Genomic DNA, 66,445 nt, shown 5'->3' on the forward strand with positions numbered 1-66,445 from the left:
CCAAAAGGAAATATAAAGGGACTTCCCTGGCAGTCCAGTGGTTAAGACTCTGAGTTTTCAATGCAGGGGGTGAGGGTTTGATCCCTGGTTGGCAAACTAAGATCCTGCATACCTCATGGCCAAAAAAAAAAAGGAAACAGAAAAACCAGACCAAAAAGCATAAATGAACTGTAAGAGAATCTTAAATGGCCTAACTGAAGTTCATAAAGGAGGGAGAGCAGAGAAAATGTCTGAAAAAAAGGCAAAAGAGTTTCCAAACTTTATGACTACTATAAACCCACAGATCCAAAAAGCTCAGTGAACCCCAAATTACAAGAAACAGGAAGAAACACCACCATAAAGAACATCATAATGAAATATTTCAAAACATGTGGCAAACAGAAAAACTTAAAAGCAACCAGAGAAAAAAAGAAGTTTTGTACACAAAGAATGACATCAGATTTCTCACTGGAAACCATGCAAACAAGAAGGCAGTGGAATAAAATATTTAAAGTACTAAAAGAAAAAACTGTAAACCTAGAATTATATATCTAATATCTTCCAAAAATGAAGGTGGAACATGTTCAGACATAAAAAAAATACAGAAAGAACTCATTACCAACAGATCCCCCACTAAAAGAAATGTTAAATGACGTCCTTCAGACTGAAGAAAAATTATGCTAGGTGGAAATCTGGATCTACACAGGGAATGAACAGCTTTGCAAATGATAACTTCATGGGTAAATATGTAAAATTAGAATAAAAATTTTTATTTACTTATTTGGCTGTCATGGTTCCTCAATCTTTGTTGTGGCTTGCAGGATCTTTCAGTTGCGGCATGCAAACTCTTAGTTGTGGCATGTGGGATCTAGTTTCCTGACCAGGGATTGAACTCAGGCCCCTTGCATTGGGAGGGCAGAGTCTTAGCCACTGGATCACCAGGGAAGTCCCAATATCTAAGAGTTTAAAAAATCATTTAAATCTCTTTATTAAAACAAAAACAGTAACAGCATTTCATGTAGTTTATAAAATATGTAAATAGAAGGGAAGAATACTATTGTGTGATTCTTGTAGTATAAATGAAGTGGTACAGTATCGCCCAAAAGTAGAATATGACAGGTTAAAAATGTATGACTATAAAATCTAAAGTAACCACTAAAAAAAAAAAAAATATAAAGTAACCACTAAAATACCTTCAGAAGTTATAGTTAATAAACCAGTAAAAGTGATAAAAATAATGTTTAATTAAGTCAAATTTATCACTTTTTCCATTTATGAATCAAATCATATTTTGATTTGATCTGAGAACATTTTAGCATAAGTCCCCATAGATTTTTCCCTGTTTTTTTTCCCCAAAAGTTTTATAGTTTTACATATTTCATTTAGGTTCACAATAAAATGTTTTTTTTTTTCATTTATTTTTATTAGTTGGAGGCTAACTACTTTACAACATTGTAGTGGGTCTCGTCATACATTGACATGAATCAGCCATGGATTTACATGTATTCCCCATCCCGATCCCCCCTCCCACCTCCCTCACTACCCGATCCCTCTGGGTCTTCCCAGTGCACCAGGCCCGAGCACTTGTCTCATGCATCCAACCTGGGCTGGTGATAAGATCACGATAAAATTTTAAAATTGAAACCAATTTAAGACATCTCTGGGATAACATTAAGTTTACCAACATTTGCATCATATGGGTCTCAGGAGGAGAGAGAAGATTGAAAATGTATTAATGAAATTATGACTGAAAATTTCCCAAACCTGAAGAAGGAAACATCTGTACAGGAAGCACAGACATTCCCAAACAAGACATATCATCATTCCCACACCAGGACATATCATAATTAAAATGGTAAAAGTTAAAAATAAAAGAGTTCTTGGGACTTCCCTGGCAGTCCAGTGGTTAAGACTCTGCTTCCACTGCAAGGAGCATGGGTTCAATCCCTGTTTGGGGAAAATTCTGCATGTTACATGGAATGAGTTTTAAAGGCAGCAAGAGAAAAACGAAGAGTCATGTACAAGGGAATCCCCATAAGGCCATCAATGGATTTCTCTGCAGACACTTTGCAGGCCAGTAAGGAATGACATGATATATTTTAAGTGCTGAAAGGGAAAAACCTACAATCTAGGATACTCTACCCAATAAGATTATCATTTATATGGATAACCAACAAGGTCCTACTGTATAGCACAGGGAACCCTGCTCAATGTTACATGGCAGTCTGGATAGGAGGGGAGTTTGGAGGAGAATGGATACATGTATACGTATGGCTGAGTCCCTTCACTGTCCACCTGGAATTATCACAACATTGTTAATCAGCTATACTCTGATATAAAATAATAAGTTGAAAAAGATTACAATTTAGAAAAGAAAATGAGATAAGGAACCTTCTAAGACAAGCAAAACCTAAAAGATTTATCAATACTAAACCTATCCTGAAAAAATTCTCTAAGTGGATAAGAAGAATCTACAGGAAAGGGAAAATCCCACTCAGAAAGGCAATTATACAGTAGGACTGAAAATCAACCACTTAAATAGGCCAGTGTGAAGATAAAAAGACAAAAATTCTAAAAACTAACTATAACAAACAATTAAGGGATAAGCATGAAGATATAAAATAGGACATCAAAAATACAAAATGGGGCGGGGATATAGAAACATGTTATCTTTTAGAATGTGTTTGAATTTAAATGACTATCAGTTTAAACCAAGTAGATATAATTGTAGGTAAACATGCATGAACCCTATGGTAACTACAAATTAAAAACAATAGATACACAAAAACTAAAAAGATAGGTACTTAGTTCAGTTCAGTCGCTCAGTCGTGTCCGACTCTTTGTGACCCCATGAATCGCAGCACACCAGGCCTCCCTGTCCATCGCAAACTCCCAGAGTTTACTCAAACTCATACCCATCGAGTTGGTGATGCCATCCAGCCATCTCATCCTCTGTCGTCCTCTTCTCCTCCTGCCCCCAATCCCTCCCAGCATCAGAGTCTTTTCCAATGAGTCAACTCTTCGTGTGAGGTGGCCAAAGTACTGGAGTTTCAGCTTCAGCATCAGTCCTTCCAATGAACACCCAGGACTGATTTCCTTTAGGATGGACTGGTTGGATCTCCTTGCAGTTCAAGGGACTCTCAAGAGTCTTCTCCAACACCACAGTTCAAAAGCATCAATTTTTTGGCGCTCAGCTTTCTTCACAGTCCAACTCTCACATCCTACATGACCACTGGAAAAACGATAGCCTTGACTAGGCGGACCTTTGTTGGCAAAGTAATGTCTCTGCTTTTTAATATGCTGTCTAGGTTGGTCATGACTTTCCTTCCAAGGAGTAAGCGTCTTTTAATTTTCATGGCTGCAGTCACCATCTGCAGTGATTTTGGAGCCCCCCAAAATAAAGTCTGACACTGTTTCCACTGTCTCCCCATCTATTTCCCATGAGGTGATGGGACCAGATGCCATGATCTTAGAGTATACTACTAAAGAAAATCATCAAACTACACGGGATGAAACAGAAGAAATAAACAGAGAGCTACAAAAACAACTGGAAAACAAGTGATAAACTGGCAATAAGTACATTGTTGTTGTTTTAGTTGCTAAGTCGTGTCCAACTTTTTTGCAACTCCCTGGATCAATAATTACTTTAAGTGATAATAAAGAGTTCTTAACCACATCGAGTTCTTGCCAATCAAGACATAGGGTGATACGATTTAAAAAAAAAACATATATTTCAATATTCTGCCTACAAGAGATTCACTTCAGGACTAAGGGCTTCCCCAGTGGCTCAGATGGTAAAGAATCTGCCTGCTAATGCAGGAGACCTGGGTTGGGAAGATACCCTGGAGAAAGGCATGGCAACCCACTCCAGTATTCTTGCCTGGAGAAATCCACGGACAGAGGAGCCTAGTGGGCTATACAGTCCATGGGATCGCAGAGAGTCAGACATGACTATAAGGACACACAAAGACTGAAAGCTAATATTCCTAACCATTAGGCCACCAGGGAACTCCCTGTATCAAGCATTTTTTCCCCAATCATAATGGCATGAAACTAGAAACCAATACAGGAAGAAAATGGAAAAGTACAAACAAGTGAATACCAAATATGTTATTCAAAGAGGAAATCAGAAGGAATTCCCTGACAGTCCAGTGGTTAGGACTTAGCACTTTTAGTGCCATGGCCTGGGTTCAATCCCAGCTTGGGGAACTAAGATCTCACAAGTTAAGTGAAGTGGCAAAAAAAAAAACCAAACCCCAAACAAAGATTAAAAAAAAAGGCTAAGACAGACTATCCATAAGAAAAATGGCAAAGTATTTGAACAGAACACTACAAAAGAGGAAATCCATATGGTTAAATTAATATATGAAAAACATGCTTAACCTTAACCTTATTAGTAATCAAGAAAATGTAAATTAAAATCACAATGCAGATGATAACAAATATGCAAGGAAACAAACCACCCTCAATGAATCAGCAGAAATAATAAACAACAAATACATATCCCTCAAGTGCTTTAGATATTGGAATTACCCAATACAGAAAACAAAGTTGCTAGTGTAAAAAAATATTAAAAGAACCACAAAAATGAGCCATCAACAGCAGACTATAGAAATGATCAGGTAGATTTATAAAAGAAGCAAACAGGATTTTTAGAAATAAAAAAATGTAAACTGTTTAAAAGTTCAGCAGATGAATTAAACAGAAGATTGGGCAGTGAAGACAGAATTAGTTTATTGGAAAACAGTTCTGAAGAAATTACCAAGAATGCAGCCTTACAGGTGGAAAATGTGAGAGAGACATGGTAAATAAAATAAGAAGCTTTGTATGTCTGACTTAGTTCCAGGGGGAGAAAGGAGAAAGAATGGAGGAGGCAATAGTTGAAAAACAAAATAATGGTTGAGAATTTTTCAGAACTAATTTAAGACATGAATTCACATGCAAATGAAGCACAATTATATGCCAAGGATAAATAAAAGCAAATCCACAGTTCTCCATATTGAAACTGCAGAACATCTGCTGCAAAGAGGCAATCTAAACTGTAATCAAGACTGATAAGTCATGATCATCTGTAAAGGAAAAAAAATGAGGCTAACAGGTAGATTCTTTATCACAATAATGGAACCTGGAAGGCAGTATGATGGTATCTTCCAAGTGCTGAGAAAAAGTAACAGGCAACCAACAATTGTGTGGCTTGAAAAGTAACATTTCAAAACACAGACTTGAAACAAAAATGTTCTTGGTCAAGAAGAAACAAATTTACACAATGTACCTACACCCAATACACTTCTAAAAGATGTACTTCAAGAAGGAAAGAAAATTAACTGAGAAAGAAGATCTGAGATGCCAGGAGGTATGGTGAAGGAAAAATCTGACAAGTATATAATCTATATTTGGTATAAAATAAATCATTCATTTACTTAGCATGTATTATTTATCACCTACTATAGTAAGCTGAATAATGTTCACCTAAAGATATTAGGTCTTAATCCCTGGAACATGTAAAATGTCACACCTTATTTGGAAAAGGGGCTTTTACAGATGTGATTTAAGGATTTTGAGATGAGATTATTTTGGGATTATCTGGTAGGTCCAGAATGCCATCACACCTGTCCTTTAAGGAGAGGTAAAGAGAAATTAACCTTCCCTGGTGGCTCAGACAGTAAAGCATCTGTCTACAATGCAGGAGACCTGGTTGGATCCCTGGGTGGGGAAGATCCTCTGGAGAAGGATGCCAACCCACTCCAGTACGCTTGCCTGGAAAATCCCATGGGAGGAGCCTGGTAAGCTACAGTCCACGGGGTCGCAAAGAATTGGACACGACTGAGCGAATTTACCTACTTCAAAGAGAAATTACACACAGAAGTCAGTCATGTGATAGAAGCAGAGTCAAAGAAAAGATGCTATAGAACCAGCTTTTAAAGTGGAGGAAAGGGACATGAGTCAGGGAATGTAGCTACAGAGGGAGTGTGGCCCTGCCAACACCTTGATTTCAGCCCAGTAAAGCTGCTTTCCAACTTTTGGCCTCGAGAACTGTGAGAGAATTTTCTGTTGTTTTAAGCCATGACATCTGTGGTAATTTGTTACAGCAGCCACAGAAACCTACCATGGCTAGAAACTTCCCTACGTGTTTGAACAAAACAAAGGTCTTTACCCTAACAGAACTTAAACTCTATTCTCAACAGACAATATGCCATGAGTATCATTAACAAGTAAACTGCATAGCATGTAAAAGGTGACAAATGATATGTGAGAAAGGCAAAAAAGTAAGGTGAGTGTGGAATTGGTAGTGTGTGGTCGGGCTGGTGGGCAAGTTGAAATTTTAAATATAATGGCTATGGTAAGCTTCCCTGAGAAGGTGGTATATGAGCAGACTAATGTTTTAATTTGTGGTATTCATTTTTTAAAAAGAGGACAAAACTAAAGCACTGGACAATAATACTGTGTAAGTTGGGGAAGAGGTGATCAGTATTAAAGTTTTCTAACATCTTTGTATTAATTGGGAGGAAAATTTAGACATTCATTTTAGATTTTAAGCATACATACTAAGATATCAAAGGTAATCAGTAAAAGAAAAGAAATAGAATATATACTTTCCAAATAAATAGTGGGGAAAATGGAATAAGAAAGTAAACAAACAGAACTCAATATATGTATTTTTTAAGGCTGAGAAAGGAGAAAAAGCAAAGAAAATTAGGATAGAGAGCAACCAGTAAGACGTTAGAAACAAATGCAAATAGATATAATTTTCCAGTTAAATGACAGAAGTTGTCAACTATACTCCAGTAAAAAAAAATTTAATGTGTATTATGCAAAAAAGACAAAAATTGTCAGATTAAGGGAAAAAATGGGAAAACCCATCTAACATGAAGAGAATATGAGAATATAAGCAAAGGCTGTTAAGCAATAAGCAAATACTAGACAAAAGTCATAGTAGTTATTTTAAAATACTAAAACCAACTCAAGAATAGAAAATCCGAAAAAAAAAAAAAAACTGTTAAGTGGAGACATTGAATCAATAATCAAAAAATTCCCCATAAAAGCAAGCCCAGGACCAGATAGCTCCATTGGTGATTTCTAGTAAATATTTAAAAACACCAATCCTCAACTTTGAGGACTTCCCTGGTGGCTCAGATGGTAAAGTGTCTGCCTACAATGTGGGAGGCCTGGGTTCAATCCCTGGGTTGGGAAGACCTCCTGGAGAAGGAAATGGCAACCCACTCCAGTATTCTTGCCTGGAGGGCTACAGTCCATGGGGTCACCAAGAGTCGGACATGACTGAGCAACTTCACTTTCTTTCTTTCTCAACTTTGGGGCTTCCTCAGTGGCTGAATGGTAAAGAACCTGCCTAACAATGCAGGAGATGTGGTCGGGTTCAATCCCTGGGTCAGGAAGATCCCTGGAGAAGGAAGTGGCAACTCATTCCAATATTCCTGCCTGGAAAATCCCATGGACAGAGAAGCATGGTAGGCTACAGTCACTCCATGGGGTTGTAAGAGAGTCAAACACGACTTAGGGACAAAAACAACAAGTAACTTCTCAACTTTAATCTAGACTAGTTTCATACTGACTTTATAAACTATTTGACTTTAAAGATTTGGATGAAATGATGTTTATACTTGTGCTTGATTTTTCTAAAATAGGACAGTTAAGAATAAATACTCACCTTGAGGATTCCTGGAAATCACCCGTTACCATCCCTTCCCCTCTACACTCCTATAGCATTATCATCAAACCACCACAAAAATAAAGAGAAATTTTAAAAATAAAATTGACAACTATGAATTCATTAATCATTAGGAAGAAGATTTTAAGTTCTGTGGTTTTATAACATTCTTAGAATATCTGAATTTTAAAGATCTTCTCCACAAATTTTTTTTAAATAAAAAGTTTTATTGGAGAAAAATAGAACCACCACGTACACAGGGAAAAGAGCACAAAAATTCAACTGATACAGAACTGAAAGTCACAACTACCCAATGTTGTTTGCGATTACTTTTCAATTTCTTAAATGGCTTCCACCAATTTTTTAAATAGCCTTGCCAATTTTCAGCTGAAACAGAATCAAGTTTTCAAAAAATTAAGAGCCTCAGCGAAGGGACCAGCTTTTAAGATAACAAAGGTGACACCAAGAGTCTCCTAATAGGACCAATTCTACCGAAAAATTCCTGAAGCACATAACTACTGAGTCTGGTAGAACAGTAGCTCAGAGACCATCAGGGATTAGTTAGAACACTGACTCAGACGGTCCAGTATGCAGAGAGGGCAAACAAAAAAGCTGCATTTCCCTGTCAGATGAGTTCACATAAGACAACCAAGGCGGTGCTAAGAAAATACAGGCAATGGCTGCTCAAAGTAATTAAGAAGGCATTCTAAATACCACATATTATTAGACAACAGTGTGTAAAGTGATGCAATTAGAAAACAGGCAACTTAAAAAAATATGGTCACAGGTCTTTGAGAACTCAAGAAAACAATCAATAGCAAACACTAGAGCTGAAGGTCTTCTCAGCTGAGGGTTGAAAGTGAAAGTGAGAGTGAAGTCGCTCAGTCACATCCAACTCTTTGCAACCCCGTGGACTGTAGCCCACCAGGCTCCTCCGTCCATGGGATTCTCCAGGCAAGAATACTGGAGTGGGTTGCCATTTTCTTCTCCAGGGGATCTTCCCGACCCAGGGTTAGGACGTAGCTATTCTTCCTAATAGTTTCAAATAGTCAAGGAAATAAACTACTGCAAAAAGCATTATAGCAGTTCTGATTTTTTTAAACCAAAACAAAATTTCTGCTTCTCTTCCAAGATTAATTCCCTTCAAAGCTTCAAGGAAAAACAAACAAGGAAGCAAAACAAAACCCCAAATACAAAAACAAAAAACCACTGATGGTAAAGAGAAGCTTTTTACTCACATTATCAATTTGAAAAAGACAATACTTTTGCTGTTTTCTATGTATGAACAATCCTAGGACGTTCCTCTGAAAAGCAGGTGTCCAGTGGCTATGAGAACTCTTTATCTTTAAGCAACTTTGAGAAGAAGATCAGCACAATACAGAATTTGAAATCCCAACTAGGGGGTATGTGGGGGAAAGGAGGAAGGATCTAGTTCTATCTAGGGCTTTAAGGAAGTTAAAATAAGGATGACAGGAAAAGACTAATATGCCAACGAAAAGAAGTTGAGGTGCTTCCAAAAAAAACTTTGGTAGAGAAAATAGGAATGCTAAATCCCAGGAAGCCTGGAACAATCTACAATTGGTCCAAGTTAAAGATAAAACTGTCCAAACAATGTTGAAGTCTAAAGGAAGTTGAAAACTAGTTTGTGAATTTTTGCTTTTGTAAAGTTACAAATGTGGGTTTGGTCTCTTTTGCAATGCTCATATTATATTCATTTTTAATATGAAGAAATCATTGGGTTTTTCTCTCCAACCATGTTCTTCTAGCACAACTGATCAGCAATTTTCTATTTCAGCTATTTTTATAAGTACCTGTTAATCAGCACAGTAAACTGAGGGTTGAACCATACACACACATCTCATAAATGGAACATTTTAGGATGTGTGTATATAAGACAATATGTAAGCAACTGTCCCTCTACTTGAAAACTTGTTTCCAAATAAAAATTTTAAAAACATCCCTTTCAGTGTAACAGAACATTACTTAGTAAAATATCAAGAGCTATGACAACGTATTTTTCTCTTCAAGGGCAATCACAAAACAGGTGAACAATCAAGTCCAGGGTGGTTTTTCTATTTGATAAATACATCCAGAACTCTGTACAGTAAATAAAGTTTGCATGCAGTTTAAGTATCTTTAAATGACATTTTAAGCAAATAAACCTTTTGCTTCATAATTAAATGGTGTATAAGAACCCCTTCCTCCTTCTTTAATAGCCATAAGGACCTCTTCCCCAGTTCCAAATAGGAATCATGAAAACCGGGTACTTTCTTAAAAGAGTTTTCTGCACATCATACTAAATAACATGCAAAGAGTTCGACAACATTCTTCTTAAAGGTAAGTATTACTCTTTAAATGGGCATGTTAACCACTGAAAAGTCACTCAACTATTCCCATTACACTGCTTCATTTGGTCATTGGTAGTATAAAAGAATTCAAACAACAACAGGTTAGTTTATCCACTGGCTATTGTATATGACAGCAAATGCTTCAAGGCCAACAACATTTTATGCAATGTAATTGTACTGGTTTGGATTTTCTTTGTCTCTCTCCATGTAGTCCCGGTCAATTAAGGATTCTATTCTCTTCTTAAGATCAGCAGGCTGTAAGAGAAGGCAAATTTTCAGTGCATAGTTCATAACCCACTGGCTCAAACCCCTTTATCAATATTCAATTTAAAAAAAACAGCTTAGGCTCACTGAATGTATTTAATTTCCTTATTTTTTTTTCTTTTTCAAATCTCCTTAAAGAGGAAAGCATGTTGAAAATAAATCAGGTTAAAAATGTTTTTCTGCTATACACATACTGTCATATCTTGTCCTATTGTTATATAGTACATTCTCTATTTTAAAGAGGTCTGCTAAGAACCAGCTATTCTCTGCACAAATACAAAAGACCATCATAACTTCACACGAAGAACATGTTATAGTTTAAGGAAACAGAATACTATTTAGTTTTGCCAAGGTAGTTTGAGAAGATAACTAGATCCTAAATTTGGAAAAAAGCTGGTTCTCAAAGTCAGGTTTTGTTGCTGTTGTTGTTGTTGAGTAGCCAAGTTGTGTTCAATTCTTTGAGGCCCCATGGACTGTAGCACACCAGGCTCCTCTGTCCTCCACTATCTCCCAGAGTTTACTCAAATTCAAAGTCAGGTTGCATTTTTATAAATTACAGATATACTATGGAAATCACTATTTACACGACTACTACAACAACTGGCTTGGTAAGTGAAGTATCATCTCATAATTCAAATCTCTGTATTCCAGGTTTAATGTGAGATTTAACTGTTACTTGCCCAAAATGATTTGAATTTTTAAATTCTACTTGTTGAAAAATCATTAAGAAAGCTTATAGCTTGTTCTCAATTGCATTCTTAGCTGTTGGGCAACAAAAGTCCACTGTCTTTTGTATCTAGCCTTAAAGAGAATATAATCTTGCTTGCTAATAGCTTTTCAGGTTGTGTAAAATGCGTACTTGATCAAGAAAGTTAAAGAGCGAAAGTAGTTTGATCGGGCAGTCAAAATTTCAGTGAAGTTTGAATTCCAAGGTTTGAAAATCAAAATGACTTGCTCTTAATTATGGTGAAAGACCAAGAATATCAGCATATTTATTATAGTGGTCCTAATAACTTCCTTAGCTATCCAGTATCAGTGAGCTCTCTGGCTGGAGGTGAAATGATTGTTAAGGCATAGGATGAGGGTGAGAGTGTGGTCATGAGGAGACAGTATCAACAGCTAACAAGCATTTATGTGTCAGGCCCAGTGCTAAGTTTTTAAAAATATCATCTCATTTAAGCTTCACCAAAATCCTATGAGGTAAGTACTATTATCATCTCCATTTTACGAAAGAGGAAAACAAGCTCAAAAGGTGAAACAGTCAAGAGTCTATCCAAAGTCTAAAAAGTATCTATCATCACAAGAGTTTAGGAATCTTCTATAACATGAGATACAGTCCAGTACACCACCACATTGTCTAAGGTGCTTCATTACTGGGAATTTATATTGAAACATATCCATGTGATGACTAATTTTAGTTTGCCAGAACTATCACTAAACTTTACAAAAAGATGCCTAATGATGACTTTATAGTTTTATTAAATTGGAATATAATTGCCTGTATGGTTTTTAATGGACCTTTACACAAGCTAACTAAACAGAAGACTTAATTAAAATAACCAAATCTGTCAAATAGCAAGGTATTCTTAGGAGAAAAAAAATTTAAAAAATAACAAATAAGCTAAAAAAAAAACTAAAGTGAATAAACTTGAAAATTTCAATTTTCAGTATAAGAACTTTTATAAATTGTTTTCCCCCTTTGTCACAGCTGCCCACATATGCCAATAAAGGTTTTTTTTAAAAATCATATATATAAGCATGAGAAATGAAAACTTTTGTCCCTCTAAATGGTCTTGAGGTTTTATTCTATGTTTGTAAGATTTGTGTCTAAAAAATCTAATTTATATATACATATAAAACAATATAATTTTTATATATAAGCAGCTCTGTAATAAAATACAGAAGTACCTACCTTGACTGGAAATTTCAACTGGTTGTACACTTCTGAAACAAGGAGATTGTGGCTAAGTGTCTTTCTCATCTTCATAATTCGAACAATTGCAGCATCAATTTGATATTGTCTATCTTGAAATACTCTTTCTGTGGTACTAGCTTGTTCTTCAACCTAATAAAAAAAGTTTCAAACTTAGGAACTGTACCTGAAGTGAAACCTGATTACTTATACAAACTGTATGTTTTAGGGCCATGACACAATTAACGCTTTAAATATGCTGAATTAATCAAAAGAAACCTCATAAATACAATGACAAAAAAACCCCTACAAACATTAATTCCTGATTGTCCTAGTGGCCTGTATCAATGAAGTAATACCAATATCAGTTAACAGAAAAATGCCATCTTGGTTTTTCTAGAGAGACAGCTGATGAAGAATGTATCATTTCCTTTTATTCTGTTCTCAAAATCTTAATGTGTCACAAGCAGTTGCTGACCAGATTTCTGTGTGACATTAGCTTATCTGTAAAAGTGACTGACACTGACATCTGACTCAAACAAAATATGGTACCATCCAGCTAAGCTAATTAGAGTCAAACTTTTTTTTTGAGAGTCAAACTTTAAAATTTATTTTTATTTTGTAATACACAAGTCAGAAATACACAGTTTAAAAAGCCAGTTAACCAATTTTAATGTTACAGCTAGCATGTTCCTCTTTAGTACTTAAATTAGAGGAGTAGCTTGGGCTTCTTTATTTTTATTTTTTGCCACACTGTGCAGTTTGTAGGATCTAAATTCCCCGACCAGGGATCGAATCCATGCTCCTTAAAGTGGAAGCACAGAGTCTTAACCACTGGACTGTCAGGGAAGTCCCTAGTTTGGAGATTTTGTAGTCAGCTTCTTTCTGATACAGTATACATGTTTTAAAATGACACAGTAATTTAAGGGAATATCACACCTTTGGTGTGAATGTTAACAAAAGAGGAACTTGTCTGCAACACTGACCTCTGTGCTATGCTAAATCACTTCAGTCGTGTCCGACTCTTTGCAACCCTATGGACTATAGCCTGCTAGGCTCCTCTGGCCATGGGCTTCTCCAGGCAAGAACACTGGAGTGGGTTGCCACACCCTCCTCCAGGGGATCTTCCTGACCCAGTGATTAAACCTGTGTCTCTCATGTCTCCTGCATTGGCAGGTGGGTTCTTTATCACTAGCGCCACCTGGGAAGCTTAACATGGACCTCTGAAAGTGAAAGTGAAGGTCGCTCAGTCGTGTTCGACTCTTTGTGATCCCATGGACTATACAGTCCATGGAATTCTCCAGGCCAGAATACTGGAGTGGGTAGCCTTTCCCTTCTCCAGCAGATCTTCCCGACCCAGGAATTGAACCAGGGTATCCTGCACTGCAGGCCGACTCTTTACCAACTGAGCTATGAGGGAAGCCCACATTGACCTCTACCCCATATTAAAACTTTTTCTCAAGTACTACATTAAACCTTGTTGAGATTGAAACCAACTGGTTTCAGGAAATGCTGCAGTTGCTGGTTTCCTTAATAAAAGTCTCTAACAAACTCAAATGACAGAAACAAAATAGTCACTGCTGATCAAAAAAGTGCTAACTAAATCATTCCAATTTTTCACCAAAGAAGCTGGAAGAGAAAGAAAAAGAAAATATAATCTTTAGTGCTGGCGAGGGCACAGTGAGACAGGCACTCATGCTATTAGTGTAAATTAGTCCAGTCTTTCTGGAACACAAAATAGCATAATGTATTAAGACTCTTAAAACGTTCACACTCTTTAACCCAAAAGATCTACTTCCATGATAAATTTATAAGGAAAGATCAGAAAGATTAAGATTTAGGTACAGAGATGCACCTTGCTGTTTTATTTATAATACTAAGAAGTTATAAATTTAACTGCCCAACAATAGACATTGGCTGAATAAATTATTAGAGCTGCGTAAAAGAATATTGTGTGGCCATCTCCCATTTTACAAAGATGTTTAATAGCATGGAAAAATAAAGACCTAAAACACACAAAAAAGCAGTATATAAAACTATGTTGAGTATTAGGCCCTACAAAATCAAATACTGAAATACACTGAGCTAGATACAGGCCCAGATAATATTAATGCTGGTGGTGGTATTCTAGGCTAAAATCTTCTTTATAAATCTTTATTACTATGAACACATATAATTCTAGTACATCAGGATGCGGAGAATGCAAAAAAAAAAAAAAGTACCGTTTCTTTCATCTGAATTTGATTGATCTTTATCCTGAAAAGTTTGTGCTTGAAATCATCATTACAAATGAACTTGTCACCATCTTCGATATCTTTACCCTTTGGATTTTTCGCCAGAACTCTGGCTTTGCCACAGGCCAATGACTGCAATGTTCTCCTTAACTCTCCATCCTCTGAAGAAGAAAGAGTGGTTTAGCTATCTGTTACTAGCACATCAACATGGACAGCTACATTCAACCTCAGTCTAGCTTCTACCCTACCCATCTATTACAGTTGTTTCATTTTTCCTCAAGGTTCATGAACAACATCCTCTTTGTCCCACCCAATCACTTTTTTCCTGGTCATCCTCTAAAGGCTTCAATTATCATTCCATGTGGATAACCATCACACCTTCAGAAATGACATCCCACTTTTCCCCAGCCCCACATTTAAAGGCTACCTCCACCTGGCTCTTTTATGCTCATCAATTCCAGTATGTCCAATATTTTAGTCATCATCTTCCCCATAAAACTGTATCTTCTTTCCAACTGTTAGTCATGAAGCTACCAACCTACTCTGGTGAGAAATTCTGGAATCATCTTTTAACTCTTTCCTCTCCTTCATCCTCCATGTATCTAGTAGTTGCTTCCTTAGAGATGCCTTGTCTCTCTTCTCATTGGTCTCATTGTAGTCTAAGCTCTTTATCACTTTATGCCTGAATTACCCCCAGGAGCTTCTGGCCTGGAATCTCTTCAACTTCCAAGCTGCCCTACTATCTACTGATTCTAGGCGCGCTGCCCAAATGACTCCTGCCCAAGGTGTGCTCATTCCTTTCTCCATACCTTTTCTCATGGTATTTCCTCTTGCAATGTAACTAAAATTTGAAGGCCCAGCTCAAACCCTACCTCCTTCATGAAGGCGTTCCCCATTGTGCCAGTCCACACTGGTCTCTTGCTTGAATGAACTAACACACTCCGTCAGCACCACAGACTGGTACTCACTGGTTGTGAAACTATTTTAAGTGTCATTTCCCCCTTTCCCCATGGGTCTAAGTCCTGAGGAGAGGGATTATTTTCTTAGAGTCCCCCAGACCACTTAACCAAGTGAGGTGCACATAGTGGACACTGAATAATGCTTGCTAATCAACTGATTCAACACAAACCTATTCCAGTAGCCTGCTTGATCTCTTCTAAACTGAACTCCTCTCCCTCATTAAACATTAGCAGCACCAGTGTTTGAAAAAGAGAGACTTGGAGTTCTTTTTTACCCTGTTGGAGAAACAACAGTGTTTAGCCATCATTTTTTAAAAAAAGCACATGAAAATTAATCAAGTAACTAATCTCTTACTGGAAAAGCATTTTTCAATTAGTGGATTTAAAACCACAGATTAACATTATCCAGAAAAGTCAGTATGTTAAATGGAGGGTTTAGGTGTGATCCTACCTAAAATAGGAGGAAGGATTGAATGACCTTTCTACGGGTCTTTTTTAAGCCTTATAATTAAAACAGAACAACAAAGTAATGAAAATTAATAACTCAGCTTTATGTGTCATTACAGATATTTATTACGAGCAGTAAGAAACCACTATTTCAATGCATTTTCAATATGTCTGATTCAGATTAGTCATGAAAAGCTGTAGGATTTTTTTGAAATTAGATATGAGAACTGTTCCCCTTAACACCCACTCTCTTCTCTAGCTCCCAGCAACAAAAAAAGAAGTTTCCTGTCAAAAGTGGCAGCTTGAATTTTGCATCCACAGGTGGGGAAAGGATGTGGGAGAAAAGAGTTACTGGTTTTGTTTTGTAGTAGAGCCCAATCAAGTGTGGAAAAGACCACATTCATATACACAGAGCTGTGACAAGCTATCACTATGTCATGCACATATATAAGACAAAGTTATAAAACACCTTAAAAAAAAACACCTTAAAAACTTTCAAGTTAAGAGGGATGACCTCAGTATAAAAGATGAAGATGAAAACTAAGTTGGGGGAATATCCACTTACCTCTTTAAACTCTGCCTTTAGCACGCAGTGTCCTAAAGTTGATTGCCATTGAAGTTTCCTGCCGCTATGTTTGCCAAGGTAAAATGTCTTGAAAATCTCCTGAAGTTTTACCATCTACAATAAATAATGCTTTATTTAAGCTCTGTATCCAGTATCACATTCACTACTTTTTTATATTTACATGTGTAAAAATCTGTGGAAGTTTTAAAGACTATACCCAATAGGGCCACTGATCACTCTGATGTAAGGTTAATAACCACCAAATTTAATAGTATTAATCAGATTTACCCTCTCTGATCTGTCTGCAACATTTTATCATCTTTTCTTTTTAAAACAATATTTATTTATAAACTTAGTTGCAGTATATGGGATATAGTCCCTGACCAGGGATCAAACCCGGGCCCACTGCATTGGGGGCTGGTGGTCTTAGACACTGGACCACTAGGGAAGTCCCATCCCCTCTTCTGAAACATTCATCTCCAGTGTTTTTTGTGCCTCTGCATCATGCTGGTTCCTTTATCTCACTAGTGCTTCTTCGTTAGTTTCCTTCATAGGTACCTCTTCCTACCACCTACCAATTGTGAGCCTTTTTCAAAGTTCTGCCTTAGGTCTGTTCTTTTTGTTTCCACATTTTCTCTCTTAATGAGGGAGATCTGTTCCCTGGGCTTTCATGATCATCTTCATGAAGGACTCAGCATCTATCTCTCTAGCCTTAACCCCTTTCCTAAGCTTCAGTCTTGGGTTAAGACATTTCCCCAGGAGTTAGGATGGATTTACCCAAGTATCCATCACTCAGCAATCTCACCCTCCGGCCCAGGTAATATACCATCACGAATTTTTGAGAGCTGGGCAGTGATGGGTACTAATACAATCTGGGGAACTGAAAGAAGAGTCAAGGAAATTAGCCCCAAACTCAGGAATTGGCATCTTAAGCTATGCTCTAATCATACAGGTATAGAAGTAATATAAATAAAAGAACAAAACATTAAAAACAGTTGACATTTGGTATGGGTGTGTTTACACGAACTTTTAAAACAGTAACTCTTACCTCTGGTGGTAAATGAACTTCCATAGGCACATATGTTGGCCAGTAACCCATTGTCAGGATATTCACAGTTAATTCAATATTCCCAGGTACATTCTGGTTCTGCATATACTACAATAAGATCAACACATACACTGAGATCTTAAAAAATTAAAATGCATACGTTTCATGCCATAAAAATGACCCATTATAAGAAGCTCCTCACTACAAAACTACATGTGAATACTGACCATCTTTAAAATAAAAGGCAAAACTATTAAGAGAACTATAAATGAAGCCTATATTAAAAGCTCCAGAAAAGTACACCAGGTAACATTTTGCTACAATGTACACACGGATCAGGTGACTCCTTCAGAGGCATTAACAACTTAAATAATTTCTCACATATGACTGGGCTGTTACAGGATTTCTTCTCCATTCTTTTCCCCATACCACCTGCAGTATCCATTTTTGGAGAACCCTACATGGCTTGGAAAACCCGGCAGCAACCCCCCATTCCTCACCCCACCAGCAAGCCCAAGTGTCTGGTTTTTCACTTGTTCCACTGTGTGTTTGCAGGGAGTGACCTGAAATGGGGAAGGAAGAAGAAGGGGAGAGGGCAAAGCAGGTAAATCCTATTCTGTAGCTACTACTACAGGACCCATGATCCTACTAATCCTGATCTTTCTCTTGAGTCTTCCACTCTCATCTCCCACCATAGCAACATAGTGATAAAGAAATCACTGTTAAAACCCTAGGAGAGGAAAATCTATCTTGCTATCACTATTACCTATGATCTTACATGTTTCAAAACTAGCTTCTACCAACATCTGCAAAATATATAGATCTAGCGTTTCATTCCCAAGGTCCCCAAACGCCTTATACAACCACTCTATCACCTCTTCCATCTCTATCACTAGCTCTGAACATGCAACTCACCACCAGTGGTTAGATGCTAGAAGCCCTGTTTTCACTAGCTACAGCCTTTCCTGTCCTGACTTCTTCTGCTCAATACATTTCATCTCTATTTTTGTGTTATTTTGGGAGTATATTGAGAATAAATTTTGAAGTAGGTCAAATATACTTACTTTTCATTGGTGATTATTTTCCTCTACTGTGACTATCATCTAAGTTGCTATGAAGTATTTATAAGAGATACAAGTTTCTACTTATCCTCTTCAGTACAAACCAAAATAAGAAGATAACATTTAAGTTGGAGGAATTAAGAGTTTAACTCACTTTTACCTGTTTGAACTGAATCATGATGTCTTTAGAAAGTTCCATGTCTTTAAACATTCCTTCAAGTTTGCTGGTGAAAGCAGCTCCACATTCTAGTAAAGATGTTCGTACATTTACAATATTTTAAAGTGGTTAAAAACAAAGAATTTAGAATTGAAAACATGAAATGTAAAACTTACTTTAGGATGAAATATGGTCTGTAACTATTCATAAGAATAAAAAGAGCCTTACCCCAAAGTGTATGCCCCACTAAATCAGAGTCAAATCTTAATCCTGTAGTAACTTTATCTACTTTTTAAGGCACAAGATAAATGGGAAATTTTATACAAATGATAAAAACAAGAACAATATTTTATTTTTTAAAAAAATTATGACAGCTCTGCACATGTAAATAGGTTGGAAACCTCATGAGCTTACTCAATTTACATTTTTAATCATATGAACTTACAATGACTGACAAAAGAGGCAATTGACTGAAAGAGTAGAAATTAAGCTAATATTTTCTGTCAGAAATTAAAGAAGAAAAGGATCAGAAGAATGACAAACATACCATGTTTAAGTTTGGACAGCATTGATTTTTCAGCATCGACAGATGCACTTTTCCCAACTAAAAGGCGCTTGGCTAAATCTTTCTTATAGAAGGCCTCAAAAACATCTTTACCTATATAAATAATAAAACACAACTTTTACATTCCAATATAAGGTTTTGACACAATTGACTCAAAGTGCTTAATAAATCAAACCATTAACCCAAGTCATTTAAATGTACACATTTTATACAAGTTTGCTAAATGCAAGAAACATTAGAGGTAGATTTTTGTGCCAGACATTTCAAGACTTCTTTGCTGAAAAGAATTAAGACTGAATTAACTTTTCTTTAGAAAAACTTTAGTTGACTAGTAGTTTTAGCATCAATACTCCTGAGATTAAAATAAGCAGCAAAATTCAAGACTCTTAACAGTGGAAAAGTCAGAGCACAAGGCAATTAAGCAACGTTCCTCAAGTACCCCAATAATTTAAAAGCAAGGAATTTAATAGAATTTTATATATTTAGCCCCCAAGTAAATATACCTTACAGGTTGATTTTACTCGCCAGTTTCTCTGTTGAGTGCTTTAAGAGAACAATATTAAAACAAAAATACATACCATATATAAATCTAAATATAATCATAATCTTATCCAACATTTTTTCAAGTTCTTCATCGGTAGCTTCTTTGTTGCCTGCACGAAGCTTTGAATCCACATACTTCGCTAAAATGGGGGGAAAGTTTGTTGTTCAGTGATCATCAGTACCCATGAGATACTGGTCACTATAAATATCAAACAGGAGTATGATATACTGAGTATTTCAATGTTTTACATGTACACATGCATTTTAAAAAAGTTTCCAAAGTCAGGGAGATCATCAAGCGACTTGTTCAGTGTCACAGAGTTAAAAAATACAAGAGCTTCAACTCAAACCCAAGTCTTCTGGCTCCAGGCCTAATGTACTTTCTACCATACTAATGGGATAAAGAAACTCTGGTGGGGGGATGGTGGTGGAGGTGTTTACAGCCTTGTGCAGGAGGTCAAAGTCACTGAAAGACATGGCATATCTTCTGGAATGTTCATTTTACACTGATGGTAGGCAATCTGAAATACTACTTTTCTATTAAAACAAATCAGATACATTACAGAGTAGGAGGCAAAAACTGCAAAAATTTTAAGGGTAAATAGTAAACCAACAAAATTTCATCCTTTAAGTGAAGGGTCTTCTCAGGCACCTCCTCCTCTGACCCAGTTGGGGAAAACTGAGAAGAACTGCAGTACACCACACTCTTTACTCTAAATAGGCCCAGATTCTTAGGTTTATTTTCATCCTGAACATTCTTTCTCATTGGCAACTGTAATTTTGTGCTAGCCTTTCCTGTGTGTGGGCCTCAAGAAAAAGTACCCTGTCCCACCTCTAAATTGCTGTAGGCTTGTAAAACAGCTATCAAGCTTTTTATACATAAAAAGTAAACAGGGTCCAATGTACTGTCTTACAAAGAAAGACCATGTTTGATAATGTGGGCTTTGAGATATTCTTTAGCATGAAGGACTACTCCTTGCATCCAGCTTCTTAGAAACCACCAACTAAGTAACTAGAAATAAATTAGACTGTTATTGAAAGACATGGCACAAAGATGTTAATACACAAAACCTTATAAAAGAAGAACATTAAATGGGAAAAGGGACTGGAAAAATACCTATAAGTTCAGCAGGCTTGTTTGGTCTTTTGTTAATGAATGTTTCAAATGCTTCTTTCATAGCATTGATAAATTTTTCATTCTTCAGGAAACAGATATCAATTATATGGTCAACCTTATCTTTAAAATCCAGCAATTCTTGAACCATGGTTTTATCCTTTTCAGGATTAATTACAATAGTGCTACCAAATGCCTAAAAAAACAAAAATGACTTTTTACTAGAATTTAATTATCTGCAATGAAGACAACCCCCCAAATCATATTTTAAGTATATACACATACCCACATACTTTAAAATTTCAAAAAATTAAATAAAATAAAGCAGGTTCTGAAATCAAGAAAAGAAAAGATAAAGTGATAAAACATCCAGACTGATACCACTCATCTATAATCACAAGGTAAGGAACAGCCACTGGGTATAAAATATCATAATGGGATCTTATTGTAGAAGTTTCTAGGATTTTTTCCCCTACTTTTAAAGTCAGCTTGAATTTTTAAAAAATGGCAACCTGCCTTCAGTGTAAGACCACAGGAAAGAAATTTGGATCCAAAAAAAGTCCTATTCCTTTTTCCACATTCACTACAATTATTGGAGCTAGAAATCACATCACACATCACGAAGATAACTGTTTTATTGTTAATTTGCCACATGGCTATTATTCTCAGACTGACTGCTCTCAAAACTCCCATTACTTGAAAAAAAAGGGATCTAACAAATAAGAAAACACTTATTCATATGTACTCTAGGTATACAGATTATAAGCCATGAGAGGAAATAAATGGTTAATGTTAATACCTTTATGTACTCAATCCATTGTTGTAAGAGAACCTGAACGCCACCTCGAACTCTACTGAAGAGCTGATACAGGAGAGATAAATCTTGAATTCGGTTTTCATCAAGGAGGTTATTTAAACCTGATTTTTGAAACATTTGGTATTTTAAAAAAAAGTGAACAAAAATGTCAGGTATTTAAATAAAAAAGAAGTTAAAATTATTCTGATACTGGTTTGAACTATGACTAGTCTGTGAATTTTAATATAGAGTGTGCTTTGAATTAAACTCAAAGAGATAATTACCTTTCCAAGTGAAAACTAAATATAGGGAACTTACATAAAAACAAAAATTATATAATGGTCTGTACCATTTAACATAGTAGATCACATGTATAAACCAACTTATAAAAATTGGTCTGTATAAATACAGTATTCTTGGGCTTCCCTTGTGGCTCAGATGGTAAAGAATCCGCCTGCAATACAGGAGACCCAGGTTTGATCCCTGGGTTAGGAAGATCCCCTGGAGAAGGGAAAGGCTACCCACTCCAGTATTCTGGCCTGGAGAATTCCATGGACTGTACAGTCCATGTGGTCAGAAAGAGTCAGACATGACTGAGCGACTTTCACTTCACTTTCAAATACATGTTACAAATACCTCATATGTGCAACAGCCATATTATATTTGCATTACTGTACACAGTTATATTTCAGAGTATTGGATAAGGCCTGTGGTATATAAAAATTATGCATCAATAGGCCAAGTTTAAATGAAGTCCTAAGGTATTTGATTTTTAGAATGAAATAAAAATATAACTGCATTAAAGTTCTAAGATATTTTATACAAAAGATGGCTGGAGAGAAAGGTAAGACTTTTGCCTATTTGTAACACTGTTAAAGTAAAATTCAGGGTATACTCATATATCACTTAGGATTAATAGAAATGCTTGGTTTTATATGCTAGAAACAAAAACACTTTAGTGCAAAAAGGAATGCATTTCCTTATTATTGCTTATTATTTAATATTTAATATAATTAATATTAATTTAATATTAAATACATAATATTTAACATTTCCTTATTATTATTCCTTATTTAATTATCCTTAAAAATTAAATTAAGAATCCCCAAATTCCTACTGTTTCTTTACTGGAGTTGGTTAAGACTCCTCTCATCTCGCTTCCTGTATCTTTATAAAGTTAAGGAAAGAGGCACCTCCTACAAGTTTACTGTGATGAATAGGGGCAAAGCGTTGTGTCCTACCTCAGGAATGCAGTGATCTGCTATCAAACCTTTAAAAAGGCAAGCTTTAAAAATGTTTTTACTTGTTTGCTACTATTTTAAAAGTAATCTCTTATTTGTAAATTGCCAATTACCTTTCTGAAGAATAGCTGTTAAGTGTTCTCCTAGAAGTTGTTTTTCCACAGTAGCAATTAATGACTTCCTATAAGGAAAAAAGAAGTTTAGAATTAGACAAACATCGCTTCTTGGCCTTTAGGCAAAGATCAAGTGTAGAATTAGACAATTGATTCTGCTGAAAATTTAGTCTCTCCTGGGGGATAAAAAAATTAACTAGCTCGCTTTGTTAATTTCAATATTCCTATTCTTCTGAATAAATTTATTGTGCTCAGAGTTACTCTACTTTATGCCTAGAAGGAAAACATTGTGTATTTCAGAATTTTGGTATATCACGAAATAAATATTTCAACGGTCTTGCCATGGCTGGCTTTTCCTAAACTTCTCTGCTTTTACTAGGAAGTATTTACCTATCTGCTTATAGGAATTCTTTGGTTGGTAATATTAAGGAAAGCAGAGAAATACTTTCTCCTATGAATGCTCGCTGAATTTTAATCAGCCTAAAGATTTCAAAGATCACATCAGCTTTTAATACTATTCTTTAATTATATCCTAAACACATATGGACAACCAATAATCAAACCCTTGACTAAACTAAGTAGGGGAAGGAACAACTTGAAGTTTGCATTATGAAAACAACTGTTAAAGTCTCAAGTTTTACCTGAAAATACTTACTAACATGTTTGGGGATGCCCAAAGTGCCTTAAGTGATTCCGCAGCACAGGTTAAGGCTATTAGGCTGAGCGTGTAATACTTACTGGGTGGTCTGATCTAAGTAAGTAATAAGTCTGTCAGCTTCTTCTTCTAGACGTTTATTAACATGATGAAGGTATTCAGGAACCTACAAAGATAAGTTTTTTATATATTGTTTTCCTCTCCATAAATCATTTAGTAAATGTCAAGTCCAAAAGATCCTGGGAGTAGTCCTGTCAAATGTGACAGGGTTGAATCATAAGTAAAATCACATGTAAAATTATCGCAGCCTAACATTTGGAAGATAAATGAAAGGGCAGCTTACGTTCTATAAAGTAGGGTCTATTATGAGACACAGTGGATTTATTCATCATGATTTTTAAATACCTCTCTTTCCTGCATTAATTTTTGGCCTTCAGCTGCGTACAGTCGGTTAGTTTCTTCCAAGAATCGTTGTTCAAAAGAATCCTGATAAATCTGGGAGGGGGTAACAAAGTAAAGAAGTTCAATTATTCAATAAATGTTTACTGAATGCCCTATATGTGAACAGCATTATGAGTCTGGCTTTTTTTTTTTAAGTTTTTTTGGCAACACCACAGATCTTGTGGGATCTTGGTTCCCTGAACAGGGATTGAACCCAGGCCCCTCAGCAGTGAGAGCATGGAGTTCTAACCACTGGACCGCCAGGAAATTCTGTGTTTGTTTTTTAAACATCAGACTAGGTATAGCAATCAGTTCTGTAGTAAGTGAAGTAGTTAACTTACTTGCAAATCAGAGAGCATGCTTAGAAGGCTTCGGAGTAAACTTCTATCGATTGCTTCACCATTCCTCTCCCTCTCAATCAAAAGGAGAATGCCATCAATTGTCTTATTCTGGACTTTCTGATCACTTATAATATGAGCCCTAAATAACTCCAGTCCCATGTCCCTAAAATAAAAAAATATACACATAATCTAAATTAATTTAAAACGATACCACTTCTGGAGAGGCTTGCTTAACTTCTCACCACATGTTAATTAGGGTTCCAGGCTTTGAAGCAACTACTGTAAAAGTATAAAATCCACATATTTAATTTTAAATAACATTATTAGATGAAAGCATACAGGAAACTCATTTTGTCTTTAATGAGAACTGAAGCTAAATTCCCATCTTCCTCCATAACTAAGTTTTATTGATTTATTTCCTTTGGTGGATTTCTTCCTTGGTCAAATCAAGAGACAAAATTAGTTCAAAGCTATAAAATGGTCTTCACTGTACTCATAATGAAGGCTTAATTGCTCATTTGTCATCTGCCTTCAGTACTCAAAAATCAGTGAACTCTGATAATTGCTGTAGGTAGAAGCTAGGCACATGGTGGAGGGAAGGGCTCCTTACACTCTTCTATTTTTGTGTATACATGGAATTTTCCCTAATAATGTTAAAAGATAATGAGTGAACTCTTGATCAGCAACAAAATGATGCACATTCAGACAGTCCAGAGCAAACTTCAATCCTTTTGGCTAACAAAAAAATGTCTTCATAAATTTTTACATGCTCAGGGAATGTTAGCTATCTCCAATATTAGCATAGAAAAGACATAAATAAGAAAGTAAAACTGCTATAAATACAAGTCTAGAAGCTAAATGTGAGTTTTTAGGAGAATATTCCCTGTATTACTCTATTAGTGTAATTAAGATTTGACTATGATTTGTTAACAAATCTTTTCATAATTTTTTTTCTTGCATCCTTACCAAATGGATGGTAGCATTGAATTCTGAAGAACGTAAGTCCTATCCAGAAACAAAAAAATGCTCCTGATCATGATCTGTCAATGAAAAAAAGAAATCAAACAATTTTTTATATGTTGTGAAGCTGAAATATTTTATAAAATAAGACTGCAGGGTTTACTTGTATATGTACTAGACTACTAGGATCAAACATACAGATTAACACATCTGAGAATATGCCCATACCATTTTTTATTAAACTATTAATAAATCTTAATTCTTGCTGTAGTTTCTAGGAAAAAAGGGGTCTATGACCTCTTTGCAACTTGAAAATTAACTAAAAATCAAAACAGAATCAAGGGGCATATAATTTTTTGTCAGCAACGGTTCTCAGGGTGAAACTGTCTTAAAATTGTATATGTGGGATTTTGGATGTGTGGGACAGATTTTAAGATTTTTAACTTGCAGAATATAAGGTTTAAAATAATACCAGATTAGGGAAAAAGGAAAGGTTGTGATGTGAATAAGCTAAAGTGCAGGACCAGCAGGCACTTTGCTAGGTAACCAAATAACAGGTGGGATAGCCATTAAGACTGACAAAATGTAACACTTATTTGCATTTTACACTTGTAATACTTATAGTGCTACAAAAATAAAAATGATTCTAAGCTATAAGTCATTCTAAAATACTGGTCTACCTATAACTTGCAATTTTAAAGTAGAAAACTCAACCAAAATTAGTTTTTATTTTTTTTTCCAAAATTAGTTTTTAGTCCCCCTATTGCAAAACTTTTAAAACTAATATTCTTGTATTTGAAGGAACTTATTTTAACTACAATATTTAACTGAAATGTAATGCTTTTTTCCATCTTACCATCTGTCTACAATGGTTCTGCCAACATCTATCAATCTTCTTGAGAAAAAGAACACTATCCAAAGAGTCTGTGCGATACACGTTAAGGATATTTTAAAAACGCTTAGGACAAGTTAATACATGCAATGTTTAAGAGCACATTTGTCTTAAATATGGAAAGCCCTACATACTAAATGAAACTAAATAATACTTATAGAACAAAATGCTACTTTTTTTTTTTTAAATGCTACTTCTTAAACTGTAAAAACATGTTAGATTCCACTAAGAAAGAAAAAAACCTTTAAAAACAAGTCTTAGGGACTCCCCCGGTGGTCCAGTGGTTAAGACTGTGCTTTCACTCCAGGGGCCATGGGTTTGATCAATCTATGGTTGGGAACTAAGAACCCACATGCCACAAGGTCAAAACAAAACAACAAAAAGCAAGTCTTAGGTATAATTCAGCATTGTGTTTTCAGTTTATTATTTCCTGATTATCTTTCCTCAAATGGAAATTTGTTAGGACAAAAAGAGTAAAGACATAAAGAAATTTTATTTACATTAGTAGTACAATGTAGATTTGGACCCTAATTAAAGGTAAAAAGTGAAATTTTGCTTTTTTCCCTAGAGGCAAGATGAACAAAAAACAACAAATCTACAAAACACAGGCATTCCATTCTAAGCTGGTTTAAAAAGTGAGGGACAGAGAGGAAGGAAAAGATGAAAATACAAGGTTTTTTGTTTTTAAAAGGATATTCTCTGAACTGATGAATCTGTGCTTTGATGTGATCTTCACAAATCTGTCTCAGCTGTTTGTACAAGTTTGCAGAAATCTTGTAAGAACAGAGATTTTCCACAGCCTGCAAAATTAAACACATACTTTCTTAAGGAGTGAATGTGTGTCTGTGTGTATATATTTCTTGATAATTTACATCTAATTCTTATTATTTGTTATTTCTACCATGTCAAATTATTAAAAAGGATTATTCATCCATTTAAAACACAAGGTAAAACAACCAAATATCAATGCAAGTAGTGAACTTTTTTCGTAACCAGTGTACTATACCACCCCTCCCCAAATTAATCTGTTTATTCTGGCAGTACAGTTTAAGTATGGGGGGGAATCAAGTCAAATTCTTCCCTTCTAAAAATATCCAATTTATAACAACTGCTACATATAAATTCTCTTATTTCATAAAAATGTTAATTGTTTTCATAAGCAGAATTCCATTTTGAGTTTGAAAAATAATTTCACCAATTGTTTATTAGATGGGTTAGGGAGAAGGGAAAGGCTACCCACTCCAGTATTCTGGCCTGGAGAATTCCATGGACAGTATAGTCCATGGGGTTGCAAAGAGTCGGACACAACTGAGTGACTTTCACTGGGCAGTCCAACTACCACTGAGTTTAAATTTATTTATACTTTCTTTGGTTTCCTGAACAGAGAAATGCAGAATTTATTGCAAGCAGTGTTATGAGAATGAAATAATTATACAAGGATTTGTATCCAATGTTGCAGCTTAAGAATATTTAAATAAAGATGTTTCAAATTTTGCACAATGGAATAAACATTAATTACTAAAGAAATACTAAATTTTTATTTCTTCTAATTGTTGTATTGGTCTTTTATAGTCAGATCCCAAAAGGACAAAACTGAGATTTCACTGAGTTTCTTCTTAGGTGTATCAAAAGACTTTCAAATTTAATACAATAGGCATGGTAGGACTCTGAAATAATCTACGATTCCAACTAGTAATGACTTAAGTATAACACCAGGATTTCTTTCTCACCACAACAGAAGGCAAAAATTCCATTAAAATTGACTCTAAGGGACTATCCAAGTCCTGTTGGTTGGATTGGAATTTTATAAATATGTAGTTGGAAGTCATATTCCCAGCATGCAGGTCCAGCAAATAAACTCATAAATGAAAAGAAAACTTAAAGGAAACCACTTACACCAAAGGAGGAAAGGTGCTACACCTTACCAGGAAATAGCAGACCACTTAGATCCAGCAGCTAAAGAGGAATAAGAAAGCTAAGTTCCTGCTGGCCACCACTTACGATGGGGCCTTGGGTCAGGCCACAAATGTCTAAGAGTGCGTTTATGTTTATTTCATGTGCCTGACTGGTTCACAATGGTCCCCCCTCTATGGACTCTCTCTCTTCCTCCTTCTCATTGTATCTTGGTGTTCCTTTTGAATGACTAATTTTCTTAGCATTTCTTGTTTCCCTGCTTAAATTCTCTTTGTACTGCATCTTCTTCACATTTCCCACTTCAAGTACTTTTCCAAGTCCTACTTCTACCATTCCCTTCTGCTGTGATACTTTCTTCCATACATTAGTTCTCATCCCACCTGTTTATCTTTTCTCATACAGGATACCACATTCCCTTACTACTCTGCGAGGTTCCACTTCTTCCAATAAGCTTTCCTTAACTGTCTCAGCTACCAATGACTCGTATGGCGCTATCAACAATCATACCACACTGACTTGTCACTGAATCAACACTGAATCTTTTAATGTGTATATCCTGGCCCCCAACTCTCCTTAATGACAGAGAGAGACCAGACCATGGGCTCATGTACCTGTATGTTCTTTAATACTTCTGGGGCTCTAAACCAGGTGAATATAGTAAATATTAAAAAAACTAATGTACTTACAAATAGCAATGTGTCCTACACACAGAAGGGGCTTACAGCATATAGCAAAAACTGGTCAGAAAATATGTATTTACAACACACTATTAGGTGCTATGATGGGGATAAACATAGAGGTGAGGTCTCTAACTCAATCTTTATGGCAGGGAAAAGTCAGGAAAGGTTTGCTGAGCAGAAGTAAAGAGGTGGAGTTCCAAAGACCCAGAGGGATGTGGATAAAGAGCTTATGAGAATAGTGAGAAACAGAGAATTGGGCCCAGGTGGAGCAATGGTAGGAAATCCACCTGCTGATGCAGGAGATGCAGGTTTGATCCCTGAGTTGGGAAGATGCCCTGGAGTAGGAAATGGCAACCCGCTCCAGTACTCCTGCCTGAAGAACTCCATGGACAGAGGAGCCTGGCAGGCTACAGTCCATGGAGTTGCAAACAATTGGACACAACTGAGCGACTAAGTGCGTGTGCACGCACATTATATGCATATGGCTTCACGTGTGCTTAGTCGGAGAGTGGTTTAAGATTGTTTGTTGTTGTTCAGTCACCAAGTCGTGTCCGACTCTTTGCAACTCCATAGACTGCAGCACACCAGGCTTCCCTGTCCCTCACCATCTCCCGGAGTTTGCCCAAGTTGACGTCCATTGCATTGCTGAAGACATTCAGCCATCTCATCCTGTCACCAGGCTTAAGTTATTAGAAGCAAAAGAAGAAGGAAAGGCAAAAAAAAAAAAGGAAAGGCAAAGGCAGGAGGATCTAAGGTGAGTTTTTGAAGGTCAAGATGGAATAGAACCCCTTGCTAGTCTCTAATATAGCCTTGACTGCTTAACATATAGACCAGATCCAGTAATTTTCCATCTTTAACAACTTTTCCATCACGCTCTTCAGGTACTGTTATGGAGAAATTCCCTAACAGGTATAAAAAAACAAAGGACTGAATGGTGTGGTGCTGAATGGTGGTCTACTATCATTTATATATATAAAAAAGAAAATTGAGAAAACCTCCACATAGCTGTTTTTGCACACATGAAACATTTCTGGAATGATACCCCTAATAACATTTGTTTGCTGGAGGAGGGAGGTTGGAGTGGAAGTGAAACTTTTCACTACATGCTCTCTTTTTTGGGTTTTGAGTCAGATGAATATATAAAATATTCAAAAAATTTAAGTACTTGCCTCCCCCAATAAAACACTATCTTTCCCACCATCATACTTTCCAGCATGGAATTCAAGGTTCAATATTACCATTATTTACTCTCATGTCTGTTTATAATCTTCCATACACCCCGTGATCTAAATACTCTGCTTTCCTCACTTTCAAGCAAGGTTTGTTTGGAACAATCATGTGTGCCTAAAACAGTGGCTTCCAGAAGTTTTTGACAAGCCACAGTAAAATACATTTTATGTCACAATCCATTGCACATAAAATTAATTTATGTAAACAAAACAGTATCTTCATGAACCTGCACTTACCATTACCATATGTGACCTACTCCGATATTTTCTATTTTACTTCTTTAAAAAAATGCTGGTCATGAACTACTAACTTCATGAGCCTACTAGAATATAAAGACCTCAGGGGCAAGGACTAAGTGATCTCTATATGTCCATGGCATTTGTCTAGCTTTGCACATAGTAAACAGTCACTGACTCAAGAAGAATGGGGTGTTTACTAAGAACTCTATCCTGTTAGATGCTGGGATAGAAATACAAATAAGAGTTAAATCACCACTTAGGAGTTTGAGGTAAACTCTATTTTATTCCAGATCTTTTGAAAAGGAATTTTAGAAATGTATTATTTTACACTTCATTAAACACTCTGGAAATCCTTGGAAGCTTGATCTGGTATAATTATTACTAATATAACCTCATTTCACAGGTAACTATAGTAAACAATCTAGATAATTCTATAAGACTCTTAAATAAAAACTATCTTTTTATTTAAGCTCCCAATCACTACTGGTTAAATATGCTGCCTTAAATCCTTTTTGCAGGTGTCAGCTATAAAATAAGAATATTTTAATAAGGTTTTAACTTTTATTGTTCCAAATCCCAGCCTCTTCCCTCCAAGTTGCATCAGAAACATGTTTATCTGAAGAAAAACAAACAAAAAATACTCCAAAGAAAATATAAATGTGTAGCAAATGAAATGCAAAACTATAGTTCCTGAAATTAGATGCTTTATGGAATACAAGATTTAAGAAACAGCAAAGGCACATAAGCTTCCATTTAGGACGAAGAGTGGAAATGAGGTTAAGACTAGAATTTTAAAAATGAGGATTAAAATAAGGGTAAAAAATACAAAGAATGCAAAAATTAATGGTAAGGGAGGAAATCTAGAAAATTTTCTGATTCAGCAACAAGAGACACTTAAAGATTCAATTCCCTCCAGGGTGCTGAACTCTGGTCGCTGATCTAATGAGTTGGGGCTTCTTTTTCAAACCATATGCTTAAATAGAGAAAGAAAAACCACATCACAAAACTTTACAACTGATATAGCAATAAAACCCAAATTATGTCTTTTTATGTCTAGTAAAAATGGCTAAAATAAAATGATCAGAATATATAAAAAACTGAGAATTGCAGGAAGGAAGCCAAATAATGAAACCTAAATTATTTTTCTTTTTACATCCAGTAAAAACAGCTTAACTAAGACAAATTATCAAGGACTAAGAATTTGTGGTTGGGTAAATAGCAGGGATAGTATTAACAATGCAGTAAAAACAGGAGTAATAGTAATGTGACAGACTAAGCTTAAAAATATCAACAGTTAAACTTACAGAACACAATAGCTAGTTATCAACACAGAATACAATAATCACCTCTGCTAAGAATCTTCCTAGTCTCCCATATCCAATGACTACTTAAGAAACCCCATTTTACAATGGGAAATAAACTATACTTGGATGGATGTACTATTTCTTTCTAGTATTGTGGCCATCCACTAGATTAATACATCACTAATTGATTCATTTACAATCACTAATTGGCTCGTTATTTAATATTTATTTCACAAGCAGCAAACCAAACAAGAGTTCCCATTATTAATGAATTATTTTCATCAGATCTGAAGTAGGAACTAATCGTCAAAGATAAGAACTAGACATTAAAAAAAAAAAGAACTAGACATTTATATCAAGAATAAATGTAACACTTTCATACAGAAATAACCAGCCAGCTCCAAAAGAGGCAGCTGATTTAAAAACACTACACAGGGGCTGCCCTGGTGGCTCAGTGGTAAAGAATCTGCCTGCCAATGCAGGAGACACAGCTTCCATCCCTGATTCAGGAATATTCCACATGCCATGGAGCAACTAAGCCCATGCACCACAACTTTTGAGCATGTCCTCCACAAGAGAAGCCACCTTAGTGAGAAGCCTGAGCATTCCAACTAGAGAAGCCCCCGCTCGCCACAAGAGAAACTTCTGCACTGCAATGAAGACCCAGCACAGCCAAAAATAAATAAATAAAATTATAAAAAAAACCACCAACAACACTACACAGCTACTCACACAAGGCTGAGAACATGAGGAAAATAATCCCATTACTTAAAATATTACTTAGTAAAAGTCACACACTAAAACCAAGATTTCAACTATTAAGATACCACATGTAAAAACAAGACACATTCTTGAGAAGTGCAGAGGGACACTGTTCCCAGATAGTTCTCTTTTTCTATTATTTTTCAGTTTGGCTAATGATGGTTTCTTTTCTTTTTTTTTATTAGTTGGAGGCTAACTACTTTACAATATTGTAGTGGTTTCTGTCATACATTGACATGAATCAGCCATGGATCTGATGCACCTTTGGAATGTAATCTATTTACGAGCCAGCTGTTCTGGCCTAGTGTGGATTTAGAATTTAAAAATATGTGTGGCTTTAGAGCTGTATAATAAAATGTAATCTCAAAATAAAGATATCTTTTTTTAAAAACTCAAATACTACTTATTATCATTATCATCATCGATGACAGACATATAGCAGGCTGTGTAGTTAAGTACTTTTTCGCAGTATTTATTTATAACCACGCCATACAGGTAGTGTTAGTCTCCCTGTTTTGCAAATGAGAAAACCAAGGCTTAGAGAAGTAACAGACCCAAAGTTATCATGAGTTGCAGATCTCTAATCTAAGGCAGGCTGATCAACTCAAAAGTCAGTGCATTTAACCATACTCCTATCTGTTGTCAATCAAAATTAAACTAGCAGAGACTTCCCAGGTGGTCCAGTGGCTAAGACTCCGTGTTTCCAATGCAGAGGGTCCAAATTTAATCCCTGGTCAGGGAATTATATCTCATATGCTGCAACTAAGAGTTCACATGCCACAATGAAGAATAAATAAATATTAAAAAACAAACAGACAAACAAAAATATCCAAACCAAAACATGAACCACTGCCTCACTCTTATAGGATTTCAAGGTTGTGGAGGAAAGATAAGTCTCACTTTGAATCACTTTTAAAAGATGACATTTACTTATTGCAAATATACTCAGAACAGCAAGTTCTTTTCTAGAAATTAAAAACTTAAGAGGAAGTATATGCAATCTACACTAGGGAAGACTTCCATGCTGAAGCTTTAAAGCAAAATGGTTTTTCATTCATAGAAAAAAGTTCTGCATAGACATATGCCAAATAAGTATTTACATCAAGGATAGAGAGAGAGGTGGGGAATGAGGAGTTTGGAGAACTTTTGTTTGGTATGCTACATATTTCTATATTGTTTCAATTTTAGGAGAGTACTTTTAAATTACATTTCAACCACTCAAAAATGAAACAACCACTCAAAAATGCAACAAGCACCTGAAATCCAGATGGTATGAAACAATTTAACTTTTTTATCCTCTTTTTTGAACTTGAACATCTCAATATAATCTTTCTGAGAACAATCCAAAGGAGCATTTACAAAATTAAGGTAAAAAACAACAAAAGAGCTAGAAACAAATGCTTTTAAATTTATTATAGCAGAAGTAGTAAAGTATTATAAAAATGCTAACAGTAAAAAGTTATAACTGATTTTAGGCTAAAGAAATGCAACTGAACAACACCAGGTAGAAATTCTGAAGCATAAGAAAGGAAAAACACACAAAAATGTGAGCTATGAGCTACTGAAACATAAAGAGATTTAACAGAAACAATGTATCAGGAAAAGGGACGTCCTTGGCAGTCCAGGGGTTAAGACTCCGTGCTTCCACTGTAGGGGGTGCGGGTTCAATCCCTAGTCAGGAAACTAAGATCCCAAAAACCACACTGCATGGCCAAAAAAAAAAAAAAAATTTATCAGGAAAGATAGTTTTTAACCCACATGCCCCAGAAAAATATTCAAAGTACAGCAAATAGAGTTCATTAACAACTATAATCATCACAAAGATAAAAACAAGTATCGTATATTAAGGCACTTATACAGAACCTAGAAAAACGGTAGTGGATGAGCCTAGTAGAGAATGGACTTATAGACACAGTAGGGGACGGTGAGGGTGAGATGAATTGAGAAAGTAGCATTGACTACAGTATCATGCGTAAAATAGATAAGATAGTGGGAAGTTGCTATATAACACAGGGAGCCCTGTCTGGCCTTTTGTGATGACCCAGAGGGGTGGGATGAGGGGAGGGGAGGGACACTCGAGAGGGAGAGGAATATATATATATATATATGGATATATAATTATGACTGATTTGTGTTGTACAGCAGAAACCAACACGACCCTGTAAAGCAATTTTCCACCAATTAAAAAATAAAATTAAAAACTAGAAACTAAATGTTATAAACATGAAATACATAACACATTACTGAAATTAAAGCTGTATGCCAGCATCTCCAAAGAGACACCATATACATGCATGTATGAACAAAAATTACCTTCTCTGATGACAGGCTTTCTTTCCCCTAAAGTAAGACTATTTGCTTCAAACACTGCACTACAGAGGCACGTGGAGTGCGTGCACTGGACTAAAAATTTGGGTATCTCAGTTTAAGTCCCCTGCTCTGCCAATATGCTCTCCAGTGCAGAGTCCCTTTGAGACTTCATTTCGTCATAGAATGGGGATAACTACTACTACCTTATCTAGTTCACAAAGCATTTCTATAATGCTTAAATGAGATAACCCTACTTTGTAGGCTATCACAGACACTGCATGAAGAAAAAACACTGGACCACATAACCACTTCAAGTCTAACTGCAATTCTACATTTATTATTGTACAACTCAGGACCCACATGTGTAACGTACCAACACAGCCAAAGGAGGTGGGCTTCGCCTTAGTAATACCTTAGCACTACTACTATTACCTGACACGTGTGTATACCACACAGCATGATTACTATGCAGTGGGCACCATTCTGAGAGTTTGGCATGTGCTGATACATTTTATTTAAATAGAAACAGAAACTGGTGATCTCAATTGACACACTCTTAAGTAAAAAAATCATACTGTGGCTTATGAAAGAACTAGTGATAACATCAACTTATATTTCTATCATAGTGCTTCACGGTATTTTTCACAAACATCTTATTTGAGTCTTATAGGCAACTTGGTGAAATAGATACAGCAGTTCTTCCCCCTGTTTACAGAGGAGGAAACAGAAGCTGAGAGAGGTTTAATACCTTGCCCAAGATCACAGGCTAATATAGCCAAAACTAGATCCCTTTGTCTTGACTCCTGATCCACTATTTGTCCATCACCATACTACTTCCACAACTAAAATGAATAGATGAAAAATACAAATTTTGATAAACTGAACCAACATAATTTCTTACAAGGTACTCATTAATACAAAAACTCAAGCCATTGCAGCACTTTTTTAAAATATGAAACTGCTAACACTATAATGGAAAGTAACTTCTTGAATTGGTTGTGGCAAAAATACAGTAGGGCAAAGTATCTTGGTAACAAGAAGTCTAAATCTGTAACTGTATTTTTAAGTTAAACATTTCAAGGACAGATCAATTTGTTAAGCAAAAGAAACAAATCTGAACCTCAGACCAAGTTGATGAACAACCTGCTGCTTGTTTTGGGGGCTAAGGTGTGTCTTGTAGGTCAAGAGATACGACAAACATAAAGAAGAAGAGAAATAAACGACAAGAGCATGCCAAGAGGAAAGAGGTAGAATAAAGTATACAGCATTTCTTGAGGCCTTTCCTATAGGTAATACCACTTAGCAAGAAGTATCACAATAGAAAATGTCACCAGAAATTATCTTTGGGATCCAAGCTATAGGTTTCTATTACAGGTAAAACTTACTATACCAAGGTACTCCAAACTGTAAATCCTAATTAGAAGGGTCCAAGAAGCCCAATTTATACCAATAAGACTGTAGCCATAGTTGATGTCAGAATATATGGTCTGTTTATAAAACAGTGCATGCATTAATCAAGAAATTGGAACTAGAAGGGAACCAAAAATCTACATAAGCACCCATTTCAGAAAGTAAACTCCATATGCACTGCATCTCAATTTATGCTTACCAAATCTGGTTATCCACACCTATACATACCTGATAGAGTTCTTCTAAATTGTACTTAATTGAAGTACTATTCTGGATAGCTTCCACTGCTTCTTTCAGTTTCTGCCATGTTTCATCTGTGTAGTTTTCTGGTAATTTAGGCTTATCTAGATGATATAATAAAAGGTTTGATAATCAGAATAACATGCAAGATATACTAACAAAAGGATCCATAAACTACTAGTATTATTGCTCTTCAAGGGTAAATTGTGATGTTTATAATTATCATACCTAATTATTAACCATTATATTTAGGCTTCGTAATAAAATTTCAAATGCCAGAACACTGTGCAAGTCATTTTATCTCACCTATTAAAACGGAAGGTGAGAGTTTTTTTCTATTGTTTGAATTGCTTCAAAAGACAAAAATCTGAAAATGACAGATAAAAACTAATCCTGATCCTATTCCAACATGTGTAAAACCTAAGTCAACATGAATTTTGTATCTGAGATTTAAAATACTATGTGCCTGCTATGTACAAAGTACTTTATAAACATCTTAATCTTCCTAATAATGTCCTAAGGATGGTATTATTATCCTTATTTTGCAACTAAGGAAACTGAGGCTGGAAGACTCATTTACTAAAGTTTGCCCAAGGTCACCACAGATGGTCAATGGCAAAACTGGGATTCTAATTCAGGTCTGTCTGACTCCCATATTTATGTACCATCTACAGAAATGGAGAGAAACATCCTAATTCATGTTTTAATTTAAACTACATTTATGAGCAGAATGAAATATAAAGAAATCAAAACATTCTAATAACTCCAGAACCTATGTAGCACTTTCAGAATAAACAGGAACATCTTAATCCAGGCTTTAATTTAAACTTCCTTGACCAGCAATTCTTTTTTATTAGAACATCCAGATACCTTAATAATGTGTTTCTATTTTAGGAGGGGGAGAAACAAAAACCCAAACAAAATCTCTGAAACCAGTATACAAATGCAATTAGGGTCATAGCTCATATCTTTAAAAATCCTTGGCTATTAAATTGATATATTTAAAGTAAAACAGTGAACAAACTAGTCAATTACAATTCATATTTACTCAGACAGGTCTACTATTAAATCAGAAAGATTACAACACTTCAGAGCCTGGAGGTGGGAGTGGAGTGACAGGAAAAAGAAAAGGTTAAAAACAAACAACACTATAACCCTCTGCTTGAGACAAAATAGAGCATATTCCTGATTTCTACACTAATGGTGAAAATACAATCATGGGGAATCTAATTTTCTCAATCCTAATATTTAGCCACAAGGCACTGATCTGGTCAATATTACTTTAGTTCATTCATTTCACTTCTCCACTTAATAAACATTTTAGCATTAGTTGCCAGTTAGGGTGTTGAAAAAGTCAGGCAGAGAAACCTAAACACACTCAATAGATTAAAAAGTAGCTCAATTACATTATGCAAAATTGCTTTTATATTTGCATCAATGCATTCATAATACTCTCAATCACATACCTCAAAAACTTGAACAAATTCTCCTAAAAGCTGCAGGTCAGTACTTTAAAACCCATTTCAGTGATATGATAAAAAAAAATAGATGAGCTACTACTAGAGTTACTACTTCTGTGTATACACGGTATTTTTCACTTCCAAACCCTACCTTTGGAAAGAAATGCAGAGATCATAAATACTTTTCTCCAACTACTGCTTCCATGAGTTCCAAGAATGTAGTATTCAACATTATAAATCTACACAAAAGTCTTCTTGGAACATGAGAAGATCACTATTGCTACCTGAATTTCTAGGGACTAGATAATATGGCCTACTGAAGCATAAAAATAAAAATCCCAGCAGTGCCAAGGTTCACTATGCACCTGAAATAAATAAACATTTTTAGAGTACAAATTTCTCACCTGTAAAATCCGGATCAATCATATCGGTTGCCAGTGTTATGAAGAATAACAGATCAGATACAATAGGCTGAGACAGACCTCAAAATACTGCACAGAAATACCTGGTGTATGCTTCAGCAGGATACTAACCACCCCCGGAAAATGAACCCTCCACCCAAAAAGGACCTCCCTCCTCCTCATTGATTATGCATAAAACATTAGGCCACCTCTATACTGTTTAACATATTAGCATAAATAGAGCACGTGGCCACTCAAGTGTCAAATCCTGAGTACGTGATCATGGATTTTGGCCCTGGTTACCTTTAAAGTTCTTGATCACTAACTTCTTAGCAGAGCCAGGCTTGCTGTTAGCAAAGCTAGACACGGTGGTGGAAGATTTGGCCAGGCCGTTTGCGTGATGCACCGAAGCCACAGTAGAGATTAATATACTCTTATTTTTAAGTTGCTGCTGCTGAGATGTTGCAGCAGTTGGTGAAGATGAGGACGAGGACGAGGAGGATTCCTCAGCCATCTTCGCATCAAACCCTACAAACTCCAGGTTATCTTCAAAACGTAGCTTCTTCTGTATCGGTACGTGGCTGGGAGCAGTCACTGGGACCCCCAGGCACGAGAAGGACGAGGTTGAAGGGGATGCCGAATCCCTGGGTTGTAAAGGAGGAGTGGAAGAGGAGGAAGAGGTGGAATCAAAGTCTTCTCTCTCGTTACTACTGTTACTGCCGCTACTGCTGCTGCTGCTGTTTAACTTTCTCTTCTTGGCAGAGGTGGGCGGAGTGGTGCTGGTATTACCATCAGTGGCTGATCTGACCTCCTGAGCAGCAGCAGCAGCTGAGGGATTGGGGGAAGAAAAACCTGTTGGAAACATGAAAATAGCGGGGTCAACAGGCAGACGAGCATCAAAAACCTACGTTTATATGCCTGCGTGCGTGTAGGAGAGAAGGTGGCAATGCTAGAGGGGGAAGGGAATAAAGAGAGGAGAAACACAGAGGACGAGAAGGAAAGTGAAGGGGGGGCTCCACCCGGGGAATGGGAGGGTTTGGGAAGGAGGATAGGCTGACACCAGGAGTAGGCAGAACAAGGGGGGAGAGCGAATGAGGAGGCAGACAGGTAAACGGCCGTGCCGTCCCCCTCCCCTGCTTTTCAGTCTCTCTCCCCCCTTTCTGCAGGAGCGACTCAGTAAGTCTGTGAGGCTGCAGCTCCTCCTCCTTTTCTCCCTCTCTCTGGGAGGGGAGATGCAGTGCTTGGGGGGAGGGGGGAGGGGGAGAGAACCGGAGCTTGTTATTGTCAATAGCACAGGAGGCTAAAGATGGCGCCACTTCCGGTCACGCGGCACCGAGGGAGGCGCGGCGTCAGTCTGCGAAAGGGGGGTGGAGAGAAACACTGCAGGCGCCCGGGGGGCGGGGGAGCTGGCGCGGGGGGAGGCGGTGGGAAAGGGGCCGCTGAGGCGCCGGAGACGCTCGCGCTCCTGCCCTCGCGCTCGCTCTCCCTACCCCTCCCTCTCCAGCTCCCCTTCCTAGGCGGCACTCTCCTCCCCCGGCCCACCGGTAACTCCCACCCTCTCCTAAAAGGTCCCGCGGGAAGCTTCGCGCCGCGACGCCCTTACCGGAAGTGACTGGGCAGACACTTTTCATAGCGCCCAGATCCCGAAGCCCCCAGGTCTGCAGGACTGGGGGGGGGTAGGGAGAAGGGGGGGCCGAGAAGGGGAAAGGAAGGAGGGGGCGGGCCTTCGAGACACCTTCGGAGCTCCGGATTGGAGCTTCCTGAAGGCGAGGCGGGCAGGGAGGGGTGGTGGCGGGAGAAGGAGCGGGAAGGAGTCTGCAGGGGAGGGAAGGTGGTGACGGTGAGGGGCGGGGTGAGCTAGCTGGGAAAATAAGAGGGAGGGAGGGAGTAAAAGGAAAGGAACGGAGAATAGAAACTTTGAAAGAGATAAAGGAATAAGGAGGGGTTGCAAGGCGAGAGGAGTAACTTGAAATGAAGGGAAACAGTCATGCCATTATGCCTGATGCTAGGGAGGATGTCATGATAAGACAGGAAAGGAAAAGAAAAAGAGCTTAGATACAAAGAAGATAAATGAGTTTTTCATTCAGTTGAGCTATATACATTGTTTCTCTTTCATGTCAAGGACGCCGCTGACTCAATACTGAGTTTTGATACTTTTCTCAGTAACAGAGATGCAAATCCTGTTACCTTCCTACCGGGAGCATTCTCTAAGATGGCTGGCTAGAGTTAAAAGGGTAATACATTCTAAGATCAAGGAACGGGAAGGTAACTAACACGTCCCTCTAGCACAATTCCTAGGGCCAATCCCAGCTCCAGCTCCCATCAGCCGTTAACCCGGTAATTTACAGACTAAACAAAACCACTTCTTTTTACGAAATCCTGGTTCATGTTATTTCTCCAGACATTTTAAGAGAACAATATCGGTAAAAGTCAATGTTTTCTACCAATATAGTACACAAGCCCAAATTGTAAAACATTAATCCTAAAAACAAACCTTTAAATTTGGTTACATTAACAACAATAAGCCATGTAAATCCCCTGTTGGGAGTTTTTATTTAACCCGAGGGTATTGGAGGAGGGGAGGTAGGAGAATCTGGCAAAGAAAACTAAATTTGACAACCTGTTGCTCTTCCTAACTGCAGAAACATTCAAGGAGCATGCACTGAAACACTGTATGCCAGACACAATACCAGGTCCTGTCATTGAGAAGCAGTGGGAGAAGAGTTTAAAAATTAGTTTCTGTAACAGTATTATAATGTACAAAGTGCTGTGGGAACAGGTGAAAGACATTTGAGAGAAGTCTGAAATAGTTTTTGAGCTTCATGGAAGAATTGAGGTTGATGCTGGGTCTCCAAGAGGGAGTTGCCAAAAAGACAGGGGAGAGGACTGAAAGGCACCCTGAGCAGTGGAAACAGGGGCAAAGCAGGGAGTTGGGAAAGGACCAGGCCTGTTTATGGAAATATGAAAAATGCAGTGAGGCTGAAAAGTAGTATGTCTGGTTGGAAGTAAGAAAGATGAGGCTCAAGGATGCCTGGCAGGTGAAGTAAAAAATTTTGGAGTCTACCCTGTCGGCCAAAGTAGACAGTATGGAGACCAAACTGGGCTTTTAAAAGCAGGGTAGTAAGGGGATTGTGAGGGAATAAAAGCAGTTTGTATTGTATAGTTTGAGATAGACAAATCAGAATCCTAAGAATAAATCAGTTTTCTAATTTTGTTTACACGGTTCCACTTTTTATTTTTTATTCCCTTAAAAGTCCTTCATTAAAAAGCAAATCCTCCTAGAAGAGGTACCACCTTGGGCCACTATCCAGCTTTGTGCGGTTTGATGACAACAGGCTGAAAGCCAGGCTCTAATGGAACTTAGGGCCCAGGGCCACAGAGAAGAGAGATAAGAGGCCTCAAAGGGGAAAGATGGGCTCCTATTTGTTTTGAATGTGCCATGTTGTTCTTCCTGCCCAATATGAGACATGTAAGCTCTTAAGGCCAGGGAAGGTGTCCCAAAATATTAAACCCTCCCTTATTGTGTCTCACATTTCACACAGTGCTGAACAACTGTAAATGCAGAGTAAATACTTACTGAGTTGAATATTTCATTGAATGAGAATAAAATAACACCATGTCTTCGTAAGGGAAGATTAACTGGCCAATTTTCAGGACTTAATGGTAAAGGTCATTCTCATTTATGTAGTTATATTCCTTAGAAGGTTATATGGATGGGCCAACTGATAATAGCCCAAAGTGGTATCCTTTCTAGGAGGATTTGCAGTTTAACCAGGGACCTTTTAAGACCAAAAAAAAAAAAAAAGTAGGCTATGTTCTAATTCATGTAATTATATACCTTAGAAGGAATATAGGGAAGTGCTAGCTATTTAAAAAATTACAAATCTTAGTGCCAAAGATAAACTTTTGTGCTAATATACAGGATAGCCGAATCCTGTTAATATTCAACTATGTGGTTGTAATAATAGCTCCCAATCTGACGTGGTTATCTAAGCCCTTCAGTCTTCCGTGTTACATGTTAGCTCTAAAAGCACAGATCCTTGGCTCCTGAGCTCTAGGCTCACTTTGAATGACCCAGTAGCTAACCTACTAGGTTAAGTTTTGCGCGAAATATCCTTAAGTGAGATTTAGAGGAAAATATTTTTTCTTTTTGATTAATAAAAATCTTCCTTTTGACATTTTACAACCTTAACTTATTTTGTCCAGGTCGATTCTTACATATTTAGCACATCTTAGTATGAATATGTAATTTATGTAATTAAAAAAATTTAACATTTACGTTTTGTGGCACAAACCAACTTAGATATTACTGTGTAATGTATGAAGACTAGAACTTTGTGTCTTTTTGGAACTTTGGACCAATTTAAAAGGAAGAAAAACCCACGTTGCTTTGTAAAACATCTTTGACGTCAAGAATCAACTAATTGGGGCTAACCAAAACATACAATCATGTGTGCATGTTTAGTCGTGTCCAACTCTTTGTGACTCCAATGGACTATAGCCCACCAGGCTCCTCTGTCCATGGGACTTCCCAGGCAAGAATACTGGAGTGGGTTGCCATTTCCTCCTCCAGGGGATCTTCCCAACCCAGGACTCAAACCCAGGTCTCCTGTGTCGCCTGCACTGGCAGGTGGATTCTTTACCTCTAGGGCCACCTGGGTGTCTACTGAAATGTTTGTCAACAAATACTAAAGACATTCTCAACAGTAAAATACATTTTTCATGGTTAACTCAATGAAACCACAATAATAAAACTGTGCAATGTAGACACCATACATTTATGGCATTATCAGATTAAACCCAATTGGGAACTGTACACATATTCCATACACAGAATCTTTCATCTTGTAAGTTCAACTCATACCTTAGAAACATTAGTTAAACTTAATACCCCCAGATGAAGTATTACTGGCCTTCTTTTAATCAAGTAAATAAATAAATCTGTAGCTATTTATAAAGGTAAATATATGCATAAAGGAAGAGATACAAATAAAGACAGGACTATCTACTGTCCATCCCTCTTTCTCTGTAGGCATCTCTCTAAATAGGCAGAGTGTAAGCAGTTTTCCTTTTTTGATCACGGGGATTCCCCGGGGTGCTTGGTTTGGGTTCTTCTCTAGACATCTCTGAGGAGGGGCTTGTCAGTGAATAGTTACTCTTTGAAGCCTTGTTATTCATGGGTGGGATTTTCCTTAAAAACAGCAGACAGTGCTTGCCCAGAAATATGTTTCTGCAGCAAGCCTTTTTTAAGAATCTGTCCAGAAAAGACAACTTCTGGGGAAAAGGTGGTGCATGTTCTCTATCCATTTTTCTGAAGGACCGTCTTTGAAGGAGAGAAATACAGATGCGTCAAACCAAGCAGTGGTGACATAGTAAAAATTTTATCATAATAAGGGCTTTCTTATGCTATCAGCAGCAAGGGACTGCTGGGGGATGACTGAGGAGGCCAAAGCTTAAGCAATGATGCTCCAACTATACATTGTGTATTCACCCTTTGCCCATCCTGGAACTGCTTTATAAAGCAAGGAACTTAATTACAAATGCTGAATCTATGATGTTCAGTAAAATGTAAATAAATGACACAGATCTCATGTTTTAAAACAAGATCAAAAAATAAATAAATGAAAATAAACAAGATCATTTCTGTGTTATATCATTTCTAAAGTTATCTCATCAACTGAAGATTTACTGACTTGGAGTAAATTTATCCCCTTGTTTCAGAAATTTTATGTACTGTCCTACCTGTGAACCATCTGGAAAGTAGATTTAAGGACTAATAGGGCCAGGCAGTTTTCCTCTGGGGGTTTGGGAGTGGGGGACAAATCAGTCTCAGACTACTTCTTCCTTTGGTGCTGCCAAGCACTTGCTTATTATGGAGTTGAGTCTTTCTACCTCCATCCTACTTTAAGGTTTAATCTTACAATGGCATTCAGCTTTTCCTTCTCTCAAGAGCAGGGCCAATTTAGGTTTAAATCAGGTTCCCAAAAAACACCCATGCCCAGGTCTGAACGTAGTCCTTAGGAAGCATCACTATGAACAAAGTTAGTGGAGTTGATGCAACTCCAGCTGAGCTATTGAAAATCCTAAAAGATGATGCTGTTATAGTGCTGTACTCAATATGCCAGCAAATTTGGAAACCTCAGCAGTGGCCACAGGACTGGAAAAGGTCAGTTTTCATTCAAATCCCAAAGAAAGGCAATGCCAAAGAATATTCAAACTACTGTGCAATTACACTTATCTCACATGCTGGCAAAGTAATGCTCAAAATTCTCCAAGCTAGGCTTTAACAATATGTGAACCAAGAACTTTCAGATGTTCAAGCTGGATTTAGAAATGGCAGAGGAACCAGAGATCAAATTGCCAACATCTACTGGATCATTGAAAAAGCAAGAGAATTCCAGAAAAACATGTACTTCTGTTTTATTGACTATGTTAAAGCCTTTGACTGTGTGGATCACAATAAACTGTGGAAAATTCTTCTTTTTTTTTTTAAACTGTGGAAAATTCTTAAAGAGATGGGCATACCAGACCACCTGACCTGCCACCTGAGAAATCTGTATGAGGTCAAGAAGCAACAGTTAGAACTGGACATGGAACAACAGACTGGTTCCAAATTGGGAAAGGAGTACACTGAGGCTGTATATTGTCACCTTGCTTATTTAAATTATATGCAGTGTACATCATGTGAAATGCCAGGCTGGATGAAGCACAAGCTGGAATCAAGACTACCAGGAGAAACATCAACAACCTCAGATATGTAGATGACAGCACCCTTATGGCAGAAAGTGAAGAAGGACTAAAGGGCCTCTTGATGAAAGTGAAAGAGGAGAGTGAAACAGCTGGCTTAAAATTCAACATTCAAAAAATGAAGATCATGGCATCCGATCCCATCACTTCATGGCAAATAGATGGGATAAAAATGGAAATAGTGACATACTTTATTTTCTTGGGCTCCAAAATCACTGCAGATGGTGACTGCAGCCATGAAATGAAAAGACGCTTGCTCCTTGAAAGAAAAGCTATGACCAACCTAGATAGCATATTAAAAAGCAGAGAAAAAAAAAAAAAAAGCAGAGACAATCCTTTGCCGACAAAGGTCCGTCTAGTCAAAGCTAAGATTTTTCCAGTAGTCATGTGGTGGCTCAGCTGGTAAAGAACCTGCCTGCAATGCGGGAGACCTGAGTTGGGAAGATCCCCTGGAGAAAGGAAAGGCTACCCAGTCCAGTATTCTGACCTGGAGAATTCCATGGACTGTGTAGTCCATGGGGTTGCAAAGAGTCGGACACGACTGAGTGACTTTCACTTTCACTTTTCATGTTTGGATGTGAGTTGGACTATAAAGAAAGCTGAGTGCAGAAGAATTGATGCTTTTGAACTGTGGTGTTGGAAAAGACTCTTGAGAGTCCCTTGGACTGCAAGGAGATCAAACCAGTCAATCCTAAAGGAAATCAATCCTGAATATTCATTGGAAGGACTGCTGCAGAAGCTGAAGCTCCAATACTTTGCCCACCTGATGCGAAGAACTGACTCACTGGAAAAGACCCTGAAGCTGGGAAAGATTGAAGGCAGGAGAAGGGGACCACAGACAATGAGATGGTTGGCTGGCATTGCTGACTTGATGGACATGAGTTTGAGCAAGTTCCAGGAGTTGGTGATGGACAGGGAGGCCTGGTGTGCTGCAGTCCATGAGGTCGCAAAGAGTCGGACACAACTGAGCAACTGGACTGCCTGAACCTAGTCCAATGGAATTAAATCTCAATTATCAGTATTTTAAAGAGGTTCTCTGGGTGATTCTAAATAACTCCAGGATTGAGACCACAGCAGTAGGTGAAGTACCATGGTGATCTGAATAAGGCTGATAACCCTTAGTATTTCTTTTAATGCCTGAAATTTCACAACTATTTATTCATTCCTTCTGATAAAAATAGTCGCCTTCTCTAGGAATCCTTCTTTCAAATGCAAATTAACCAGAGAGACTTAGTTCCTGACCCTTTTAGGTGAATGCTTCTTAGAAACAAAGGATAATACAAAAGTCTTCAGTGCTTGGAGGGAAACAGAACTCTGTGTAGGCCCTGCAGTGTTGGTAGGAGGAAAAGTTACCATCAAGGGAGGAAAGATTTCTGAGAGTACATTTTGCTGACCTCACAGTATTGCCTGGGGCCAACCCTGCTTTGAAAGGACTGCATATTTAGCTTCAAGTCAAAATTAACAGCTTATCTCAGCTGCCAAAATCATGTTAAAAGAAAATTCATCTTTTTAAAATAAGCAAAACAAAGCGCAGACATTGGGAATGTGGGTTTGGAGCTATCCATAAATGCCCAACTTCTGAATTATCACTCACCATATGGATGTTTCTATTGCCAAATGATCTGTTTTTCCTGATTCTATTAAATGTCCTTTATTCCCACAGATAGCGTTATCTCTCTTGCCAATTCATTTGGTCATTCAACAAAAATGTATTGAGCAAACTACTCTGGGCAAGGCATGGTGCTAGATCTCAGAAGGGAATACAGAACTAATACAAAATTCCATTTGCAGTTGATTTTACAGTTTTCCAAAGCACTTTCACACACAATCTTATTTTATCCTCATAACCACACTGTGAGATAGGTCAAGTGCCATCCGAATTTTACAGATGAGAAACAGGCTTGTGGAAGGAGGTTAAAATGACTTGCCAAAGTCACAAACATTTGAATACTGACATTTAAGTCTCTCAGTCATGTGGGACTCTTTGTGATCCCATAGACTATAGCCTGCCAGGTTCCCCTGTCCATGGAATTCTGCAGGCAAGAATACTGGAGTGGTAGCCATTCTCTTCTCCAGCAGATCTTCCCAACCCAGGGATCCAACCCGGGTCTCCCGTACTGCAGGTGGATTCTTTACCATCTGAGCCACCAGGGAAGCCCAAAAAAGCAGACTTAACCAAATCCAGCTTTTCTCTAACTCCAAATACAGTACTTCCCATAGTTTATAATTTAGTAAGGAGATATGCCATAAAATTGTTTCAAGTATAGACAAGTTAGGAAAAAATATCCAGAGCCCCACTCACCAGGACAAAAAAAAAAAGAGGAATAATGAAACAACTCTTTTATTGAGATGAGCCAAATCACAGTGCCCAAAAGGAGAGCAAGCTTCTTGGATTTAGTGCAGGCTATCATCAAGTACACAGAACACAGCAGCAAGCAATGCACATTCAAGGAGAGAGTGGCAATCTGGCTCTAGAAAGTCGGTCCATCCCCTGGCTGGACCCTCAGCCAGCGGTGATCTTCACTGGAGACTGAATCCAGCTCCTTCTCCTAGTCAAATCCAGGCAAATACTGAACAAACCTTGTCTCAGGACCAGTTATGATCCAGTCACTGAGTATACAAAGACAACCCTTGCCCTCAAACAGTTCTCAACTGGCCTAGTGGGTGAGGCAGACAATTATAGGACAGAGTGGATAAAGGCTGGTAATAGGAACACAGTCCCTTACAATTATACAGTGGAAGTGACAAATAGATTCAAGGGATTAGATCTGATACAGTGCTTGAAGAAATATGGACAGAGGTTTGTGACACTGTACAGGAGGCGGTGATCAAAACCATCCCCAAGAAAAAGAAAGGCAAAATGGTTGTCTGAGGAGGCCTTACAAATAGCTGAGAAAAAAAGAGAAGCAAAAGGCAAAGGAGAAAAGGAAAGATATATCCATCTGAATGCAGAGTTCCAAAGAATAGCAAGGAGAGATAAGAAAGCCTTCCTAAGTGATCAATGCAAAGAAATAGAGGAAAACAATAGAATGGGAAAGACTAGAGATCTCTTCAAGAAAATTAGAGATACCAAGGGAACATTTCACACAAAGATGGGCACAATAAAGAACAGAAATGGTATGGACCTAACAGAAGCAGAAGATATTAAGAAGAGGTGGCAAGAATACACAGAACTGTACAAAAAAGATCTTCATGACCCAGATAACCACGATGGTGTGATCACTCACCTAGAGTCAGATATCCTGGAATGTGAAGTCAAGTGGTCCTTAGGAAGCATCACTGCAAACAAAGCTAGTAGAGGTGATGGAATTCCAGCTGAGCTATTGATGAGCAAAAGATGATGCTGTTAAAGTGCTGCACTCAATATGCCAGCAAATTTGGAAACCTCAGCAATGGCCACAGGACTGGAAAAGGTCAGTTTTCATTTCAATCCCAAAGAAAGGAAATGCCAAAGAATGTTCAAACTACCGCACAACTGCCATCATCGAACACGCTAGCAGAGTATTGCTCAGAATTCTCCAAGCTAGGCTTCAACAATACATGAACCAAGAACTTCCAGATAATTCAAGCTGGTTTTAGAAAAGGCAGAGGAACCAGAGATCAAATTGCCAACATCCACCGGATCAGAGAAAAAGCAAGAGAATTCCAGAAAAAACATTTACTTTTGCTTTATTGACTATGTTAAAGCCTTTGGTTGCGTGGATCACAACAAACTGTGGGACATTCTTAAAGAGATGGGGAATACCAGACCACCTTACCTGCCTCTTGAGAAATCTGTATGCAGGTCAGGAAGCAACAGTTAGAATTGGACATGGAACAATGAACTGGTTCCAAATTAGGAAAGGAGTACACCAAGGATGTATATTATCACCTTTCTTATTTAACTTGTATGCAGAGTACATCATGCAAAATGCCAGGCTGGATGAAGCATAAACTGGAATCAAGACTGCCACGAGAAATATCAATAACCTCAGATATGCAGATGATACCACCCTATGGCAGAAAGCAAAGAGGGACTAAAGGGCCTCTTGATGAAGGTGAAAGAGGACAGTGAAACAGCTGGCTTAAAATTCAACATTCAAAAAACAAAGATCATGGCATTTGGTCCCATCACTTCATGGTAGATAAATGGGGCAACAATGGAAACAGTGATATACTTCATTTTCTTGGGCTCCAAAATCACTGCAGATGGTGACTGCAGCCATAAAATGAAAAGACACTTGCTCCTTGGAAGAAAAGCTATGACCAACCTAGATAGCATATTAAAGAGCAGAGATACTACTTTGCTGAGAAAGGTCCATCTAGTCAAGGCTATGGTTTTTCCAGTAGTCACATGTGGAAGTGAGAGTTGGACAATAAAGGAAGCTGAGCACAGAAGAATTGATGCTTTTGAAGTGTGGTGTTGGAGAAGACTCTTCAGAGTCCCTTGGACAGCAAGGGGATCAAAGCAGTCACTCTAAAGGAAATCAATCCTGATTATTCATTGGAAGGGCTGCTGCAGAAGCTGAAGCTCCAATACTTTGGCCACCTGATGTGAAGAATTGACTCACTGGAAGAGACCCTGATGCTGGGAAAGATTGAAGGCAGGAGGAGAGGGGGACGACAGAGGATGAGATGGTTGGATGGCATCACCAACTCGATGGACATGAGTTTGAGTAAACTCTGGGAGTTGGTGATGGACACAGAAGCCTGGTGTGCTGCAGTCCATGCGGTTGCAAAGAGTTGGGACACGACTGAGGGACTGAACTGGAAAAGGAACACAGAGGAGAGACCTCTGCACATCTTAGGAAGGTAGGGTGTGGTGGGGTGGAGAAAGGGTTGGGCTGGGGAGTTAAGAGTAGCTTTCAGAGAAAGTAAATCTCAGAGGGAAGTGGGAATTAGCCAGGCAAAGGGAGTGTGAATGAGCAGAGGGCACAAAGAAGGAAAATAGGGAGCACATTGGGCTTCCCTCATGGCTCAGCTAGTAAAAAATCTGCCTGCAATGCGGGAGACCTGGGTTTGATCCCTGGGTTGGGAAGATCCCCTGGAGAAGGGAAAGGCTACCCACTTCCGTATTCTGGCCTGAAGAATTCCATATATAGTCCATGGGATGGCAAAGAGTCAAACACAACTGAGCAACTTTCACTTTCACTTTAAATCCTGAAGGTGAGAGAGAATAAGGCATATTCAGGAAATTGCAAGGCAACTAGTTTTCAGGGAACAGCTTTAGTCCTAACTGGAAACCCCAGAATGCTCAGGAGAGAAATCAAGGCAGCATCCCAGCCTCAAATCTGGTATAGCAATTCCTAGGCCTCTTAGTACTGGGCCTTACTTCTGTACCCTACTTGCTGTTGCAGCTGTGGCTACTGATGATAATTCTTGCTTTGAGTCACACTCATTTAGGAATTGGACTTAAAAGTTGGCCTCATCATTAGCTACAGGAGCTCAGAATCACAAAGGGCAGGATGAGGGTGTGATGAGGCACGGGAAATAAGATAATGAAAAAGAAATGAGATGATACAGATGCATGTTATAACCGTGATAGTGGACAATGCTACAGGAATTCAGCTGAACTTGAGCAGGGTTTGGGAAATGATGGCCAGTGGACCAAACTCAGCCAGCTGCCTGTCTATCAAGAACGTTTTATTGGAACACTGCCATACTCATTCATCTACATATTTTCTGTGGCTGCTTTTATGCTAAAACAACAGAGTTCAGTAGCTGCAGCAGACCATATGGCCCGCAGAGCCTAAAATATTTCCTACCTAGTCCTTTACAGAAAAAAAAAATTGCTGATCCTTGCTCTTAAATATGCTAAGTGCTAAAAAAAGACGCATATGGAGAATGTTTAGTGGTGGCACAAAGGACAAAAGGATTTAAAACATGCTAAGGATTTTCTGTTCCTAGTCTCTATCACCTGTGACACAGATTTCAAAGAATGGCAAGAGAATATTCTTCAACAGAATGACTAAACGTGGTATATTCACACAAGAAAATACTACAGTGTTAAAAAATAAATTGTAGCTACATCCATAAATCACAGGAATGTTACAAGAAAAGAAGCAAATCACAGATGAATACATACAATGATACTTCTTCTAAAGCTCAAAAATAAGAAAACTCATGGATATATAATGTGATAAAAATAAAATATGGAAAGAAAATAATAAACACAAAATCCATGATAGGGGATTGCTTTAGGGGAAGCAAGGGGGCAGAGAATCTAGGTAGATTCAAAAGCATTGGTTATGTTCTAGTAGGAACTTCCCAGGCTGTCTAGTGGTTAAGATTTCCACAATTACTGAGCCTGGTCTGGAGTCCCCAAGCCACAACTACTGAAACCCGAGGGCCCTAGAGCCTGTGCCCTGCAACAAGAGAAGCCACTGTGGTGAGGAGCCCATGCCCCTCAACTACAGTAGCCCCAGTTCTCCGCAACTAGAGAAAACCCAGACTCAGCAACAAAGACCCAGCACAGCCAAAAATAAATATTTATTTTTAAAAAAAGTCCTGTTTAAAAAAAAAAAAAGCAGTGGTAGTCTTCTAGTTCTTAAGCTGATGATGGGTTCTTGGATGTTTGTTTTATTATACTCCATAAATTACTTGTCACATATATTATTTTGTATATATTAAAATTATATAATAAAAAGTTTTAAAAAGTATAAAGACAGCAAGCGGTGATCAGTTGAACGCTAGCATAGCAGTTTAGAGAATGAATACCTGGCAGAGATGACAAGTGACAACTAGGACTGATTTTTTGAATATTTATGCATTACTTGAGGATTCCCCAAAACTATTCCAGAGCTTGAGGAATTGCCCTCCAACCTCGTGGAAGAATAGACTTTCCATAGTCCACAAAATGGGGACTTGGAATTGTTATTATACAAATCTGCACTTAATTTGTCATATCACGATGGTGCCATCTAGAAACGTACAGGTTAACTGAAAAAGGCAACAATGTGTACAAAGACATGGAAGTATGAGGAAAAGAATGGCACATTTAAGCAAATGCAAGCATGACATGCTGTGCTACTGGCATGCAATGAGATGGTAGGAGATGAAGACAATCAGGTAGGGTTCAGATCATGGTGAACTTTGAACGTCATGCTCCAGGGTTTGGATTCAATCCATTTAGGTCATGGGTAGCCCACTGAAGGGCTTCAAGCAGGGAAGAGAGTACTATGATCAGTTGTACTAAATTAGAGATGTCCAAGTCTCAACAATCTTTGACTACAAAAAAAGGTGACAGCTTCTTCCAATGCCCAAAGGTAACTTTAGTTAACGGTTTTCTAATTAAATATCTTTCTCTATATATTTAGCTATTTACAGAGTTTTGCTTTAAAAAAAATAGATCGCACTGTGTGAATTGTTCTGTGACTGTTTATTTCACATAATATTATAACATGGACATTTTTCTGTGTCAGTACTCATAGAATTCACCTTACCATTTTTACGGGCAGCGTAGTACATTCAGCCCTCTGTATCTGCCAGTTCACATTAGCATATGTGGAGTTCAGACTGTACTACACCATTTTACATGAGACTTACACAATTTTAATAAGAGACTTGAACATCTGGGGATTCCAGAGGTAGTGGGTGGGGGGAGGTGGGGGCATATGGGGGAATAGGGGTGGGGAGGGAGGCAGGTGTGGAGACAGGATTGTGGAACCAATCCCCAGTGGACACCAAGGCACAACTGTTTATGGGTGTACATATTCCTGTCATTTAAGAAAAAAATTCTAATTATCACACTTCATTGTTTCTTTTCCCCTTTTCCTTACTTTTGCTGGACTGACTGAATTTCCTTTTTTGTTTTTTTAGCTATTAGTGGTTGGGAAGTTCTATAAACTATTTCTATTCTATTGATGCTTATCTTTCAGTTTTGTTTGTTTATACAAATGACACACAAACATTTTGTAAATGAAAAGTATAGAAGAATATAGGATAAAAAGTGGAAGTGTCTGTTCACTAAGTTTCGTGTATAGCTTTCCTCAGTATTTATGTGTATATATGTATGTATTCAAATAGAATGCTTTAGTGTTTTTTTTAAATGGTGTCATTACTATATGTATAGCTCTACAATTTGCTTTTTAAGCCTAATATAACAGTACATGAAGGTCTGTCTAATTCTTTTTAAGGGCTGCGTACTCTTTCATAATAAAAACATGCCACATTTTATGTAACCATTCCCCTATTTTGGAACATTTGGCTACTTCCAATTGTTGCTACTACAAACAATGAATATCTTGTAACACAGACCTTTGTGCCTTTGTAGAAGTATTTCTGAGGATATATTAGAAATAGAATTGGGTCAAGCAGAAGGTATATTTAAATTTTGATAGACAGATATATTAATGTTAAGGAATGCTGCAGATACACACCCACCATCAGAATGACCACCGATTGTGTACACCATTAGCAACACTAAATATGATCAACCTTTATTATAAAGTTTTTGTCAAAATATTACATGAGTTCATTCTCACTAAAACCACCACAACAAAGTAAAAGCAGAAATGCCCACTTGATCACTATCCCCTGATCCCTCTCGGGTAAACTGATTTCCACCTTGCTATTAGTTTTTTTATTAAAGGTTTCATTATACTTGATCTTCTCAGGAATAACTTGGTAATTGACTCAAGCTCCCTAGACATATTCTTAACAATTATTTGGACTTAAAGTGTTACAAGTTTACTCACCAGTAAATGCCTCACTTTTACTGCCTTCTGGGATGGCTTCATCATCACTTCCATCCAATGATCCAGGTGATTGTGACATCGTCTGTATTTGGGATCTAGGTTAAAGAACAGAGAGTTTGGTTTTACAGCTGCCCTCTCCCATTTCTCTATGGCCTTATGGATTCAATGACTCTGGTTTCCCAACTAATTTTACCATATTTGTTTCCTATCTTCAAGAAAATCCTCACAATTTCGGCCCGCTAATCATACCTTTCCCTTGTGATTCCCTTTGGCTATGGATCTGTTCTTATTTCTCTTCTTTCATTGAAAGCTAGTTCGGGGGAGAAAAAACACATTTGTTCAGACAAACATCTTCAACTGGAAGTCTGACGTAGCCTTTCAAATCCTACCTCAAATTATGATGGCTTAGAGAGAGCGGGAAGGTAAAAAAAAATTTTTTTTTTCCTATGGCTTGAGCCCCCGCTGGCTTGAATGCATAGAACTAGGCTCCCCTCCAACTGTCCAGCGACTATCTCGAGGGCTCTCCCAAATATGAGCTCACTTGTGACTTGAGCCAGGTCTCCAATGGTCATCTATTGTGACCTCATCAGTGCTACCGACCAATGGCGGTTGAGGGTCCTCCTCTCGTCATCACTTTCCCAACGGCGGTTTTCGGACAGATACTCTCCCACATACTTTGCCTTTAATTCTCCATCCCGCACATTAATAAAAGCTGTAACTCTAATCTCCCTCTTCTAGATGTTAGAGAATAACGAACGAAACTACAACATATAGAATAACTGAAAACCTCAGTAAAGATGTGGCACCACTTAGGGTCTCTTGGCCAAAAAAGTAGGTCCATGTCAGTAAGTTCAGACATGAAACCCTCCCCGCGTTACCCAATCTCAAAGGAGCCACTTCACTCACCGTCCTACAGGCATGATAGGGTTGGTGGTTGTTTGTCGTTCTATCTACTTCGATCTCAAAACCTCAGGGCTCACGAGGTCGCGCTAAGCGGCAAGTGCCCAACCGTCGAGTTAAGTCCTGCCTACCAAGGTTGGATTTCCAGTGGACTTATTGGGTTTCAAGGATAATTGACAACAAATCTGACCAATCCCTTCAGGGGAAACCCCTCTTGCAGCCTAGTGAGCGCCAAAAAAAGAACACCTCAAAAGATCTACTGTCGATGGATATGTTTGTTTCCCAAAGTCTGAGTTTATTCACTCTTTTATAATAATACCTATGGGACATCGGCAGGTCAACCAAAGTTGTTCAGTTTCAAGACCGGTGCACTTCCTGAACTAACACTAATGAGTGGGAAAGTTCTGACTCTGCTCAGGGTCTCCTTGCCCACCATCCCAGTGAAGAGGGAGGGGCGGCAGGCTCCTCACGTGGTCTCTGCTGAGCAACGGCGTGGGAGAAATAAGATGGCAGCCTCGAGGCAGTCTGCCCAGGGTGGCATGGCTGAGGGGTGGGGCGCAGTTTTTCCGTGGCATTTGGCTAGAATACATCAGTTTTCTAAAATGTTCTGTCTTGCTAGGTTGCTCCTTTCTGATCCTTTGTCTAGGGACAGCTGAATTTGGGGAGTCCTCATTTGTCTTGCCAGTTGATGTTTCACACATAACTTTTCCACTTTTGTAAATGGGATACTTCTTTTTCCTGTTTCTATTTCTAGTACTGCTAGAATACAATAAAGCTATTGGGATATAATGATAGGATGTTAATTGTACAATCTACCTGGGGGGTATATTGGTGTTCGTTGTGAAATTCTTTAAACTTTCCTTTGTGTTTAAAGGGCTTCCCAGGTGATGCTAATAATAAAGAACCGCCTGCTGATGCAGGAGACAGAAAAGACCTGGTTTCTATCCCCGGGGTGGGAAGATCCCCTGGAGGAAGGAGGAACTGGCAACCCACTCCAGTATTCTTGCCTGGAGAATTTCATGGACAGAGGAGCTTGGTGGGCTACAGCCTATGGGGTCACAAAAGAGTCAGATGCAGTTAAGCACCCATGCACATACCATACAATTTACACATTCAAGCTGTAAAATTGAATGATTTTTAGCGAATTCCAGGTACATGTAACCATCACTAGTCAGTTTCAGAACATTTCTGAAACCCGTGAAAGACACCTCATACCCTTAAGGTTTTGTCCCCTCTACCTCTGCATCCTGTGGTTGGGAAGATTCCCTGAAGAAGGAAATGGCAACCGAATCTAGTATCCTTACCTGGAAAATCCCAGGAGGAGCCTGGCAGTCTATAGTCCATGGGGTTGCAAAGAGTCAGACATGACTTATCAACTAAACTAGAACAACCCAAAGGAGTGCCTTTTTCTAATCAGCTCACCGAGAGGGGGCACATTTTTTTGTGTACAGTTTTTCTGAGATCATGCCTGCTATTTGTCACCTTGGTGCTCTCAGAAGCACTGGCCTGCAGAAAACTAGATTAATCTTAATGCACCCTTATTAGAAGTCTTGACTAATCAGAAGCCAGAACTGGAAGAGGCCTTTTCCTCTGGTCTCTCAGAGTGAGCCACTATCATTGCCTCAGTCAAATTGACAGAAGAAAATGATTTTGTTAAGATTAGATCAAGATGGCAGCCTAAGTGCTTGTAACTTTGTCTCCATCCTCTCTTCTCCAAATCTCTTAAAACATCAGAATAGCAAAAGGACTGAGACTGGTATAATTAAAGCAAACTGTACCTTCAGCAGTTCAGAAATTGTGAAGATCCCTTGAGGATAGAAATTGAATATGATCACAGTGATAAAAGAGGAGTCCAGTTCAAAACCTGCAAGGGAAAATTACTGGATTAAATCCAGAGAAAATAAAATTTCAGAATAAATAAATGCAAAGAGGAGGGGAAGCTGTCTTGTCAATTAAAGAATTGCATTCAGGAAAGAAGGATCAGTTGGGCCCCCTTGTGATCAGTCCTACACCCCCTTCCCCAACCCATTCCAAGGTTAAAGCCTAAAATTTCACACTAAAGAAAGTGAGCTATTTGCTTCCAAAAATTTGCTAGTGTGAATACAGGATCCTAGGGGAAGAAAACAACAGAACAGACCTTGGTGTAATCTGGACTTCCACAAAATATATGGAAAAACAAAAAGAGAGAAGCAAATTTGAACAGGAGAGAAATACACTAAAGTTCTCCACTGCCAGAGTAAAACTGTTTCGGCAGTTTGCAGGGAGTAAGGAGAATGAATGGCCCTTTCTGACTCTGGCAGAGGCACTTACCTTAAAGGGGAGCCTGACAGTTCAACACACACAACCCACTTATACAAAGTCCTTCTGCTAAGGAGAGGGGACAGAGACACACAACTGCAGAGGGAACCCAGGCAACCTATCTTTGCTAATCAAGTTGTCCCTTATTCACCAATATGCACAGACAACAAAGGATTACCAGAAATAGTTGGAGAAAGCCTACAACATAAAAAGAAGAACCAAGGCTTTCGATAGAAAATAATCCAGAAAGTTCTGAAAAGCAAAACATGAATTTGCAGAGCTGGCCACTATATACATAGCATTTACATTGTATTTACATCTATTTACATAGCATTGACATGTATTAGGTATTATCAGTAACCCAGAGATGATTTAAAGTATCATGGGAGTTTTAATAATAACTCTAAGTGGTATATAACCTTTAAAAATGTTAATCACTGTATTGTACACCTGTAACGTATAATACTGTAAATCAACCATACTTCAGTTTTTAAAAGTTTGTTTTGATTTTGTTTGTTTTGTATATTCTGCACATGAGTAAAATCATACAGTATTTGTTTTTCTCCCATTTAACTTGTTTCACTTAACATAAAAACCTCAAGGTCCATCCATGTTGTTGCAAAATGGCAAGATTTCTTTTCTTTGGCTTAGTATATTCCATTGCAACAATATAAATGAACAAATCAAACCAAAACAAAGACATAGACACAGAGAATAGACTAGTGGTTACCAGAGGAAGGTGGGGAGGATGAAATGGGGATCAACTGTAAGGTTATGGATGGAAACTAAATTTTTGGTGGTGAGCATATTGTAAGGTATACGAAAGTAGAAATATACATATGAAGCTTATTTAATATTATAAATCAACATTACTTCAATAAAAATAAATACACTCCAAAATATAATAATAAAGTACAGGGCAGGATGTGCATAGGTTATATGCAAATACCATGTCATTTTATATGAGAGTTGAGCATCTGAGGATTTTGGCATCCACTGGGGTCCTGGAACCAATCCTCTGTGGATCCGGAGGGATGACTGTAAATAGAATGACTGGCCCTGAGTGGGGAAGGATGAGGAGTGAAGTAATACAAGGAACAAAGCTCCAATTTGCAGATTCTAATTTTCTGATATATTCAGAACACATTGTAGGCATATTCAGAACCTTTATGAATTACTCAGGTAAGTATTACAGCAAGTGAAAGTGTTAGTCACTGAGTCATGTCTGAAACTTTGCGACCCCATGGACTGTAGCCCACCAGGCTCCTCTGTCCATGGGATTCTCCAGGCAAGAATACTGGAGTGGGTTGCCATTCCCTTCTCCAGGGACTCTTCCCCACCCAGGGATTGAACTTGGGTCTCCTGCACTGAAGGCAGATTCTTTACTGTCTGAGACAACACGGAAGCCCAATTACAGCAAAATGAAATAAATGAATCTGAAAAAGAGAATGATGTGAAATAGAAATAGCGGTGAAAAAAAAAAAAAGAAATAGCGGTGAGCAAAGAAACAGTTAAAAAAAAGTTAAATGGAACGGGATGAGGGTAGACGGTTGTAAGTTGTATGTTTGATACCAGGCAGATGAAGGTGATCCAGTTTGACCCTTTATATCTTATATATAAAGTAGGATGTGATGATTAGGAGAAGGGTAGCAAAAATTTGAGAAACATGGAGAAGGTTTGAAATAGTTCAGAATAACCTAACAAGACATAAGTACTGGGGCTGCTGGGCAGACTTTCAGACATATTTGAAGTGAGGTATTTCTCTAAGAAATCATCAGATCATGTGAATAAGTAAGGATATAGAGAAGCTCATACCACTACTTAACAGGGTTCAGTATATATATATACTGAGTTCAGTCGCTCAGTCGTGTCCGACTCTTTGTGACCCCATGGACTGCAGTACACCAGGCCTCCCTGTCCATCACCAACTCCCAGAATTCACCCAAACCCATGTCCATTGAGTCAGTGATGCCATCCAACCATCTTATCCTCTGTCGTCCCCTTCTCCTGCCCTCAATCTTTCCCAGAATCAGCATCTTTTCAAATGAGTCAGCTCTTCACATCAGATGGCCAAAGTATTGGAGTTTCAGCTTCAGCATCAGTCCTTTCAATGAACATTCAGGACTGATTTCCTTTAGGATGGACTAGTTGGATCTCCTTGCAGTCCAAGGGACTCTCAAGAGTCTTCTCCAACACCACAGTTCAAAAGCATCAATTCTTCTGCACTCAGCTTTCTTTATAGTCCAACTCTCACATCCATACATGACTACTGGAAAATCCATAGCCTTGACTAGACAGACCTTTGTTGGCAAAGTAATGTCTCTGCTTTTCAATATGCTATCTAGGTTGGTCATAACTTTCCCTCCAAGGAGCAAGCGTCTTTTAATTTCATGGCTGCAGTCACCATCTGCAGTGATTTTGGAGCCTAGAAAAATAAAGTCAGCCACTGTTTCCACTGTTTCTCCATCTATTTGCCATGAAGTTATGGGACCAGATGCCATGATCTTAGTTTTCTGAATGTTGAGCTTTAAGCCAACTTTTTCACTCTCCTCTTTCACTTTCATCAAGAGGCTCTTTAGTTCTTCTTCACTTTCTGCCATAAGGGGGATCATCTGCATATCTGAGGTTATTGATATTTCTCCCAGCAATCTGGATTCCAACCTGTGCTTCATCCAGCCCAGCATTTCTCATGATGTACTCTGCATATAAGTTAAATAAGCACGGTGACAATATACAGCCTTGATGTACTCCTTTTCCTATTTGGAACCAGTCTGTTGTTCCATGTCCAGTTCTAACTGTTGCTTCCTGACCTGCATACAGGTTTCTCAAGAGGCAGGTCAGGTGGTCTGGTATTCCCATCTCTTTCAGAATTTTCCACAATATATGAGATTACCTTGTACAAATATAGAATGCATTTATTTTTGCAAATACCCATAAGAACATTTTCAGAAATAACTCATTTTTTAGTCTGCAAAAATTCAGAAATCACAGGAATAACATTCTCTGATCACAATACAATAACATTAGAAATTAAAAAGAGAAAAAGCGTCCCCCGAATTAACACACTTTAGAATTCTTTTCTGATTCAAGTCCCTTAGATAACAGCTTTCTCCAGATAGAATTTATAGGCCATAAAATTCACCCTTTTAAAGCAGACAATTCAATGGTTTTAGTACATTTACAGAGTTGTGCAACCATTGTCACATTCTAGTTTTAGAACATGGTCACCACTCCATAAAGACATCCTGTCCCCTTCCTCAGCTGCCTCTAAAGTGATCGGTCCTTCTGAGGAAGTTGAGGCCGTGTTGAGGTGAGGCCCTCACTTCATCCAGCCACTAGGATCATTTCAGGCAGCCCCTGCTTAGCATTCACCTGCAGCACAGCCTCCATCTCCGAGCTCACCTGCATCTGCTGGTCTTCATCCTGCACAACAGTGAAGTGAAGCGACAGTCCCGGAGGATAAGATCAATGCCCTCGGTAAAGCAGCTGGTGTAAATGTTGAGCCTTTCTGCCCAGGCTTGTTTGCAAGGACTTTGGCCAATGTCAACATCTGAAGCCTCATCTGCAATGTGGGGGCTGGTGGACCTGCTGTGGCAGGAGGTCTTTGCCCCTTCCCCACTGTTGCCCCAGCTGAGGAGAAAAAAGTAAAGCAAAGAAAGAAGAATCTGAAGAGTCTGTTGATGACATGGACTTTGGCTTTTTTTGACTAAACCTTTTTGGTAACATGTTTAATAAAAAACCGAGCTCTTTGCTGCAGGCAAAAAAAAAAAGACTCCTGTATGCATTAGCTGACACATCCTATTCCCACCTTTCCCCATACCCTGGCAACCACTGATCTACTTTCTGTCTCTATGTACTTGCTTATTCTGGACATTTCATATAATGGAGCTATATAATATGTGGCTTTTGTGATTGGCTTCTCTTAGCCTAATATTTTCAAAGCTCATCCATGTAGTAACATGTCTCAGAATTCTTCCTTTTTATGGCTGAATCATATTCCATTGAATGGGTAAGTCAGATTTGTTTATTTCACCAGCTGAAGGATATTTGGGTTGTTTCTACTTTTTAACTATTATGAATAATGTTGCTATGAACATTCATGTACAAGCTTTTGTGTGGGGCTATGTTTTCATTTCTTGTGTAGATGCCTAGGAGTGGAATTGCTGGACCATTTGGTAACTCCATAGTTAACATTGGGCTTCCATGGTGGCTCAGATGCTAAAGAATCTGCCTTCAGTGCAGGAGACCCAGGTTTGATCCCTGGGTGGGGAAGATCCCCTGGAGAAGGGAATGGCAACCCACTCCAGTGTTCTTCCTTGGAGAATGCCATGGACAGAGGAGCCTGGCAGGCTATGGCCCATGGGGTCATAAAGAGTTGGACATGACTGAGCGACTAACACTTTAACTAATTAACATTACATGGAACAGCTAAATTGTTTTCCAAAGTTGTACTATTTTATCTTCCCACAGTGATGTGTGAGGGTTCCAGTGTCTCCATATCCTTTGCAACACATGATATTTCTTGTATTTTTAATTATAGCCATCCTGATAGGGTATTTTCCAAACATTTAACAAACTCTTTTAGTATAGTTTTAGATTGACAGAAAAGACATAAGAATATTACAGAGAGCTCAGTGGAGAAGGAAATGGCAACCCACTCCAGTATTCTTGCCTGGAAAAGTCCATGGACAGAGGAGCCTGGCGGGCTGCAGTCCGTGGGGTTACATGACTGAGCATGTGTGCACAAGGGTGGAGGGAGATGGGTTGGTAGCAATAAAGTGGTAGAAGTGAAAAAAAAAGAAAGAATATTACAGAGAGCTCAAATATACCCTGTATCCAGTTTTCTCTATTGTTAATATTACTATGGTACATTTATCACAACTAATTAACCCATGTTGTTGTTCACTTGCTCAGTTGTGGCTGACACTTTGCGACTCCATGGACTGCAGCACACCAGACTTCCTTCTCCTTCACCATCTCCTGGAGTTTGCTCAAACTCATGTCCATTGAGTTGGTGATGCCATCTAATAATGAGCCAATATTGATACACTATTATTAACTATATGTCCATATTTTCTTCAGATTTCCTTAGTTTTTACCAAAATGCCCCCTTTTCTCTTTCAGGACCCCACCCAAAATCCACATTATCTTTAGTGATCATATCACTTAAGGCTGTTCTTGGCTGTGACCATTTCTTAGACCTTCCTTGTTTTTGATGACCTTGACAATTCTAGGGAGTCTGGTCAGATATTTTGTAGAATATCCTTCAGCTTGTGTTTGTCTAATGCATTTTCCATAATTCTACATCACAGCAAGGGTACATGTTCTCAACATGACTTATCATTGATGAGCACACCTTGAGTGCCTGGCTGAGGCAGTGTTTGGCTTTTTTCTCTATTGCAACACTCCTCTTTTTCTCTTTTTCCAAACTCCACTCTTTATAAGGAAGTTATTATGCACATCCTACACTTAAGGAGTGGGCAGTTATGCTCCCCTGGCTTTAGAGAGCATCTACATAAATTATTTGGAATTCTTCTGTACAGAAGATTTATCTACTCTCCTTTTATTTATTCAATCATTTGTTAATATCAGTATGGATTTGTTAATATTTATTCTATACTTTGAATTATAATCCAATGATATTTAATTTTGTTACTCAAATTGTTTCAAATTTGGCCACTGAAAGCTCTTTCAGTTGGCTCCTGTATCCCTTTAACATATATCTATAATTGCAGGGGTTTCTTGTTTATCTGCTTGTTCAGTTTTATATAATTACAAAAAAATTATGGTGCTCCTGGCTCATTTTATATTTTCCCTGCCCCAGTCCTAGAGTCAGCCATTTCTCTATGGAGCCCTGGCTCCTTCTATTGGAGAACAGAGAAAATTTGGTGCTATCTACTAAATTAAATATCCACTTAGGCTTCAACTTTACTACTACTAGGTATATAGCTCAAAGAAATATTGGCAAAAAAAAAGAAATATTGGCATTTGTTTGAAAGGGATATATGCAGGCAATTTTTGTGTGTAAGCATTTAAAATGTGGTATTCTGTGTATGAGCAATTCACTGAAATATTTATTGCATGCTGATTATGAGCTCAGCACCAATCTAGGCCTTGGTAATACAGCAGGATTCTGGGAATTTACCATTTAGTGGGGGAAACAATAAAAAAAAAGATAGATAAGTAATATCAGGCAGTCCTTTCAGTCGGGGTACTGGCAGAAAAGAGAGGTACATTTAAAATGAAGGATTGATAAGGATTTAATCATTAAAATCTACTGCAGGGCACAGAGCAGGGTGGAAAGGGGGAAAGTGGATCTGGATAGGCAAAGCAAGAATATTCAGGGAAGGGGTGATAATACTATGGGGAAAGGTAAAGAAGAGTAAAAGAGAGTGTAAAATGGGGCACTGTTGTAGATCGTGTTAGGATGAGGTGGCCTTTGAATAATGGCATGAATGAAGGGAGAGAGAGAGACAAGTAGGCATCTAAGAGAAGTCATTCTAGGCAGAGGGGAAAAGTGGCAAGACCCTGAAGTGTTATTCACACAACGAAATACTATACATCAATCAAGATGAATGAACTATAGTAATATGCAAAGATACACAGATGAGTCTTAGAAAAGTAAATATTAAGGAGGAAAAATTAGGTTCTGAAAGAGTACATACAGCATACAACCTAATAACCTTTCTATAAAGTTAAAATAAATTATAATAAATAATATGCTTTAAGAGGGGCTTCTCTGGAGGTCCAATGGTTAAGTCTGTGCACTTCCAACACAGAGGGAATGGGTTCAATCCCTGGTGGGGGAACTAAGATTCCACATGCTGTACCATGCCACCAAAAAGTTTATATATATATACTTTAAGAAAGACCCATATCCACATATGTATGCATACACACACACATATATAACATATTTGTATGTTATATATATATATATGTCATATACATATATATCTATATATGTGTGTGAATATATGTGTGGGCTTCCCTGGCTCAGTGGTAAAGTATACACCTGCAATGCAGAAGATGCAGGTTTGATCCCTGAGTAGGGAAGATCTCCTGGAAAGGGAATGGCAACCCACTCAAGTATTCTTGTCTGGAGAATCCCATGGACAGGGGAGCCTGGCAGGCTACAGTCCATGGGGTTGCAAAGAGTCAGACAGAAGAACACACTTAGCGACTAAACAACAACAACATGTATGTATAAAGTAAAACTGTATTACATAGAGCACCACAAAATGATGAACGCAAGATTCAGGATGATGATCCTTTGCCAGGGGCTGAGGGGAGGCCGACAAATGAGATTGGGGGCCATATAGTTAGATTTAGTTATTAGGTTCATGGATGCTTGTTATATTATTAAAAACAACTAACTAAAAGTGAATATGCTTGGATTAATAAGAGAATGTGCTGTCAATCAAAGATTATGATTAATTTAATTCTATACATCCAAGGCCCAATGGAAAAAAATAAGACTCTGAGAAACAAGGGACCATACTTGGCATACTTGTGAAGTAGCAAAAAAGCCAGTGTGGCTGGAGCAGAGGGAGGGAAAGGGAGAGTAATAGTAGATGGAGGGGTGGGGGGGAGCTGAACTGTGCCGGGCCTTCAGGGCAGGAAGAGGACCTTGGATCTTATTATAACTGAGATGGGAGCCACTGGAGGTTTTGAGCAAGGGAGTCAGAGGATCTGACTTATGTTTTAAAAGGTTCATCCTACCTACTGTGTAAAAAATAGATTGTAAGGGGGCAGGCATAAGAAATGAAAGCGAAAAGGCAAAACAAGTAAGAGACAAGTTTGATAGTCAAGGTGACAGATGATAGTGATTTTGACTCAAGTCATACTGTTGGAGGTATGTGAGAAACGATCAGATTTTGGATATATTTTGAAAGTAAAAATATTTGATAGAGACAGTATTTTGTGATGGACTAAGTGAAGGATGTGTGAGAAAGAGAGGGCTTCATGGATATTTGACACAAGAAAATATGTGGATAGAACTCCCATTTATTGAGATGAGGATGACTGCATGTTGGGGAAGGGGCTGAAATTAAGAATTCTATTTTGGATATGAATTGTTTTCCAATGTCTATTATTCAAGTGGAGATATTAACTTTGGATAGTCTGAAGTGTAGAGGTGATTTCCAGTTTGGAGATTTAAAATTGGACATCCATGGTATATAGATGGTATTTAAAGCTATGAAACTGGCTTTTAGTGTAACCAAGGGAAAAAACATGCACAAGAAAGTCACAGATGCTGAATAGAGGAGGAGACTTAACACCCCAAAAGATGTCCTTTTCATTATAGGGGACTGGAATGCAAAAGTAGGAAGTCAGGAAACACCTGGAGTAACAGGTAAATTTGGCCTTGTGGAGTACAGAATGAAGCAGGGCAAAAGCTAATAGTTTTGCCAAGAGAACACACTGTTCATATCAAACACCCTCTTCCAACAACACAGGAGAAGACTCTACACATGGACACATCACCAGATGGTCAATACCGAAATCAGATCGATTATATTCTTTGCAGCCAAAGATGGAGAAGCTCTATACAGTCAGCAGAAACAAGACCAGGAGCTGACTGTGGCTCAGATCATGAACTCCTTATTGCCAAATTCAGACTTAAATTGAAGAAAGTAGGGAAAACCACTAGACCATTCAGGTATGACCTAAATCAAATCCCAAATGATTATACAGTGGAAGTGAGAAATAGATATAAGTGACTAGATCTGGTAGAGTGCCTGATGAACTATGGACAGAGGTTCGTGACATTGTACAGGAGACAGGGAGCAAGACCATCCCAAAGAAAAAGAAATGCAAAAAGCAAAATGGCTGTCTGAGGAGGCCTTACAAATAGCTGAGAAAAGAAGAGAAGTGAAAAGCAAAGAAGAAAAGGAAAGATATTCCCATTTGAATGCAGAGTTCCAAAGAATAGCCAGGAGAGATAAGAAAGCCTTCCTCAGCGATCAATGCAAAGAAATAGAGGAAAACAATAGAATGGGAAAGACTAGAGATCTCTTCAAAAAAATTGGAGACACCAAGGGAAAATTTCATGCAAAGATGGGCTCAATAAAGGACAGAAATGGTATGGACCTAACAGAAGCAGATGATATTAAGAAGAGATGGCAAGAATACACAGAAGAACTGTACAAGAAAGATCTTCACTACCCAGATAATTACGATGTGATCACTCACCTAGAGTCAGACATCCTGGAATGCTAAGTCAAGTGGGTCTTAGAAAGCATCACTACGAACAAAGCTAGTGGAGGTGATGGAATTCCAGTTCAACTATTTCAAATCCTGAAGATGATGCTGTGAAAGTGCTGCCCTCAGTATGCCAGCAAATTTGGAAACCTCAGCAGTGGCCACAGGACTGGAAAAGGTCAGTTTTCATTCCAATCCCTAAAAAAGACAATGCCAAAGAATGCTCAAACTACTGCACAACTGCACTCATCTCACACGCTAGTAAAGTAATGCTCAAAATTCTCCAAGCCAGGCTTGAACAATACTTGTACCACGTACTTCCAGATGTTCAAGCTGGTTTTAGAAAAGGCAGAGGAAACAAATTACCCGC

General features: G+C 38.1%; 1 protein-coding gene across 4 annotated transcripts; it reads right to left on the minus strand.

Annotated features, from left to right (window-relative positions):
* Nucleotides 1–7,851: 7,851 nt before the first annotated feature.
* CUL4B (cullin 4B) lies at nucleotides 7,852–54,608 on the minus strand. Of its 4 annotated transcripts, none has more exons than XM_043458672.1 (22): nucleotides 54,580–54,608; nucleotides 53,674–53,768; nucleotides 38,555–39,103; nucleotides 36,379–36,494; nucleotides 26,998–27,101; nucleotides 26,266–26,335; nucleotides 25,416–25,489; nucleotides 24,450–24,612; nucleotides 24,073–24,162; nucleotides 23,751–23,833; nucleotides 23,013–23,080; nucleotides 21,662–21,780; nucleotides 20,866–21,058; nucleotides 19,784–19,888; nucleotides 19,188–19,298; nucleotides 18,644–18,729; nucleotides 17,423–17,530; nucleotides 16,375–16,488; nucleotides 15,533–15,638; nucleotides 14,392–14,564; nucleotides 12,170–12,322; nucleotides 7,852–10,248 (listed from the first exon to the last, which is right to left on the minus strand). In XM_043458672.1, the coding sequence occupies exons 1-22, from the start codon at nucleotides 54,591–54,593 to the stop codon at nucleotides 10,153–10,155; spliced, it is 2,790 nt and encodes a 929-aa protein (XP_043314607.1). In that variant the 5' UTR covers nucleotides 54,594–54,608; the 3' UTR covers nucleotides 7,852–10,152. The 4 variants fall into 4 exon arrangements, with proteins under 4 accessions (XP_043314607.1, XP_043314606.1, XP_043314608.1 ...); XM_043458671.1 differs by having other exon boundaries at nucleotides 18,638–18,729; XM_043458673.1 differs by lacking the exons at nucleotides 53,674–53,768; nucleotides 54,580–54,608 and adding an exon at nucleotides 39,855–40,034 and having other exon boundaries at nucleotides 18,638–18,729.
* Between the last annotated feature and the right edge of the window lie 11,837 nt (nucleotides 54,609–66,445).

The sequence above is a fragment of the Cervus canadensis genome, chromosome X (genome assembly GCF_019320065.1).
Source record: "Cervus canadensis isolate Bull #8, Minnesota chromosome X, ASM1932006v1, whole genome shotgun sequence".
Taxonomy (NCBI): domain Eukaryota; kingdom Metazoa; phylum Chordata; class Mammalia; order Artiodactyla; family Cervidae; genus Cervus; species Cervus canadensis.

Coding starts and splice junctions, on each gene's coding strand:
- CUL4B (XM_043458671.1), bottom strand. Junction 27,102..36,378: donor ATTTAGAAGAACTCTATCAG/GTATGTATAGGT, acceptor TTAATTTTGCAG/GCTGTGGAAAATCTCTGTTC. Junction 18,730..19,187: donor GCTGTCCAAACTTAAACATG/GTATGTTTGTCA, acceptor CATCTTTACTAG/AATGTGGAGCTGCTTTCACC.